This window comes from Castanea sativa, chromosome 12, assembly GCF_040712315.1.
Source record: "Castanea sativa cultivar Marrone di Chiusa Pesio chromosome 12, ASM4071231v1".
NCBI classification, from domain to species: domain Eukaryota; kingdom Viridiplantae; phylum Streptophyta; class Magnoliopsida; order Fagales; family Fagaceae; genus Castanea; species Castanea sativa.
Genome location: NC_134024.1, coordinates 33,405,339 through 33,477,427, shown reverse-complemented (window position 1 = coordinate 33,477,427; position 72,089 = coordinate 33,405,339). Strand labels below are relative to the sequence as shown.

At 36.7% G+C, this 72,089-nt stretch overlaps 5 protein-coding genes across 5 annotated transcripts; 1 reads left to right on the top strand and 4 right to left on the bottom strand.

Moving 5' to 3' along the window:
- The first annotated feature begins 5,079 nt into the window (after window positions 1–5,079).
- Window positions 5,080–5,763, top strand: LOC142620557 (uncharacterized). Its single transcript, XM_075793915.1, has one exon. The coding sequence runs from the start codon at window positions 5,080–5,082 to the stop codon at window positions 5,761–5,763; it is 684 nt and encodes a 227-aa protein (XP_075650030.1).
- Window positions 5,764–48,346: 42,583 nt separating this feature from the next.
- LOC142620555 (uncharacterized) lies at window positions 48,347–48,775 on the bottom strand. Its single transcript, XM_075793914.1, has one exon. It carries the CDS (start codon window positions 48,773–48,775, stop codon window positions 48,347–48,349), a length of 429 nt encoding a protein of 142 aa, XP_075650029.1.
- A 71-nt stretch (window positions 48,776–48,846) lies between these two features.
- On the bottom strand, window positions 48,847–50,666 carry LOC142620554 (uncharacterized). Its single transcript, XM_075793913.1, has 3 exons — window positions 50,123–50,666; window positions 49,267–49,709; window positions 48,847–49,140 (listed from the first exon to the last, which is right to left on the bottom strand). Exons 1-3 carry the CDS (start codon window positions 50,664–50,666, stop codon window positions 48,847–48,849), a joined length of 1,281 nt encoding a protein of 426 aa, XP_075650028.1.
- A 5,900-nt stretch (window positions 50,667–56,566) lies between these two features.
- Window positions 56,567–58,829, bottom strand: LOC142621101 (alkaline/neutral invertase CINV2-like). Its single transcript, XM_075794416.1, has 3 exons — window positions 58,419–58,829; window positions 57,470–58,028; window positions 56,567–57,012 (listed from the first exon to the last, which is right to left on the bottom strand). Exons 1-3 carry the CDS (start codon window positions 58,812–58,814, stop codon window positions 56,714–56,716), a joined length of 1,254 nt encoding a protein of 417 aa, XP_075650531.1. The 5' UTR covers window positions 58,815–58,829; the 3' UTR covers window positions 56,567–56,713.
- Window positions 58,830–70,852: 12,023 nt separating this feature from the next.
- Window positions 70,853–71,958, bottom strand: LOC142620553 (zinc finger BED domain-containing protein RICESLEEPER 2-like). The gene is made up of 3 exons (XM_075793912.1): window positions 71,496–71,958; window positions 71,117–71,304; window positions 70,853–71,026 (listed from the first exon to the last, which is right to left on the bottom strand). The coding sequence occupies exons 1-3, from the start codon at window positions 71,956–71,958 to the stop codon at window positions 70,853–70,855; spliced, it is 825 nt and encodes a 274-aa protein (XP_075650027.1).
- Window positions 71,959–72,089: the final 131 nt, after the last annotated feature.

The following is a 72,089-nucleotide window of genomic DNA, read 5'->3' as shown; positions in this document are numbered from 1 at the left end:
CCATCCTCTTTGGAAAAGGATCATCTTGGTAGGGATCTAGGAGAAGGGTCCAAACCTACAGAACTCAAAGGAGACAAAAAAGAGGAGGATAGGGTCTTAATGCAATTGAAGAAGACCTAAGCTCATGTATCCGTGTAGGGTTGCTCATGTTCTCTCAAAAGCATTGTAAGGCTCTCTTGCACGCCTTGAATGGAAAAGAAGTACCTATAGAAACTATACCACAAGAAGTTTTGTCTTTCATGGGGGTTGAAGGTCCCTCAATCCCTTTCCTTGCTTTTTTCGATGAAGAACTCCCTCTCAAAGGAGCTACTCACACTAGACCCTTGTAAATCACCATTGAATGCATGGGTGCCAAGGTCCTAATGGTTCTCATTGACAATGGATCCACCTTGAATGTTTTTCCTTTTAGGACCGCCCTCACTGTTAGGGGTGTCCACGGGTCGGTCTGGGTCAGGTTTATGCCCAACCCGCAACTGACTCACTTACATCAGGTGGATGGCTGAACGACCCGCCATCGACTGTAGACGACCTCGGGTTAAGTTGGATCGGACTTTGGTGGACAACAGTCGGGTCGGTCGACCTCGTATTGAGTTACAATCACCGGATTTTCGTCGGATCAAAGCTTAAAATCAACCCATCAAGCCCAGATTTGAGCAAACAGATCTAAGAAAAAATCGAAGCAAAAACATCATATGAAGCTCAGCTTTGAGTGAAAAATTCATCTTTATCGCCGGATCTAAGTGAAAATCAAAGCACAAGCACCAAATCTTCGCCGGATCAAAGCTCAAAATCACCACATCAAGCCTAGATTTGAGAGTAAATCACTGGATCTAATCAAAAATCAAAGCAAAAACCATCACAACAAGCTCAGATTTGAGCGAAAAATTCATCTCTATCGCCAAATCTAAAGTGAAAATCGAAGCACAATCTTCTTCTCACCGCCGGATCAAGCGTAGATCTAAGCAAAATCTTCATCTCACTGCCGGATCTAATCAAAAACTACCAAACCTTCACCAGAATATCGATGAATTTGAACAGATCTATGTAACTCCAGCCTTCTTTCATGGGTTTCCTTGGTCGAATCAGGTATATCGGGTTTTAAAGAAGAAAATTTGCCATCCGACCCGCGTTAGTCAATTTTTGGGGGTAGAGACCTGTCTCCAACCATCACTAGCATCTGGTCGGCCCGGACGATTTGGGCGGGTGGTTTGGTTTATGGGTTGTCATGGACACCCGTACTCACTGTTGGCTTAGACATGGAGACTACCATTCCTTTTCCTTTAACTGTAAGGGCATATGACAACACTTCAGGAAAGGTCATAGGTAATTTTAGACCCCTTGTAAGATTGGGCCAATGGAGACTATTGTGGAATTTCATGTCATGGACATCATTCCAAATTACAATCTTTTCTTGGGAAGAGCTTGGCTTCACCCCAATGGGGCAATCCCCTCCTCACTACCCTAGAAGATAAAGATCCCATGAATGGATAGATTGCCATAGCAGTTGGAGATGGTGAGATCCTAGTGTTGGTTTGTGGACTCAAGGAAGGAGGGAGTGAGCTTCAAACGAGTGGCTTTGAGTTCGTGAATATGGCTGACTATGAGTTAAAGGATGAGAGGTGTGCTATCGATTTGTTCCCATATTGAAGCCATGAGGTGATTGCAATGATGAAGAACATGGGTTACATGCTTGGTATGGGTCTTGGAAAGGAAGGAAAATGGGATGTTGAGTTCCCCAATATCAAGACTCAAGTGACCAAGGAAGGCCTAGGATTCTTTGAAGGCTGCGACGGAATCAAGAAAAACTATAGCACTCTTAATGGGAACATCGTGAAAGAAGGAGGAGACTTCCCCTATTGTGGCTTCCTCGAACCTCGGGTAGGTAAAGATAGAAGGGTGTTTCCTGGTTGGAAGGTGTTCTTTAATGAAAAACTCACTTTCAAGGAGAAGCCTACCATGGTGATTAAAGAAATGCGAGAAGAGGTCGATCGGGTGAACTACATGGATGCTGAAGCAATTAAGACGATGATGAAGACGAGTAGGGACGTGTTCGCCATAACCAATAAAGAGCCAAGTGATCCTTCCAAATTCATCAATCCTATTATGGGGCCCATTAATAATTGGACTTGGGTTGTGTTTTCTAAGAATGTGGGGAAAAAATTTTGTAATGCAAGTTCCAATTTACTTTTCAACAAGATGAATTCTGATTTAGCTTGCTTTGATGTGTCCCATAACATTGAAATTTAGCACTTAAATGATTCAAATAAATTTGAAAATGAAATTAATAAATAATTGGAAAAGAAAATTGAACCTATGGAACCAACTCTTGAAACTGTTAATTTGAACAATGATGAGAATTCACGCTTAATTAAAATTGGCTCAACTTTAAATGAAAAAGAAAAGAAAGATTTTCAAGAACTCATAGAATTTCAAGAGGTGTTTGCATGGTCCTATGAAAATATGCCTAGAATTGACCCCGAGATAGCTCAACATCACATAGATACTTATGACCATATGGTGCATCTCAAGAAAAAATTGAGAAGAATGAAGACCGAATGGCTCTTAAAGATCAAAGAGGAAGTCACTAAACAACTAAAGGAAGAGTTCATTAAACCCGTAAACCAATCCGAATGGATAGCCAATGTCATGCCTGTATCTAAGAAGGATGCAAATGTAAGGATGTGTGTGGATTTTAGAGACTTGAATAAGGCATGCCCTAAAGATGACTTTTCCCTCCCTCACATTGATGTCTTGGTGGATAACACGGCCGGAAGTGCCTTGATATCCATCATGGATGGTTTTTTGGGATACAACCAAATTAAGATGGCTCCTAAGGACATGACCAAAACCACTTTCACTACCGAATGCAGAATCTAGTCAATCTACTGTTACACGATAATGCCATTTAGCCTCAAGAATGCTGGGGCAAGTTACCAAAGGATGGCTATAGCCTTACTACCATGGTTTTCAAACTCAGGCCGTTCATTGAATCGTAAAAGGAAGAGGTTCAAGGTTTTTGAGGTCGAATCGAGGTTGGACCGAGGTCGAACCGTGATGACGTCATAATTAATTTAAGAATTATTTTAAATATAAATAAAAACATTAAATTAATAAAAATAGAAAAATTAACTAAAATAGTCTAATTCAATATAGAGATCTATCTTTCAAATATTTTTTATATCATAACTATTACAAGATAAATAAAAAATGTCAAATCCTAAGCAAATATAAATAGAGTATATCTTTATTTATTTACATGTTAATTAGTAAAACTTGTGATAATAGTAATAATAATGATAATAATAGTAATATAATTATTATTATAATATAAGAATGAGAAGGACACTTACCTCAAATAAAATAAAATATTTAAATTATCTAATAATTTGAAAATTAAAATAATAATTTAATAATTTATAATTATAAGTATAAGTATATCTATTTCCAAAAAAAACTTTAAATACTATAGCAATACTAGTATTATAATATTTCACACAACTTTTGCTACAACTCGTTATATGATAAGTTATAAGCAGTAAAAAAAATTGTGGAAGTATATGAGTTTATATTTTTATCACTCATAACTTATGACAAAAATTGTTAAAAATGTTGTAATATTAACATTGTTCTAAATATAAATTTGCTGCAATACTGTGGCAATATGGCAATACACGTACATTATGTCACATCATGTTGGGCTTATAGGCCAAAGCTGAAAAGAAGTAATGGAGAGCTTTCACACGTGGAGAGCTCATCTTTTATTCAAAAATTAAAAGCTTTCAATATTTCCAATGCTAGGTAGCTAGTGTTAGTGTACTGTAGTCACGTGGAGAGCTTAGGAAACTTCAAAAACAAATACAAAACAAAGAAAGAGAAAGTGAGATACCAAACCACATACATAACAAATTTAAAAGAAGAAGAAGAAGAGAGGGAGACGGATAGAGAAGAAGAAAAAAAGAAAGAAAGTAAAAGAAGTAGAATAAGAAGAAGCAGTTGATTCACGGCGCCACCCCTACTTCGTCGTCGTCTTCTTCCTTTTCTCCTTCTTCTCAGTTTTCTTTCCTTACAAATGAGTTTCAGATCTGAAAAAAGAAAATCGTGCGAACCGCAAAAACTAGCCATGGTTCATAGAACAGTACGGTTCGGCTGCGGTTCGAGTGGTTTCATGTTTTTTTTGCATTGAAAGGTTCTTAGTTCTAATAGAACTGAAATAATCAGAGGTTCACAGTTAATTGGGTCGAACAGTACGGTCAAGTCCGGGTCTGAGAACCATGCTTGCTACATGATATGATGCATAATGAGGTAGAGGTGTATGTTGATGATATGATAGTAAAATCCAAGGATAGAGGAAGCCACACCACAAACTTGAGGAAGTTCTTCGAGAGGATTAAAGAAACCCTAAACCCTAAAAGTGTGCCTTTGGAGTAACCGCTAGAAAGTTGTTAGGGTTCCTAGTAAGTGATAAAGGGATAGAAGTTGACCCATCCAAGATTAAAGCTATATTGGAGATGCCTCCACCCAAAAGTGAGAAAGAGATAAGGGGTTTCTTAGGTCGATTACAATACATTAGTCGATTCATTGCCAAGCTCACTTTCACTTGTGAGCCCATCTTTAAAATCCTAAGGAAGAATGAACCACACACATGGAACGGCGAGTGCCAAAAATCCTTTGAACTTATCAAAGAATATCTCCTCCAACCACCTAGCCTAGTGCCTCCACAACATGGAAAACCCTTACTCCTATACCTTTTCATCATAGGTCATATGGTTGGAAGTATACTTGCACAAGAAGATGATGAGATGAATGAAAGAGCCATATATTACTTGAGCAAGAGATTCCATGATTATGAGACTAGGTACACTCCCATAGAAAAGTCATGCTTCGCACTTGTTTGGGCCGTACAGAAATTGAGACATATCGTTTTACCCTTTCAAATATGGGTGGTGGCAAGAATAGATCCATTGAAGTACCTCTTTAAGAAACCCGTTTTGAGTGGAAGATTGCCAAGATGGTTGATCTGGTTGGCAGAATTTGATTTGAAGTATGTGGCAAAAAAAAAAAACTATCAAAGGAAACGTCATGTCAGATTTTTGTATAGAGAATCCCATAGGGGGGGAATATGGTAAAGAGGATTTTCTAGATGAAGAAATTTTGGATGCTGAGTTAGGGACATGGAAGATGTACTTTGATGAAGCTGTAAACCAATATGGGAATGGGATAGGAATACTCTTAGTCACTCCTGAAGGGTCTCACATACCTTTGGCAATCAAATTGAACTTTGAAGTAACTAACAACATGTCTGAATATGAGGCTTGCATTGTCAGAATGGAAGCTCTTCGAGAATTGGGAGTAAGAGATGTCGAAGTCTTTGGGGATTCAACTTTGGTTATAGCCCAAGCGCAAAAGTTGTGGAAAGTGAAGGAAGAACATTTGAAGCCTTATCAACAATACTTGGAGGACTTGACCAAGACCTTTGACAAGATTGAGTACACAATCATCCTTAAAGCTCAAAATCAATTTAAGGATGCCTTAACTACTTTAGCCTCCATGGTTGAAATACCCAAGGGAGTATGGACACAGCCCTTAGAGATTGAACAAAGTTATGAGGAAGTACACAAGAGGAAGACCGAAGCTTCAGTAGTAGCCATAGAGAAAGAGGAAGTTTCGTGGTATTATGACATCATAAAGTTCTTGGAACTAAGGGCATATCCGGATGGTGCCAATAAGAGAGAGCGTCGTTCCATTAGGATGATGGCAACCTAATACATCCAATGTGGAGGATAACTTTATAGAAGGTCCTATAATGGTGTAAACCTTCATGGCTTAAAGAGAAAAGAAGCGGAGAGGGAAATTGAAGAAGTTCATCAAGGGGTTTGTAGCCCTCATATGAATGAGAGAATGTTAGCCAAGAAGATCTTAAGGATAAGGTACTACTGGAATACGATGGAGACTAATTGTGTGGACTATGTGAAAGGCTGCCATGATTGTTAGACACGCCAACTTAAACTGTGTTCCACCTAGTGAGTTGTATAGCATGACTTCTCCATGGACATTCTCAATTCGGGGCATAAACGTGATTGGAAGGATAACTCCTAAGGCTTTAAACGGGCAAGAGTACATTTTAGTGGCAATCGACTATTTCACCAAGTGGGTAGAGGCAGCCTCCTATTCCATGTTGAAAGTTAAGCATGTAAATCGATTCTTAGAAAACAACATCATATGTCAGTTTGGGGTACCCCAAAAGATCATTTTTGATAATGGTTCCCTCTTTGAAGGTGAAGTCCGAAGGGTCATGGAAGAATATGGCATTGAGCGTTACAAGTCTTCACCATATTGACCACAAGTTAATAGGGCCGTAGAAGTAGCCAATAAGAATGAGAAGAATATCCTAGCCAAGATGGTAGTGACATACAAAGATTGGGCTGAGAAGCTTCCATTTGCCTTGTGAGGTTATAGGACTTCTATCCGTGCATCGACTGGGACAACACCTTACTCCTTGGTTTATGGTAGTGAGGCGGTGCTTCCTATTAAGGTGGAGGTACAATCTTTGAGGGTGTTAGTAGAAACCAAGGTCCTAGAAGAGGATTGGGCTAAGGCAAGATATGAACAATTGGGTTTGATAGATGAGAAAAGGGCTAGGGCATAATACCATGCACAAGGATACCAAAAAGGGATTGCTAGAGCATTTAACAAGAAAGTGAAACCAAGAATCCTTAAAGAAGGGGACTTGGTCCTAAAGGTGCTTAGAGATGAGACTTGATCCAAGAGGAAAATGAAGCCTAGGTGGTCTGGGCCTTTTATCATTAAGAAGATCATGTTTGGAGGTACTATAAGAATCACAGATTTGGAAGAGATGCTTTGCCCCATTAACATGGATAGGCTCTGGAAATATAACATTTAAAAGAAAAAAAGAAAAAGAAAAAAGCCTGCTAGGTTGAAAACCCCAAAGGGCGACCTAGGTAAAAATTAGGGCAAAAGAACCTCGCTTGATTGAAAACCTAAAAGGGCAGTCTAGGCAAAAGTTAGGAGAAAAGACCATAGGCAAGGAAAAAATTCCCGAAGGGACGTCATGGGCAAAAATTACATGGCAGAGGAAAAAGAGATGAAAAAAAAAAATGAGGTGACAATAAGCAAAGATAATAAAAAGGAAATTATCTCATTGCTCAAATTAAAAGATAATAAGTTTGTTTTCATAGGGGATTTGGAACATTCGAATCCTTTATTAAATTCAAAAACAAAAACATGAGAATCATAAAAGTGCAGAAAAATAAATTATGGGGCCCCTCAAAGTTGGTCAATCAGTCCTCCTTGCCTTCTTGCTAGTCCTCATATAAGCTTTCTCATCCCTTAGAATCCACTTCATGTCATCCTCCAACTATTACTTGTAGCTTGTAGTGGGGTAGATATATTTGGTTGGAACAATGTCTTTCATCACCCTACAACGTGGCCAAGCTTCACTAATCCTGCCCAAGATCCTATTGGTGAAAACCGCGATGTGGAAGGCACCCTCATCATTAGAAGCTCCTTGATGCTCTCCAAATTTCCTTGAGATACGACAAGTGGAGTAGTAAGAGTAGCATCGAAGCCTAACTAAAGTCATGCAATGATCCTTGCAGCAATAATGAACCATGCTTGAGATATGCCACCATTCCACAACCCACTAAATGTTGGTCCCATAAGTTCCATGTACGCTTCAAAGCCCATACATTTTGAATCTGACGGTCCCTAAGATGCTTAGGAAGGTAGGTGCTGAGAGGCACAGTAGGACGTTGAACAAATTGAAGCTTCTCTTGTAGCCATATCTAAAAGAGAGAGAGAGAGAGAGAAGAGGGGGAGAAAAGGAAAAAAGAAAAAATAGAGAGTGGAGAGCTTGAGTGAGAAAAGAATAAAGAAATAATAAAAGACGATATAAGGTGCCTTAATGGGTTGAAAATCGAAAGGCAATCCATGCAAAATTAGAGGATTCCCGCTAGGTTGAGAACCTAGGTAAAAGTTAGGGATTGTACCTGAAGAAGAAGAGGACTTCCGGCAAAGAAGCTTGCTTCCTTTCTTTGAAAAGCATCCAAACCATTGAGGATTCCTGCCAAGATTAAGCCCACTAGAATACCTCTCTTTAACTCATAAACCACCATGCACATTCGAAGGTCCACACAATATGACTTTTGGATCAAGAAATACCTTGCAAGTGCACATAAGCAAAAGGCACGAAGATAGTATGATCATGGCCTTTCACCCTCAGGAAGTCCCGAACCGGAAAAGTAATCAAAGACTAGCTAATGTTGAGTTTGCCAATAACATATCACTTATTGGCTGTGATTTTAGGGACAATTAACATAACTTGTAGCAAGGAAGGAAGATCCCCACCCATGGTAGGAAAGATGAGATCATCAATCTCCGGTTCACCCATGATGGTAGCAAATTCCTCTATAGTGGGGCATAATTCTATTCAGTTGAAGCAGAATACATGTGGAGAAGGAACCCCATAGTTGGTAGCAGCACAAAGAAGAGGCTCATCCACCCTAATTTGATAGTAAGGGAAGATGCAAGAAAGGCCATAGGGAGCAACATAATACATGAAATAAGGACCAAGCTTCCTAATCCAAGTGGAGACATCAAGAGGAGAATTTTTTGCCATTGGGAGACCTCAAACAAGTTTTCTCTAGGTTGGAAATACGTTGGTGTGGATTTTGGACTCAAACGGCTACTTTTATACCTAAGTAAATCAACTAGGATTTTCCTGATTTAAGGCCCACGTATGTAGAATCACAATGTGTACACAAAGTCAAAGCTATGTATGCAGGCTCATGTCCATATATGCACAGCGCTGGAAGAAACCCATCTTCCCCTGTTTTGAGTAGAGTTTTTCTACTAAAAAACACTCCTAGGGTTCCTGTGTCCTAAAGAATCATTTAAGATGCATTCTAAGCACAAGATTGTAAGCATCAAAGAAGCAAAGTCGTATAGAAACATACAATCTATCATTATCTTGTAAATTAAGTGCTAAGTTCCAATCAAAAGCAAAAATGTAAAAAGATATTCTTAAATACAATCCTATGTCTCAAACCAAATCCAAATGTCTGCTAAAGGGAATAAAAAACATTAAAATCAAGAAAAAGAAGAAAAAAAACGTGTGTTGTATATATGCTGTGACTACAAGTAATCAACGGTGTTGGCTCTTCCTTGGCTGGTAGCTAGAAGTCACCTCCGAGTCCTCCTCCTCACCACCATCATCATCACCACCGCCTGGGTGGGCTGCTCCTCCAGGACCATATTGCTCCCTCGAGTAGTTGGTCACCTCCAACTTGAGATTCCCGACCAGCCATACCAACTCCTCATGCTTTTGGATAGTGGGCTGCAATTCAAAGAAAGAAGAGTTAGTGACCAAACCAAAAAGAGAGAAATGGCAAAAAGAGAAAGAACAAAGAGAATGAAGAACTTATTGCTCGAGTGTTGGGAGGGAAATGATAGCCCATGACATTAGGGTTACGGGGCACGACATGCTCGCGAGTAAAGCCATCCAGGCCATAAGCATAGATCGTCCAAGGGATATGTTGAGGATCAATAGGCTCACTAGCAATAGGTACCCCCTATTACAATTTTCCACATTAGGAGTCATGACAAAAAAGAAGAGAAGAAGAACAAGAGCTTGAGCATATACTTGAAAAAAAAGAGAAGGCATGATGCAAGTGATGTTGAACTCCTCATAGGCCAACCCCTTAAGAAGCTGCTCAGCATAGCAATCACGACTTCCCCACGAGTTGTATTCAGCATTAGTCATGGAATGTAGGGCAAGCATGAACTCAGGAGGGTCCATCGGAATCTGTGGGTTATCCCTACCCACCAACTAACACCTTACCCTCTTTGCCAAATATAAAACCCTCTCGCCCACTCCTTTAAGGGGCCAGGTAATCTTCGAAGCAATGAGAGTGGCAGGCTCCAAGTCTCTAGTAGCAAGACGGGCTGGCCCATAGGGCCCAATTTACCTATAAAGGCACAAGGTTAGGAGGAGAGTATTTTAAGAGTAATACGTGAAGAAGCATGAACAACTAGAACTCGTAAATTTACCTCATTTGAAGTCAACCTCTCAAGATGTGCCCTCACTTGAGGAAAATCCCTTAGAACTAGGTCGATGCCTAGAGTTATGAGGCCATGCCTAACCACCCATCGCTACGAAAGAGAGAAACACAAGCCACATGTCAGATGCAATATGATAGTTTGCAAGATGATAGTATGTAAGATGACAGTTTTCAAGACGACAGTATGCAAAATGATGATTTTCAAGATAGTACAATTTGCAAATGAAAGTGAAAAATAATGAAAAGAGAACTGACCTCAAGGAGCATCCAAGGCCCCACAAGCTGCCACAAAGTGCCCTGACAGAGAGTGTTGAGGGTGGAGTAAAGATAAGTAAGACATGCTTGTCCCTAATGTTGATGCCCGACCCAAAACGGAGAACCATTGGCCTTCGTTTGACCACCCGCCGTGGCAACACTCCTGCACGTGAGGGGCCTGTTAAAGGCCCCTCTCAAATGATCGGCGCGGTTCGCGCTGAGCTTCTGGTGCTCTCTCACTCTCTCGGTGGAGAAGGGTAGGTGTCTACCTTTGGTGGTGTGGTGAGAATCTTAGCCAAATTTTAAGGGATTACCAAAGGTGAGTGAAGTCGCCACCAATCATTGGGTTTTTCTAAGTTGTGATTGGTCACCTGTTTCTAGTTGATTTTATTACCAATCCTAGGCTAAGAAAAATGACAATTTTCTTAATTTAATATGGATGGCAAAAAATCTTGATTCTTGAGTTTGAAATGAGGGAGGAAGGAAGTGGGTTTAACAGAGTACATAACCAAATGGGAGAGGCTAGACCCCTAAACATAGCCGTTTGGCTCATCTCTACGCTTGCATCTGTGCCCTTTTTGTTTGCGCCTGGGAGTTTGTGCCCTAGCTCCATGCATCTTTGCTCCATGTGTGTACATGCAAAGGCAAATATAAGAAACTAGCAGACACGCAATGGAAAGAAAAGATGCAAAGAGCATATGAAAGAGGCATAAAGCAGATAAGCATGATAGACATGGCAAGCAAAGAAACAAGAAAGCAAGCAACCAAGCGAGAAGGCAAACAAGCAAGAAAACAAAAAAAAAGGTGGTACTCGCAAGGGAAAAATGTAGGTTTGGATCAAATGTCCATAACTTGATTGTGTTGAAGTATGGACGACACACTAGCAAGCAAGAATCATGCATGGACATGTAAGTAAACGCGTAAAGATGCATAGAAAGCCAATGGGTGGCACAAACAAGCATGGCAAGCATATCATCGCACAGAGAGAAAAAGGGGGAAGGTATGCACGAAGCAAACCGGCATCCAGAGACGCACCCTAAGTGATAACACCCAAACTAGGCCTCAAGGGCGTCAGATGTAACCAAACAACCAAGAAATAAAGAGGCTAACATGGAAGATAGAGCATAGAAGCAAGTAAGCATAGACATGCAAATGGGTGATTCAAATCCTTTGATATGGGCCAAGAGATACGAATGAGGACCAAGACCATAGGGTCAAGATAGGATCCGAACCAATAGGTCAAAACACAAGAAAGAGTGACAAAAGGGCTACAAAAGCACATGGCATGACAAACATAGCCTAGGCCTAGGTACACAAACATGGCATGGAGCATACAAGCACATGAGAGATGGCATAAAGCATGTAGAGAACATAGATCTAAGCATGTAGGCATGTGAGAACATAGGTCAAGACAAGTAGGCATAGAAACATGCATGTAAACATGTAGATCCTAGCACATAAACATGGAAGAATATGAATCCAAGCCTATAGAATGTGAAGACAAGGATCTAACCATATAGCATGGAAATGTACACATAAACACATAGATCCAAACAAGGCATAGTAAAAAATATCATACAAGCATGTGAGTATGTAGCCCTAACATCAACATAGAATGAAAATGGCAAAAAAACAAGGGAAAACATGGCATAAAACATAAAACATGTAGATCGATACAAATAACATATAAACAAGCATGGAAGAATATGGATCTAAGATGAGAACATGCTAGGAGCAAGATAAAGCAAGAAACATGTTAATGAAAGCAATAAATCATGTTATTAAGGCAAAAAAAGCAAGATAAATGCTAGAAAAAGATTTAGAAAGTTAGGGGTGTGGATAGTAGCTGAAAAGCTACATCCACACCCCTAAACGCTAAATCCAAGATGTAAAACCAAGGAAAAGAAGATTGGGTGCAAAAACACTACCTTGTATTTTTAGTGAAGAAGGAAGATTCAAGAGGCTTCGATGTATTTTTGGTGATTGGAGAAGAGAAAAAAAATTGTAGAAAATGTCTAGGCAGAGCAGACAACTTGGGGAGCCTCCCCTTTTTCTAGTCTGGGGGGCTATTTATAGCCCCAAGCGCGTGTTTCGAGGTGGCGGCCCTTCAAGGGCCGCTAACTTGAAAGTTCCTCTGATTCGGTTGATCTTGACACCCTTGGAAATATCTTGACTTCTTGATTTTGTAAAGGTACAGAACTTGAAAATCCAACAGTCGGATCAAAAGTTATGGCTTTGGGAAGTTAGTGGTGCATTGATCGATGCGTTATCCTGATTTTCATGATATCTCGGCCTTTCTAGCTTCGATTTCGACCTGTGAATAGTTGTTGGAATGAGAATTTGATAATCTTTGCAGTGGTGCTAGTTTCAACCTGTTCTGACTGTCGGATTAAAATTAGAGTTTCTGGGCCCACTCGGGTTGTTTTGGTCATTTTGGCTGGAAAAGGAACTTTGGGTGCTTCGGTGTCTGAACGGGTTGCGCAACACCACTTTTGATGTTCTCGCGGCCCCATGGAGAGAAAATAATTTTTTTAGATTTTTCGGTGTCTGGCACGCAAATCGGGGGCAAATAAAATACAGTATCAAAAACTGCCCCTTCTTTATCTGACATCTCGAGTGCAATGAGAGGTGTTGGATAAAGAACGCGATTTTGAATTTTGTTGCCCCCAAATTGCATGTGGAGATTACTCACGAATCAAGACTGGACCTTACCTGACTGGACCGATCTACTGTAGTTGCTTTTGAAATGCTTTTTGGACATTGCTCTAAGCTCTGGGAGAGAAAAAAAAGGGGGTTTTTTTTTGGGGGAGGGGGTAGGTAGAAAAACATGAAATGCTGGATGCTATGGATGCAGAAAATAAAATGCTATACAAAAGAAAGGGGACTTACCTGGTGGTTAGGAACTTAGGATTCTTTAGGAACTCGATGATTGTGGGATGGTGAGACATACGTCACCGCCACTAGTTAGCCTCAGAATAGGATTAGGCGAAGATAGAAGATATCTGAATAGCACGCCTGATAAATGACTCCTATGCCGTGGAAGTGTGGAGAAGTTCCTACATCGTGGAAGTGCGAAAATGGTCTACAATGTGGAAGCATAGAAGATTGTGCTGATATGTTGTTAGGTATCAAGCACCATAAGGATTCCTAGAACAAGAGAGGAGAAGTTCCTACACAATGGAAGTGTGGAAAGGGTCCTATACCGTGGAAGCATAGAAGGTTGTGCTGATCCGTTGTTGGGTATCAAGCACCATAATAGATTCCTACATCGTGGTAGTGTGGAGAAGTTCCTACACCGTGGAAGCATGGAATATTGTACTGGTTCGTTGTTGGGTATCAAGCACCATAATGATTCCTATGTCGTGGAAGCGTTGAAAGGGTCCTACACTATGGAAGAATAGAAGATTATGCTGATCCGTTGTTGGGTATCAAGCACCATAATGATTCGTAGAACATGAAAGGAGAAGTTCCTACACCATGGAAGTGTAGAAAGGGTCCTATACCGTGGAAGCATAGAAGATTATGTTGATCTGTTGTTGGGTATCAAGCGCCATAATGATTCCTACGCCATGGAAGCATGGAGAAGTTCCTACACTGTGGAAGTGCGGAAAGGGTCCTACACCATGAAAGCATAGAAGATTATCCTGATCCATTGTTAGGTATCAAGCACCATAATGATTCCTACGTCGTGGAAGCATGGAAATGGTCCTACACCATGGAAGCGTAGAAGATTGTGTTGATTTGTTGTTGGGTATCAAGCACCATAATGATTCCTAGAACAAGAGAGGAAAAGTTCCTACACCGTGGAAGTGTGGAAAGGGTCCTACACCGTGGTAGCATAGAAGATTGTGCTGATCCGTTGTTGGGTATCAAGCACCATAATTTCACCTAGAATAAGAGAGGATAAGTTCCTACACCGTGGAAGTGTGGAAAGGGTCCTACACCGTGGAAGCATAGAAGATTGTGTTGATCCATTGTTGGGTATCAAGCACCATAATGATTCCTATAATAAGAGAGGAGAAGTTCCTACACCGTGGAAGTGTGGAAAGGGTCCTACACCATGGTAGCATAGAAGATTATGCTGATCCGTTGTTGGGTGTCAAGCACCATCATGATTCCTAGAACAACAGAGGATAAGTTCCTACACCGTGGAAGTGTGGAAAGGGTCCTACACCGTGGAAACATAGAAGATTGTGTTGATCCATTGTTGGGTATCAAGCACCATAATGATTCCTAGAATAAGAGAGGAGAAGTTCCTACACCATGGAAGTGTGGAAAAGGGTTCTACATCGTGGAAGCATAGAAGATTGTGTTGATCCATTGTTGGATATCAAGGACCATAATAATTCCTAAAACAAGAGAGGAGAAGTTCCTACACCATGGAAGTGTGGAAAGGGTCCTACACCGTGGAAGCATAAAAGATTGTGTTGATCAGTTGTTGGGTATCAAGCACCATAATGATTCTGGAAATTGTCTTTAAGAGGGTTGATGTATGACTTTAGGAAAAGTGCCTTTGAGAGGGTTGCTGATATATGTGAAAAACAATGTCCATGATTAGTACTTACATGCATAGTTTTGGGAAATTGCCTTTGAGAGGGCTGCTAATTTATATGAAAGACAATGCCTCTAGTTTGAACTTATATGTATAACTCTAGATAAATCTCCTTTGAAAGGGTCGTAGACATACGTGATGAGCAATGCCTTTTGGTAGGGTTTGCATGCATAATTCTAGGAAATTGCCTATGAGAGGGTTAATGTATCATCATAGAAAAATCGCATTTGAGAGGGCTGCTGATGTGTGCAAGAAACAATGCCTTTAGGCAGGACTTACATGTACAATTTTGGATGTCACCTTTCAAAGGGTTGTTGCTGTATGCATGAAACAATGCCTCTAGGTAGGACTTACATGTACAATTCTAAAAATTGCCTTTCAAAAGGTTGTTGTTGTTTGGGTGAAACAATGCCTCTAAGTAGGACTTACATGTATAATTCTGGAAATCGCCTTTTAAAGGGCTGCTGCTGTATGTGTGAAACAATGCCTCTTAGTAGGATACTGATATGTGTACAAAACAATTCCTCTAGGTAGGACTTACATGTATGATTCTGGATATCGCCTTTCAAAGGGTTGCTGCTGTATGCAAGAAACAATGCCTCTAGGTAGGACTTACATGTATAATTTTGGAAATTGCCTATCAATGGTTTGCTACTGTATGTGTGAAACAATGCCTCTAGGTAGGACTTACATGTACAGTTCTGAATATCGCCTTTCAACGAGCTTTACATGTGTGATTTTGGTAGCACTTGACCACACTGTATTCTCATGGGTTTACCAATTCAATCTAATAGTGATCAATCCACTGAGGGAGACGGAAAAGGGAGAGATCGCATAAGATAAAACTGCCCCAATGTAGGTTTTGTGTGGTTCTTGACATGAGAGGAAAAGTTCCTAGCGAGACGGACTCGTTCTTGCATACTGATTTGCACAAAGTGGACGAAACCGCGCAAAATAAACTGCCCCAGTGTAAGGTTTTGCATGGTTCTGGATCAGCAAACCAGCTTGACATGGGTTTGAGCTCGTACTGGACGATTATACTACAATGGGTTCCTTGATCTGCTGAATTCTGAATTCAAAGTTTCGAGCAAGATCCCCTCTTGGAAATGCTGTCACTTTTGGTCATAGCTATACAAAAACTGCCTGGATGTTGAGTTCTATGTAGTTTTGATGTATTGTGCATGATGGGCACCTATTCAGGCTTTCACGGGGAGAGATTCCTCCTTCTAGTGGATATCTTGAATTGCACTAGATAAAGGGAATACCATCTATGGCTTGAAAATGTCAGAAATAAAACTGCCCCAGTATCAGGATTGAGACTGGGGCCAATTCTTGGGCGTTGGGGGTTATGTCTGAAGCAATGACTCCAATGAGTGAGATGGAAGCATCAGAAGATAGGACGTATGAGAATTTCTTGGCCTTGGGTGCCATTGGAGAAGATGATGAGAGAATCAGAGAGGATAAGAAAATAAGAGGGTTTGAGAAGATAAGAGTCAGGAAGTGAGAAAAAGAAAGAGGGGAGGGAGGTTTTTGTAAAGAGAAAAGAGAGAGGACTTATGAAGAATATGAAGAGGTGAGGGAGATGAAGAGAATGAAGAAGAAGAAATGAAATGGTTGGTAACTGTTGGAGAAAAGGAACAGACGAGAACACACCTGATGGCTAAACTACATGTAGTTTAGGCCACACCACTAAACTACATGTAGTTTAGTCATAAACAGTAGTAAGAAAAAATTAAAAAAAAAAGGAAGGACATCTCAAGGATTGCACAATTAGACATAAAATTATCAAAAAGGTTCCCTAGGGGTTCAAGCACATCAAGAACCTTCCCCCAGCGAATCAAGATACCAAACATCATCCTCAGTAAGGAAGTAGAAGACTCTTCCTCAATAATTCAAGCATCTTAGGCAAAGTATCCCTAGTGCAAGAAGCAAAAGATTCTTCCTCAAACGGATCAAACCTATCAAACATTATCCTCAGTAAGGAAGTAGAAGACTCTTCCTCAATGTTTCAAGCATATAAAGCAAATCCTCAGTGAGGAAGCATAAGATTCTTCCTCAAATGTGTCAAATATCATCCCTATGGAGGAAGCAAAAGACTCTTCCTCAATAATTCAGGTATATCAAGCATCATATCTATGGAGGAGGTAGAAGATTCTTCCCTAATGGACCCAAGTCACCAAAGCCAGTCCCTAGTGAGGAAGTAGAAGATTCTTCCCCAATGAGTCTCATACACCAAAAAATCCCTAGCAACGAAGCAGAAGATTCTTCCTCAAAGTCCTCTATGATCCATGAAGGAAGTAGAAGACTCTTCCTTAGTGGATCGCACATCTACACCACACTTTAGCGAGTTTCTCATCTCCAAGCAAGTCATGAGAGGTAAAAGATTCCTCCTCATGCACATCCACTCCTTATCAAAATTTTCTCCATCCTTAGTGGATTCTACTTGTGCACATATCCTCCGGGAATAGAACATGCAGACACGGTAGAAAAAGGTTGAGATAGTGATATAGAAAGAGTCTAAGGCCAACCCAAGGCAAGAGCCTCATTAGAAAAGGTAGAGAAAGAATTGAAGAAGACAAGAGGAACAAGTCATATGGAGAAGTTTGAGGTAAAAGCCCCGGATGGACACCACAGAGACTATATCCTTTTGTTGTTTGTTGGGTTAGCTTGTAAGAGCACCCTTTGCTTGTTTTCTTTTTTCTTTTTAGTGACTCAAGGATAGTGAGTCACTTGCCATTTACTTGCAAGTGGCAAAACAGGTTTTGGGATAGAGAACTTGTCATTACTTGTTTCTCGAGCAACAAAGGTGGGACTTCAGACATACAAATCCCACGCGGCTCTTCGGAGTTACACCCGCCCCATGTATGCGTGATGTGTGTCATGTGCATAGGTTGGGCCCAAGCCGTATGTCAAAACAAAATGTTTTGTCTCTTATTCTTTTGATTCCATTAGTGAAGCTCACGAATCAAAAGAAGGATATTTGTAGACACCGCATTTTGTACTCCTTACAACTCGGGCCCCCATTCCCCGATAATACTCAAACTCTAAGGCCTAAAGCCAATTTAGAGTCCAATCAGATATTAAGTTGACTTGAGAAGTGTTAAAATGGAAAATATGACCTTTTAATTGAGCAAAAATCTATTTTTGGGAATAAAATGACCAAAGTGGCCTTCGGTGTGCATACGTGGGTCGCGGCCTACGTACGTGAGTCAAAGTATTCATACGCAAACATATTCCTACGTACACAGCTACGGTTTCAGAAACATAAGAAAGACAAATTATCTGCAATAATGGCTGAGGTTTGGAATGAATCTCACATCGTTTGGAAGTCGTTCTAAATCCCATTTTTCCACTATATAAAGCCTTACATGGTACATTTTCAAAACACACAGAAATCTCACGGGAAAAATCTAAGATTCACTAGAAAATAGTGAATCAAAAGGGAGTTTTTCACAAAACATCCTCTAGTCAATTTTATTTTATTGAGACATTTTCTGGCCCTAATCCTTTTAGTTCAACGTTGCTAATCACTTTCCTATTGGTTTGTGAATAGATTGATTGAGGGGAACAGTGAAAATTAAGCTTGGAAAACTTTTATTTAAGGTATTGAGTCTAACCCTTTTTTTTCTTTTTTTCTTCATTTTCTGTTTTTCTTTTGTGTTTTAATCTTTTTTTTTTTTTTTTTTTGTTTAGTTTATGTTTATAGATGTTTGCTTAGATTAGCCCTTTAGTTCTTTTCATATTTTGTGTACGTTAGGTTGTTAGTTTGTTGTTTTAAAGCTCTACTTTGTTTCTGTGTTTTTTTAGGTTTTTTTAGGCAAGGATCTTCATACGCATGATCTAGCCTGCACACGTAGGCTTGATTCTGCGTATGTAGACTTGTTCTAGCGTGTGTGATGTTGTTGCCTAGGAACCCTAAATTTTTGTTTCTTTTGTGTTTGCTTTCACGTGTTTGTTTTGTGTAGCCTCTTTTTATATATGTTTAAGCCCCACAATTGCTTGTTCACCTTTTAACACATTTGTTTGTTATCACATGTTTAGATTAGGGTTTCTTAGCTTTAATGCTATTCATTTACATGCTCATGCATTGATGCCATAGGTGCTGAGTTGCTACAAGGTAAGTGAGGTAAGTCAAGAATTCACATTCCCAAGCATCTTTGAATATGAGTTCGCCTCGATGATGGAGTAAAACATGTTTTTCTGGTTGAAATGTAGATGCAATCACATGTTTGTTTGGATCTTTCTATGCCTATGTGCTACCTTGGATATGATATGTATGATAGTAACATGTTAGGGTTTCTTTGATATGTTGGGTTCTCTTTTGTTTGGATGGATAGATAAGTACGTTTTGTTTGGGATGAAATATGCCATGTTGTATGCTTAGATGTATGCTAGTGTGTGTGTGAGTATAGGTGCAAGTGTTGAACATGCTTTTAATAAGGTTAAGATGTAAGACATAATGATGGGAGGCCAACCGTAGGTTTGAGTGATCTTGGGTGCCTAACACCTTCCCAAGAGCGTACCTAGACTTTGAACCCATACTCTGCTAGTAAGATCAAATGTCCTTCCTCAAAAGGATGTTATATTCATGATTCCTAAACCATATAACTAGGTGGTGACTCCCCCTCCCCCCCCCTTGTGTCCACATCGTGGGTTTCAGGCTGAATGGAGAAGATAAAAGAAAAAGTCTAAAACTTAGAAACAGTAAATTACTCTTTAACTAGTTTGTGTTTTTTAGGAATCCTTTTATTAATAGTATTATATATATGTGTGTGTGTGTGTGTGTATATATATATATTGTAAATTCTCAAATAAATTGTAACGAATATGCTAAAATAAATGAATAAATTCATTCAACAAAAAAATGTGTAAAAAAAAAAAAAGTCTACACAATAATAGAAATGTTGGTTCCTGTTAGCTCAATTAACAAAATCTCTAATTCTTGAATAAAATATTTGGGGTTCAATCACTGTCTACACAAAAAAATTGATTAGTGTCTTGGTTTGATAATAAAAAATTATCATAAAAAACAGACATCATAGGTTGAAACTATCTATATAAAATAATAATAATAATAACAACAACATAAGATCTGCTAAAAAAATGAGAAAATTAATTGTAAGCATATCTATGGAGAACATCGGCAATAATAGAACTCCATTAGCATTAAGATAAATAATGTGAGAAGTTTTGTACCTCTTCTTTTATTGCTAATTAAAAAGGAAGTTTCGAAATAGAACTTAATCAACTTCAAAAGATGGGAAACTCATGGATACCATGTCTCTCTCTCTCTCTCTCCTAAAAAATTTGTAAAAATTTTTCAGTGAATTTTTGTCTGTGAAGAACATCAACAACAACTTTTAAATAAATTATTTTCTATCTATTTTATTTATCAAAGAAAATAGAAAATTACTTGTAAAATGAAAAGAAATTTGATAGAATACAAAAAGAAAAAGATAAAATAACTTGAAAATGAATGAAAGTTTAACAAAGCCATACCTTTGTAGAGATTCTTTTGTTGCATTTGGAATTCATAGTGTCATATGTTAATACATAGTGCAATTTTTGTCTATTAATAAAATTTCAGGGTTTCATTTTTTGGTTTTTGGAGGAGATGAGTAGGCATGAGTTACAACATAAAATACTAAAGAAAATGGAGAGTTATGAGTTACAAATGATGATATAACAACTCATTGTTTTTTTAATAGAAAATGTGGAGGGTAAAAGCTATTGAATAAACGTTTTGGGCTTTGGGCCTAATCAGTTGGTACCAGTCTGTTTTGATCAGGGTCTCTAGGCCCACAAGTCAATCCGCACGGTAGTAGTCCGAGGAGTTGTCCGAGGAGGAGTGTCTCCTCGGACAAGTCTAGCAATGACCCTGGGACTTGCTAAATGGGTTAGAGGCAGAATTCTGGAAGAACTGATAAGTAAGAGGGTGATCCAAGCACCCTTTAGAAGCAGGAACATGTGAGAAATATTCAAGGAAAAAGCTGCTACCACCACATTAAAGACCTTGCATCTACCTTCCTGGCCGCATTAATGGGGAAATGACCTCTGAACAGTAGAATTCAGCCTTCCTGCTATTATTTGAAGACTTCAAGAAGGTGGTGGATGAGACAAGTATCCAAGGGGAAGATTTGTATGACACATGGATGAACCAGTGAAGAAGAAGAAGTATATAAGGAAACGAGAGAGGAAAGAGAGGGGGATCTGCACTTTCTGCGGAGAAAAATAGGAACTAAGAATTGTAAACTTTGGCATAGAAAGAGAATATTTATACAAATCGTCTTCGGCTTACGTCCGAGGTCTCTTTGTCATATTCGTTTATCATTTGCACAGATTGTGGCACTCTAACCTGTTAATCAAACTTCCAACATCCCGAACCTAGATTTCAAATCCATACTGTACAAATTTTATTGTATAAGGCTCATTAGGCCTGAACCCAATACTTGTTTTTGGGTCCGGGTACAACTGCGCACTTGCAAAAAATATAACCCATTAAATTGCAATTATTTTTAGAAAAATATTTTTTCTATTTTTTTAAAACCATTTTTCTAATTTTATAATTACATTATTCATTATCAAATGGTCATATGTGAATAGTAAATTGCAATTTGTAATATATTATAATATTATATAGATATTATTAAATGCAAAATATTTATGACATACCATTAATTTAGAATTAAAATTATTGCCACGTGTTAGATGGGATGTGTTATGGACAAATTGCTTTTTGCCATGTAGCAATATTCATTTACATCATTCTAAATATATTGAAAATTATGCCACTTGTCATTGATGCGTACATTCACTAGTTGTCGAATCCAATTTTTATAATATCCTAGCATTATTCCCATGCGTTGCACAGTTTTGGCTATAAACTTTTATAATAATTATATTGAAAAATAATAAATTAATAATCACTTGAGTCTAAATCATATAAATTGTAAATAAATATTGTTCTTTAGATTCAAACAATTACATAACATATTTATATGAAAAAATTTCCTAAATTTAATAATTAAAAACCTAAGGAAACTTAACTAGCGGATTTTCATTTGCCTGAATATTTGTAACACATCTAAAATGTGCTATGCACTTGAAAAGAATAGACTACATGGTATTTTATTTTTCAAACATTTATTTAGAGTTGCATTTCGATATACTAATGGTCTCTTTTATCTAAACAACATCTCCTTAAAAATGAGTGGAGAGTCGTGAAAATTTAATATTAAAAGAGTCCTAAGAGCACCCGCACTAGTAGGCGCAAACTAAAAAAAAGTGCACATTTTTATATCATTTTGCTCAAAATTTGCCCACATCAGTCCTTCTATACTACTGTAGATATCCATTATTGCTACAATAACTGTGAAAATTTACACAGTTATCGTAGTTTTGTATTTTAGTATTTTAATCATTTCTCTCTCTCTCTCTCTCTCAGGGTTCGTCCGTTTGGGTGGAAAATAGGGAGGATGAAAAATAGAGGAAGGAAAATAGGGTGGAAAATACTGTTTTCCACTATTCGTTTAAGGAAGGAAAATAGGAAGGAAAGAAAACCGGGGAGAAAGTTTTCTCTTCGGGCCTACATTTCTTTTCCTTCCAAATCGATAGAAAATCTGGAGAGAAAAGTGTTATGGTAGCATTTTTACAAAAATACCCTCTTCCCACCTTTATTTTTTCAACGTTCTCTTCTCTCTTCTCTCTCTCTCTCTCTCTCTCTCTCTCTCTCTCTCTTTTTCATTGTGACCTAAAATGTTCTTTTTTTTTTTTCAACGTTACCTGATCTTCAACGTTCTTTTTTTTTTTTTTCAACGTTACCTGAACGTTCTCTTCTCTCTATTTTTTTTTTCAACGTGACCTGAACATTCTTTTTTTTTTCAACGTGACCTAATCTAATTTTTACATTATAATAATAAAAATATAAATAAAAATTTATATATATGATGTGATAAATTTTATACTATGTAATGAGTACAAATTAATCTATTTCCTACATATTATGTAACAATGGTATAATAGTCAATTTATATAAATTACATTTTCCATCCTTTCATATTTCTCTCCAACTGAACAAAAAAGTTTTTCACCCTCTCACTTTTCCACCCCTCCAACCGAACACACAAAAGGGAAAACTAAATATTTTCCATCCTCCCACTTTTCCACTCCTCCAACTGAACGAACCCTTAGTTGTACCCTCTAACTCTTTTTTTTTTTTCCAGAGTATCTCTCACAGAACCCTCTCTTTTTTTCTCATCTCATCATCTTCCTCTCCCAAAGTTCCATCGCCAATAGCTCACAACCGCTCGCCGCTTCCACCTTTGTGGTGGTTTTCCTTCATTCCTCATTGCAAAGCCCTCTTCGATGTCACCCTTACTTCTGTTCAATCTCGCTCTCTTTCTTCTCCTTGCACCAAGCTTAGCCACACCTAAACCCCAACAACCCATGCCGCTCGCCACTGCCACCTTTGTGGAGGTTTTCCTTCTTCTATTTTTTCTTTGTTTGATTTGTGGGTTTGGGGATTTAGATTTGGCTTGACTATTAAAGATCTAATGTTGCTTGCATGTGCTTGGTTTGGATTGGATTTTGATTTCAAATGTATTTGGCTTCATCTCAAGGAAAATTTGAATGGGGTTTCCGGTATGGTGGATTTTGTTTGAGATCCTTGGATTTGTTGTTTGTGTTGCTGTGGGTGTTAGTTCTGATATGGGCTTTGCTTCAACATGGGTTGGATATGGTGTTTATGTATTTTGGTGGTTGTTGTGATGGTTGTAGTGGTGGTGGTGGTGGTTATGGTTGAAGATGGGTGGAAGTTGTGATGGTAGCTGTGAGAGAGAGGGTGAGAAAGAGAATGTTGAACTGTTGAAGGAAGTAAAAAATAAATAAATAATGAATATTATAATGAAATAAATTTGTAATATAGATAAACTAATGTTGGTGCTTTTAGAAAGTGGGTGTGTAAAATAGAAAAAGTAAGTTGTTATGCTAAAGTAGACAGAAATTTATGCACATACTGATGTGAATGCTCTAAGGGATAAAAAGGATATAGACAATTGTTAGAAAAAATTATTAGTTCAAGCGAATAGTTACATGATCATATTAAGATGTGAATTCCTTTTCATGATGTAAAAAAACAAAGAAGAGTTAGATTTTTAAACAACATAGAAATTGTAAGAGAATGAAAATTATTGATAATGGGGGAGAGAAAAGAAGAACAAGAACAAGAACAAGTTGTGCCTAAAAATATTTTTAGTGACATGATCATATTAAGATGTGAATTCCTTTCCATGATGTAAAAAAACAAAGAAGAGTTAGATTTTTAAACAACATAGAAATTGTAAGAGAATGAAAATTATTGATAATGGGGGAGAGAAAAGAAGAACAAGAACAAGAACAAGTTGTGCCTAAAAATATATAAAAATACACTGAAAAACAGAATATATATATATATATATATACAGAGAGAGAGAGAGAGAGAGAGAGAGAGAGAGAGAATTTTCAATTGTGAGGAAGTTAGATTTCTAGTCGTTCTAGAAATTATAAGAGAAAAAGAATTAACTTAGGATGTATGCTTATCCCTAAAAAAAAAAAAAAGTCATATAGTCATTGAAGGTAATGTAATAAAAAAAAAGAAAGAAAGAAAGAAAGTAAATGTGAATGACAATAAGAAATTAGGATAGACATTTTTTTTTTGGCGAAAATATACTTTTGGTCCTTACATTTTAGGCCAATTTCTATTTTGGTGCCTATTTTTATTTTGCTACATTCCAGTTTCTAAAAATAGAAATCAATTCTATTTTAGTCCATACCATCAACCCACTAACAAAAAACTCCTACATGGAAGACGGAGTGCCCTACTTGCTGACATGGCGCTAACATAGCCATTGAAATATTATTAAAAAAATTATTTGGCATTTTCTAAATGCCACATCATATTTAAATTAATAATAAAATTTTAAAAAGGCCATATCAGAAAATTCAAAGAAATTTTAAAAATAAATATTAATCTAATTAAATTTTAAAAAAATTATACTTTTTTTTTTGTGTAAGAACATTTCTTCTTTCCCCAAAACATGAACTTCATGTTCTTCCCCAGCAAACAAACTAGCAAACCCAAAAAAATTTTCTAAGGAAACAAATACACACAAAAACCCAAAAAATTCAGCTCAAAAACAAAATCATAAATCTCAAAGCCACCATTTTCTCAAACCCTAGCAAAATCAATCAAAAAATACAACACAACCAACCCAAACAAAAAAATTTCAAACCTAGAAATACCCATCTCAAGCAAGTTGAACCCACCAAATTTAGCAAACATACCTCCAGCAAGTTTGAAACCCACACCAACAACAAATCCAACCAACGATCACCAATCAGATCGACTAACCAACCAACCCTGCAATCCGAAACCCACATGAACAAATCAAACCACCAATCACCACCACTGCCACTGATCAGTCACCAAACCAACAATCCACCTTATCAATTAGTCACCAAACCCACCGATTAGTCAATAAACCCATGCCAACAAAGTTACCAAACCCACTACCACCACGGTTGATCAAGCAAGAGAAATGAAGAGGGATTCGAGTTTAGAGAGAGAGAGAGAGAAAAAAAGTCGAAGTTTGAACAAAGAATGTAGAAAAAGAAAGATACAAACACAAACAAGCCAACGATCGGGCTTAGCCGCCTGTAGGGGCACAAATTCCGTTCAACATCCATATCGTGAAGGATCTCGATATAAAGGAAAGGCTTTGCCTTGAGGTTGAGAGGCTTGGACTCAACACCATCGTTACGGAGAGTCGTGGCTTCGACACTTCTCGCTGGAATAGACCGTCACCAGAATAGCAAGTCCATTATTGAGAGCAAGTCATGAACCTGCATCTAAAAAAGAAAGAAGAAAAAGAAATAGATGCCAAACACAAACACTAAGAGAGAGAGAGAGAGAGAGAGAGAGAGTGTGTGTGTGTGTGTGTGTTAACATTTATTTATTAATTTATTTTTGTTTTGATTTTACTTTTTTGGTTTATGTTAAAAGAAAGAAGAAAATGAAATGAATACAAACACAAACATATAAATGCCAACATAGAATGAGAATGAGTGTTAATTTAGTGTTTGTTTCTTAAGAAAGTTCAAGAAAAATTGAAATAATTGCTATAAATATTTTCTCTCAATCTTTAAAATTTTATTTTTTATTTTTTGCTTTTGTTTTTAAATTTTTTCAATTTAAATTGAATTTTTTTATTAATTAAAATGCTAAATGTCATTTTCTAAAAGTCAAATTAAAATTTTAATATTATTTTATTAGCCACATCAGCATCTAATATGTCACCTATGCCCTCCATCTGTCACTTAGGAATTTTCTGTTAGTGGGTTGACGGTAGGGATCAATATATAATTGATTTTCTATTTTTAGGGATTGGAATAATAGCAAAATCAAATAGGGACCAAAATGGGATCCAAAATGTAGAAAATAAAAGTGTATTTTTGCTTTTTTATTTATTAGCTTAATCAACTTAAAAGTTTAAAGTTATCGGAAGAAGTTAAACTCAACCTAACTTTATCTAAAAAATTTGGATTGTAATCAAATTAAGATAGAATTTAAATTGTAATCAAAGTAAGATTTTTATTAAGAAATTTTGCAATTTGTTTAAATCACATAGCATAATTATGATTTTTAAGCCCAACTTTTATTATATAAGAAAATTTTTCTGGTAAAAATATTAATATATTATATAAGTATATGATATTATAAATAGGAAAGTTGAAAATTTGAAGTAGATGAAAGCCTAAATACCATTCCGATTTATACAGCTTCACTTCGACAACTAAGAGGAGTGTTTGGAAAAGTAGTTTAAATTATGTTGTTTAAGTATTTTTGATATACGTATTGGTGAAAAAATATAAAAAAGTATATAATATTGTTTAAAATGTGTAGTTATGTATTAAAACTATGGTGCTAAACAGGCCTAGATAGATGAAGCCTCAGCATGTGATGATGGATGAAGTGAAAGCATAACATACTTGCACATGAAACAAGAAGATGGAAAGACCGAACAGCAGTGGACGCTTGAGGTTGCCGACTTGTACGTAGTTGTGGCCAAAATGATGAACCCATACTACCGCATACACATAGCTTTAATTTATGATGAACCCGTCCAAATGCTGAGGGAGTAAGAGTTAGATATTTTTAAGGGTGTTTGGTTTGTGTTTTCAAGTAATAAATTTTTGTTTTTAAATAATATTATGTTAATTTTTATATAATTTTTTATTTATACGTATTTTTATAAATATTTTTAAATAATAATTTTCAGTTTTTAAACACATTTACTAAATGGATCCTGTTTATTAGAGTATTTTAAACACACATTTTTAGTTTTTAAACAACATTACACGCATTTTTACATATTTTTTTCTTCACACGTATTTTAAAAAATTACAAATAATATTACTCAAACTCTTCTACCAAACGGTCCCTTAATATTGAAAGGCACCATTAACATAATTTTTAATGTTTAAATAATATTATATGTATTTTTTTATATTTTTTATTATTTTTAAAAATATAAATAACATTATTAAAAATTTGTTACTAATTAAGTCTCAAGTGTTGTGAAAATAAAAAAAATATTATAAAAATACTGATATTTAAACATTAACAATGATTGATTAAAGACTGTCAATTACTCTATAGCCGCCCAAGAAAATCTCACGTCAATATTCTTTGCTTTTCAAAGCAAGAATGCCCAGAAAAATTATGACAGACTTTTGGACTGAAATGAGGTAAGAACGGCTAGAGAGGATTGAGATGACAGAACACATACTAGCACACTATTATTGCCTCGTTTACCTCATTGATACTGCCACAAAGACACAGCTGAGGTTTTTTTTCTTTAATGGAAAGTAGTAATTAAAAAAAAATGCATTGAAAATCCCTCACCATCAAAATCCAATCCCAAAACAAAACAAAATTCTGATATTCTCATGTCCACAATCGAGGCTTCACACATTTCTGTCACATGAGATTGGGCTGATAACAGACTATTCCAAACAGGAAGGTTCAGATGGATGGATGAGGGGTCCTTTTCAGATACGTTATATTGAACGGTCAAGATTGATTAGACGGTTTCATCCATGTGTTTTCGGCTGTGGAGATTGGGCTTCGTTTGGTCACCCATCCATCCATCCATCTATCTATCTATCTCTCTCTCTCTCTCTCTCTCTCAACAACAAAATCACAGATCAGATTAGAGAGAGCATGTAGGGGAGAGAGATAGAGAGAGAGAGAGTGCTATATAATTATAGCCTTTACCCTTTAGGCTAAGGCGGGGGTATCTTCTAACGTCAGAAACTCAGAATACAAATCTCTCATTTGCGTCATCCTATAACTATAAGCATAGGTGGGTGAGAGACAGGAAACAATGAGGGACAGAGTTCATGCTAATATTGTATTTGTAGATATCTCAACAAAGTACGTGAGTCAAACGAACTCCATTTTTTTTAACATACTTTTTTAATTTTTAAATAATATTATATATATTTTTATATCTTTTTTTATATATTTTAAAAAATTATATATAATATTACTCAAATTTCTCTACCCAATTCAAGCAAAAATAGCAAGCAACTACAAAAAAAATATATAATTATAATAAGTCGACGTGAAAATAATAAATAGTTAATTATAGCTGCTGGACAAAAAATAATGACAAAAATTTGGATATTTTATATATAATAATGAAACTACCGGCAGAATATTTAGGATGGACATGATCAAAATGAAATGACAGGTCTAATGATAAGGAAAATACTAGTGCTAGTGAATAATAATTAAAAAAATGAAATGGCCAGTTAGATTGTGTGTACGTGTAGCAATTATTCTAATTCACTATCATCAATAGATTCAATAGGATAAGGACCATCAGCCAGATCAGAATGGTTTCAAATATAAGAGATTAAAGACGGTCATCGGTTTTGTGTTTTCAAACAATAATTTTTAGTTTTTAAATAATAAAATACATATTTTTATATATTTTTTTATTTACATATATTTTTATAATTATTTTTAAATAATAATTTTTAATTTTTAAATACATGTATCAAACAGGTCCTAATAATTTGAAAAAAAAAATTCAAATGAAATGAGATGGCGAATTGACAAAAGGGAAAGCCTGAATATGGTATAGGACTATAGGTTCCTCACGTTCCTCCACAAGATTCTAACCTTTTTGTAAAAGCAACCATTATTCTTAAGGAGGATGTCCATTACTATGCAAAAGGTAAATTTCAATAAACTACCTGAGATTGAACTAATATTAACTAGAGTCTGGTTAATGTGTGCTCTAAAGTCATTTATTTATGGTAAAAAATTTTCAAAAATTTTCGAAAATTGTGAATATTTTTTCGATTTTTAAGAAATTTTTTTCTAAAAATGAATAATTATTGTGTTCTTAGGACACACATTAGTAAAATCCTATTAACTAAGTCCTGAACTTTTTAAAAGTGACCATTTTGGTCCCTAATTTCAATTGGGTCTCTAAATGCTGTTAGGGACCGTTATTTTAATCTCAGCCTTTCTTCTCACTCAGAATGTTTATGTTCAATTCTAATATCTCTTGAGTCTTGAGTTCTATTCAAAGTGATTATACAAACATATACACTTAGCCACCAAAAACCTTATACCCTAAAATATCTCTGATTACAAAGCATACAAACATATCCATAATCATTCATACTCCAACAAAAACACTATATTAGACCAATTTTCAGACAAAATCCAAATCAAAAAAATACCCACAGATCCATAGATGACCATACCTAAACCCCACATTTCAAACCCAAATAAAAAATAATAAATGACCAACTCTTTGTCACCAAAAAAAAAAAAAAAAAACACAATCCCTAAACCAACGAAGACCTGAACCAACAAAGGAGGAGGAGAACAATCGGTGACGTTTCTGGTGTGATTCGTTACCTGTGGTAGTTGCAGAGGTCGTGGGTCTCGTTCCCTTGATGTTTGGCACACAAACCTAGACTCAAACCCAAATCCAAACAGAAACACAAATGCAAACTCTCTCTTCCATGGCTCTGAAGCACCAAAGCTTAGTGTCCGTGGCACCCGATTTGAGCCTTCAGTGAGGAACTAGCAGCAACGGTGATGAGGAAAAGCTCGAAAATTCTTAGACAACTGTTTTCATGGCACTGATTCGAAGAGAGAGCACAAGATGATAGCTTTGCCGTTGTGGGTAAGAGAGAAGAGAGAGTGTATGAGCGGGAGAGAAGATAAAGCATCTGAGAGAGAGAATAGAAAGCATTTGAGAAAGAGAGAAGATAAGTGTTTGAGAGGAGAAGCTGAGAATGAGTAACGGACCTAAACGTCGTTTAGAGACCAATTGTATTTAGGGACCAAGTTGGTCACTTTTAAAAAGTTTTGAATCTCGTTAGTATTAGCCCAAATCTCATGGTAGTTTACCGAAATTTACCCTTATGCAAAATACATGTATGTGTGTGTGTGTTTTGAAGCTATGATAACAATATATTTGATCAATGGTGTGGTTAGAACTTAGAACCAAAGTTCATTCTAAAAATTTGTGTCATAAACCTTGCAACTCCATAATATTATGCAAGATCCTTCAATTCTTGATTAAAAAATTGAAAGTACAATTGGGGATGTTAAGGTCTTGTTATCAGTCTTTAAAGTGTGGAGTATTTCTGTTTTTGTTATACCCAGAGGCCAATTCGATGACCCATAAACGTTCTTCACGAGCATCCCTCAATGGCCAGTGCATCTTTTGAGCAAAGGGAGAAGAATTCAATTTCTACATCTTTTCCATACAGCAAAATTACCATCACAGTAAATTATGTGATTTGATTTATTGATTTCCACCTCATTTTAGCATTATAGCATTACATCCTTTGAAATCAAAATAGAAATCCTTTATAGCCACTTTATATCAATTGCTAAATATATTATAGATTTGAAATATAATGTCTACTATAGCATGCTCTTCTCTAATATTAAGTGTTTTCATTGAGAAGCTAATGAACTTTACAACTAACATCGCATATCAAAAACCTTAATACCGAGCACCAATCCTTGCGAAACCTTTTAAATTTGTTTAAAGGTAAGAGCATCCATAGTAAATCTGCTAAATGTGCCAAATGCCAAATATTTGGCACACCAAACACAAAAAATCCCTTTTATCAGATGTGTTAAATGTTGCAAATTTTTGCAACATTGAACAGTACCGTGGCAATTTGCCACGGTACAGACGAGCCATGGCAAAAATATATACTCTTATTTTATTCTGTTTTCTCTCTCCTCATCACAGATATCTCTCTCTCCGTCTTCTCATCTATGTCTTCTCTATTCGTCTTTCACAGCAAGCCGATCACCAAAGCCCACCACTCGACGCCACCGATCTCACCAAAGACCACCACTCAACGCCACTGACCATCTGTCTTCTCTATTCCACTTCGGGTTTTTTTTTTTTTTTTTTTTTTTTTTTTTTTTCCGTTTATGTTTTTTGGCTGTGGTTTGATGGGTGGGTTGGGCAATGGGTGGGTTCGGATGGGCAGATCGGTGGTGGGTTGGTTCGGATTGTGGGTTATGGCGGTGGGTGGGTTGAGTTTCATGGGTTATGGGTTATGGCGAATTGGTGGTGGTGAATCAGTTGTGATTGTGGCTGTGTTTTTTTTGGTGGCTATGTGATGGCGAATCGGTTGTGATTGTGGCTGTGGGTTATGGCAAATCGGTTGTGATTTTGGTGGTTGTGTGTGCGTGTGTTTTTTTTTTTTTGGGTGATTTTGGCCGCAACAATTTTTGGTTGTTGTTGTAATTGCTGTTGTTGATGATGATGAGGAGGAGGAAGGAATTTAATATATTCTTTTAATGTAGTGTAAATATTATTTTAATGTATTGAATTGAAGAATAAAATATCTGATAAATGAGATATTGTAAAATGATGCGATAAAATAATAAAGTAAAGTTTTAGTGTTGTAAAATGACATTTTTTTTGCAATATCTGCTACGGATGCTCTAACCCTTGCAAAACCTAAAATTTCAATTCTCAAGACAAAGGGCATGAGCAAATATCTTATCATATAAAGCTGTAAGTACTCTAATACAATGCACAAGATAGACGGTAGCCCAACACATGACTTTTTTGACACTTGTGTTTAGGTCACATTCAGTGCACTAAAGCACTTAACACATGCCATGTCCTATCTTATCCAATTGTGAGCTGGACTAAATGTGAATGTTTCATCCCAAACAACATTTAACACCCACTTTTTAAAATAAAATAAGTAAATAATGTATTCATCAAGTCAAAAGAACACAATCACAATCACAATCATAGTATTTATAGGATGTAAATAAGTCGTGTCAAACTAAACAATAAAAATTTGAGCTTATTTATTTTATTTTATTTTAAACACAAGTTGAAATCGAACTAATTACCAAATAAGATCACATGTTCAAGCTTGGTTCGTTTTCTAGCTTGAGCTTGTTCCTGAGTTACTTGATTAACTTATTCGTTTATATATAGTAATAGTAAAACCATGACTGAATTTTTATTTACCATTTTCACAAATCTTTGAATTTTTATAACAAATAGTTTGTTTATATTATCAATAAATCACAAATAAAATTCGATATCATGTGAACTTATTTACAAATTTACACAATCTAATCTCAACTATAAATAAATATATTTTTAAACAAGTAATATAATACAATATAATATAATATATGATTAAATCGAGTTTCATGTTCATGAGCTAATTTATAAACACATTATTATGTTTGAGTTTAACTCGTTTAATAGTCAAGCCTAAACTTGAGCATGAACTTAACTTGTTTGCTAAGTAAACAAGCTTTCCAGCTAAGCTCGAGCCATTCATAAACTTAATTCATTTACACTTACACGAGAGCATACAGTGACTTGCTTACTACTTTCTTTGAACAAACACCAATTGATGATCAAAATTGAAAAAAAAAAAAATATATATATATATATATAAAAAATAAAATAAAAAAAAACAATTCCAAGATTTTTTTTTCCAAAATAGATACGACAACATCAACAATTGCAATTCCAGTTACGATGCTCCATTCCACATGATAATTGATAGATGTTTTAGCTTTCTTGCACAAATTTAATCCCCAACTGGAGTGCTGGAAACATTGCATGTAGATGGTATCAACAGTTTTACGAATTCTCATTCTAGATTGTGAATCTGTGATCTAGCTAAATCAACGATTCAACATGATAGGTTCTACACCACTATAGCTTTCTTGCACAAATTTAACCTCCAACTGGAGTTCTGGACACGAGTCCAATACATAATCTTTTTTTAAAGGTCACATGACTAAAATTCAATGGACTAAATTGAACACTTCATTCCTGACCCTAAACCGATCTTCCAGATTCACTCAAATATCAAACCAACCCCCCCCCCCCCCCCCCCCCCCCAAAAAAAAAAAAAACAAAAAACTCATTAGCAATTCTTGTCATCTAGAATTTTCAAAAACCATATATTATCTGCCATTTGTTTTCACATTCAACCCTTATTCTTAAGATGTTTAAAAGAGTTTCAAATTACCTTACAAGATCTCAAACACCTAAAGTGAAAAGATTGCAGACTTTTCTTATTAAAAAAAAAATTATTTTGTCAGCATAAAGAGAAGCATGTAAGCAACCCTAGTGCATGGGAAGGGAGCATACAAAGGCTACTTTCCTTGAGTATAATGAATAAACATCATGTCCAAGATTTTTTTCCCCAAATAGACAAAATTTTCTCACCTGTTTCCAAGCATGAGATACCACCTCCAAACAGACATGGTTGTCACACGGACCATTCTAGCTTCCTTAAGCCATGTAATCTCCAACTGGAGTTCTGGAAACATTGTTTGTAAATGTTATAAAATGTTTTATGAATTCTCATTCTGGACTGTGATTAGCTAGATCACCCCAACTGTAGTAACAGACCTTGCACTATGATCATGCCCATACTCTTAATACAGAATGGAAGCGCATATGAAAATCATTTTTCTGTAATTGCATTCCACAATCTCTCATATGTTTTAATTAAATGCATGTCACAGGACATCTTAACGGTTCAGATGTATAGTCAGTTGCTAATATCAGTGAAAAATGAGAGAATCAACACACCAAGAGTGAGAATTTGGACTTAGATGGCTGATCAGATGGGTTTTTGCCAAAGATAACAGGTGATTTTTATCCCAACTTTCCAACCCCACTCTTGGATCTTTGGAGACTGAACTGAATCCAAATTGAAACATCACATTAATTACCATTAAAACCAAATTACTCTTAAAAGCATTAAAAATAGTGAAGATGACATACTAATCTAAAATTATTCTAAATAGCATGGGGGACTTAATTTCATTTATTTAAAAAAAAAAAAAAAAAAAGAAGAAGCAAGGGGACCTACTATAAGGGACCTTAATTGCCTATGTGGAGGACAGTGGCCAAGTTTGTCAAATAATATATGTGGCACAGCAAGCTTTGCTCTATTCAGATATTTTGGGGCAACTTCTTATGTATAACACAACTTCTTAAATCCAAAATAACTACTTAATTTTGATTGAACTCGTGTATCCATCTAGTTGAAACAATCAATTTCACTGTATATATGAAACACTCTAGAAAGATTTAGAAGAACCTCGAGAATTTGCATCTGTACATTCATGTCAAGCAGCAACGGGTTTCTGTTCATTAAAACATTTGGGGGGAGTCTTCTGGACATTGTAGCATGACTTGTTTATCTACATTGCCAGTTAGGTGTTTACTTGAATTCCAGATTCAAGAAGAAAATTTTTGTGAAAGACTTGGAAGTTGTTTATCCTACAAGGCATCAACCCTTTGAATTTTTTGACTGGTGATTTGGGTAGAGAAAATTGAAAATTCCACATGAATTGTCTAAAAAACTAGATGGGCTTTTCCTTCAACGCTGGAATTTAAGATGAAAATTATTGTGAAAGTGGTTTATCCAACCTCAACTTAAATACTCGACTAGCGGGTGGTTCAATGGAAATTGTCAGTTTGACATGAAAATTGTATCTCCATGGTAAAACATTTATTCTAGATCCCATCTACTAATTTATATGTTCAACAGGGAATCATTCTATCAGCCAACTTCACTTGCACTTTGCAAATGATGAGAGAGGAGAGTCCTCAATTTTCCAGTGTCTTCACTGCTGGAGGAAATGGGCATCTTTCCCAGATCATTGTAGACATGTCCTGTTGTGTGTCTGTTAATAGGGGAAATAGGAACATGGCAATGCTGGCCAGACTGGGAAGATATCACGTGAGAAAATGGGTTTCTTAATGATTTCCTAATGGATTGAGTGTCTAAAATTTTTTCCAGATGAGCACAGCCTTTTTCCTCAATACAGCCAAGTGAGAGAACATTTATGGGTGGCCTCATTGATATTGAAGTTTTCCTTTGCAGTCTTCTCTTCTTCTTTTTATGTGCGCGCGGGGGGTGGGGGGTGATTATTAAGTTACATATTTATCCAAATACAGATATCTATAAATGGCATAGAAGCACAATAAAAATGCAACATAAAGATTACTTACCATCGCTGCTGCTCTACCCACAACATCTCTGCACCAGCCATTTCATTTTCATTTCCAAGTACCTTCTGTCAAGTCTTAGCCTTGAATTTGTAGGTGACATTTTTCCTGAATATATATAAAAAGACAGAAATAAATATCCCAACAAATTAAGAAAAGAAGTGTGCAGGACAAACCAAAACAATCAACAAGAAAATTAAAGAATATAAGAATAAAGGATAGAAGGAGTCAACACTTAGGGGTGGTTGGAGTCCACACTAGACCATGGAGACAATTTCAATAAAAATCTTTCTTCATCAAAATAATCTCCTTTTGATAGGAATACAATACTTTGCTTATATAGGAATACTAAACCCTAATTCTAACTGGCGTAGAAAACCCTAATTTCTTATTACAAATATAACCTTGCTTCTAAAATTAAAATACTAATAATCTAATAAACTACTAGGACCTAAAATAAAAATATAATTGGACAATAAAAATACAATTGACTTACAAAATAAAATAAAACTAAATTAAAATAATATCTGAAAAATACTCAAATCCATTTCCATTCCTAGAAGAGTCTCCATTCACATGTACATGCTTACATCCCATCATCCAATAACATCCTAGAATGCCACCAATTCTATGAATGCTATCATGTCTTGCTTGAATAAGGAGCCTGCTGCACGAGAGTGAGTTGGAATCTAGTTGACCAGACACAATAAACAACTACAAGTTAGAGAAAGAGCATCAGGAATAGCTGCAAAATGCAACATTAGCAGTGAAAATATCTCTCTTTCTTCAGCTTCTAATACAGAAAATAAAAGACTCACAAAATTTTATACTCTGCTGTATTTTCAAACAGTGGAACCCTGGTTATCAACTCTTTTGACAAACATTTTACAATAGGAAGTAACATAAACCATAGGATGCAGACAGATTTATAGGCCACCTTAGACAACCTACTCCCTCAAAGCAAGAAGCAGAAGTATTTAGTCTTTAGAGAACCAAGCCTTTGGGCGTGGCGAATGCAAGCTGCTCCAACTTCTATCAAGGTTGTAATAAACACACAAGATTACAATATGGAATAAGGTGTAGTAGATTGTCACCAGTGAATCACATTACATCCACGGCAATTTGGGGTATACATCCTGTAAGGACTGTGATTTAATTCAAACATCCAATATTTGAGTCGAATGCAATCAAACGTACCTAGCATTACTACATTTCTCCTTTAGTAGCAAAGCCCTAGAATCCTAAGTGTTAGGGCACAAGAAATGCAGTTGCCTAGACAAACTTGGCATTTTTCTGAGGGTCTTTCCCCTCAAGTTACAGATGATTCAAAATAATGCAGGAAAGTACACCAAGGATTGATGAACCTACAAACAATTTCCAACAATCTCAGTACTTCATATCATAAACTTTTCCTATACTTTACAACAGGTTGGACTATTATGATGACCTAAATCACTGAACTTGTACTTTGATTATTAATCACAACCTAATACTAAAAACATTAATATGGAAATTTACTCACAACCCAATACCAAAAAAATTAATATTGAAACTTACAGGCTTTCCATATTAATCACATAAACAGGCTTTCCTCAACTCAGATCACCTAGGATTGCTAATGCACATTGCTTTCCAATGAGTGGCCAAAAACAACAAAATAGTAACGAAGAAAATTTAATTCAACACCCATCAAAATTCATATAGAATTTAGCACCAAAAAAAAAAAAAAATCATACATCATCAAAGTGCTCTATTAGCATACAACAGATTGCACAAACTTGACACCAAATTGTTTTCCCCATTTTTTTTTTATTAATTTTTTACAACAAAAGAATACGAATAGCAAACACAACCTAGTATTTTTCATAAAGCAACAATGAAATTGAAACCCCAAAAACCGTGGGATTTACTTTACACAAGAAAGAAAAAAAAATTCACAGCAAACTCTATAGGGGTTTCAATTGGAAGCTACAGCGAGTCAGCGATGGTGGGTTTGGGCGTGCTGGGCTCAGAGTCGGAGATGATGGGCTTGGAGAGCAAGAAAGGTCGGTCATGGGCCTCGTCGATTTCGTCTTCTTCGAGGTCGGTGGTGCCGAGGTTGATACAGGAGCAGCGTTCCAGTGAGGCGAAGAAGGCGGAGGCTACGTTGGAGCCTACCCAGTTGGCCGCACGATCTATCTTTTCGCACGATATGAAGCTGCAGTTTGTCTCCATCGTTGGATCTTTTCTTCGTTTCTTTGATGATTTTGTTTTCAGAGAGAGAGAAAGGATAGTGTAAAGAGAGGAAGAGATAGGATGTGAATGTAAATGTAACTGAACGTCGTCTTTGTCCGTTATATGGGCACTTGCCGGAAAATTGACGTTTTTTTTTATTTCTAAAAGCATTGGATATAACAAAAATAATTTCTTCTCTCTCATTTTCTATTTTATCATTTGGGTTAATTTTTTTTTTTTACTTTTTTTTTTCTTTTTTTAAAGGCAAAAGGGAAAGGTATGGGCATTTCCATTGGCAATTGTAAATGATATATATAGGAAAATTTTAGCATAAAAGTACAAAAAGAGTTTAGCAGCCGAACTTATAAAAACTTACAATTGCAATTTTTTTTTCGCAATTGTACTATAGTGTCATCCTACATTATAATATATTTTAATTGATAAAGTGAAAGCGAGATGGGGGAAAAGAAAGAGAGAGAGTTGTATTGGAATATATTATATTATTTTAGTCGATAATATATATTATTTTAGTGAATAGAATAGGAAAATAAAAGTTGGAATATTGGGTGTATTGTAAAATGGTATAGTATAGTTGATAAAGTAGCTTTTTGGAAGGGCAAAATAGGATATGATTACATTTTTCATTGTGAATGCTCTAACGGAGGATTGCAAACCTTTGATGAAGGCTAGGCCATGGCCATCCAAACAGGTGTATGTTGCTGTCAATAAATTTGATTGAGACTATCTAGACTCTAGACACTAGACACTAATCTATCATGAATTTACCCTCTCACATGGGGTAAATCCGACATCTACACAAACATGGGTTAAAGTTGGCTCAGGTTTAAGGTTAACCTGCCAATTGAATGGATAAGGAAGTCAGTCAAGTAAATGACAACTATTTTTTTAAAAGAGAGAGAGAGAGAGGACTGAATATTGAATTTGAAAATGAAAAGGAAAAAAAAAAAAAGGATGGGAAGTGTTTGAGTTTTGATCCAATCAATGAGTGAATGACACCCAATCTCTAAATATGGCAGGATTGTTATATAATTTTCAATCGGGTTGGTTTGGGCGAGGTGAGAAATCACCCAAATTGATACCCGAACTAAGAATCATTGGTTTCAAGTATCACAGAACGTGATCAACTGTCCTACCATTCAAAGACATCCATGATTCTTCGAGTCAAATTGGATTGGATAGGCAATGTTAGGACATATGTGATTCATGTTAGGAACATATGTCAACATTTTATGTATTGATTAATTTTTTGACAAAATGCACTTTACTTGTAATTGGATAGATCTAAGATGTGTTTAATACTTCAAGGAACAAGGTTTCAAATTCAAGTGTTAAACCCATGCAAGTTTGTCCAAGAATCAAGTAAGAAATTGCTGAATTTTAAATCTCAATAACTAGCATTTATCGAGGTTTAAAAGTTGCTGAAGTCTGTAGCTCGACAGCTATCTCGATAGATAACTATTTATCGAAGTTTATGAAACTCAGTTTTTCAAAGCTGTTTTTCATCCAATTCGTGAGTATGTGTTTGGGTTTTCTTTTCTCACAACCCTAAACATATATAAGGATTATTTTAAGGGTCATCAAAGAGGACACAAGTTACACGAGTGTAGAGCAAAGTTTTGTTCATGCAAATTGTGATCGGAAACCTAGTTTACCCTAGTTCATCATGAAGAAGCTACTGTGTTTGTACATCGTAGGGATTTGTGACCAAGCAACTTTGTGATCTTCATCGTGTGATGAACAGAAGAATTTTGCAGCCAACATCCTTCTTAAGTTGGTGATCAAATCGCGTATTGGGATCCGCGCATCTTTTGGTTAGTCAAGTACTGGGAGCCGTGCAATACAAGGAGAGATTGTCATTACTGAACAAGTCCAATTGGGTATTGGAGTAAGGGTTCAACTATAGGAAGGTATAAGGTATTAAGATTCCTTTACTTGTAACTGCTTGTTGTGATAATAATGAATTCTCGGGAATGATGACCTTAAAATTACCCGGTGGAATTTTTGCTATGTACGTTTTCCCTACTCGTAAACAAATCACTGTGTCACTTAATTTTAGCTGCATATTTAGTTATTTGGTGATTTATTTATGCTACCACGTACATTACATGTTAATCTGATTAATTAATAAACTTGGCTAATTAATCAATTAATATTTCACAAGGGGCCAACACATTTTTGGCCTATCAAGTGGCATCAGAGTGGACACACTCTGATTAGGTTTTAATCTTTGCTGTGTGATCCATTGATCTCTATTTGTCATGGATAGAGGACAGTCACTCATTGTACCTCCTTTATTTAATGGTACTAACTATGCATACTGGAAAGTACGCATGAAAGTTTTCTTGCAGTCTTTAGATGAGAAAGTGTGGTAAACTGAGTTCTATGCCAAGCTCAAGGACATAGTGAACTCAGCTTTCAATCTTGGGGAAACCATTTTCAAACCCAAGATTGTGAGAAAGGTGCTCAGATCTCTGCTCGAGAGATTTCATGCCAAGATCACTACTATAGAGGAATCAAAGGATATTGACAAGATTCCTTTGACAGAGCTGGTTGGTAATCTGCAGACCTATGAGTTAGGTTTGATAAGGATTGACAAGTTGGGTAAGGGCAAGAGCATGACATTGAAGGCCAAGAACAGTGACACGGATGAGTCTTTTGACGATGAAGATTATAAAATGAAGTCCTACATCACCCAGCAATTCAAGAAATTCATGAAAAATGCCAATGCAAAGGCTTCGACAAGGACCATAGGCAATCAAGTTCTTCTCAGTCTAAGAGCCAAGACAAAGGGAAGAAGGATGCTAGGGATGACGGTCAGTACACTGTTCCTTCAGGACCCAAATGTTTCAGGTGTCAAGGCTTTGGTCACATGAAACAAGAGTGCCCTACCTATCTCAAGTTTATTGGGAAAAGCAAGGCACTTGCTGCAACTTTGAGCGACACCGAACCTGAGGATGATTCTAAAAATGAGAATGACGGAATCCTAAATGCCTTCACCGCTACTGTCAATCTTACTGAGGGGATTGTAGAAGATGTGGATGAAGAAGAAAACTTAGTGGAATCAAAATTTGAGAAGATGGATGAACAATATGACATCATATTGCCTATGCAAAGTTATACAAGGTCTCTAAAAAGCACGAGAAGCTGTATAGGTTGGCCACCAAGAAGCTCAATGATGTAAAGCTTGAACAAGAATAACTTTCCACCAAGTTTGATGAAGCAAATCAGACCATTGGAACATTAAGGTTTGAAAATAATTTCTTAGCTGAGAAAACCAAGAAGCTTGAGGCTGAAAAATTCCAAGTGAGAGCTCAGTTGGAGAGGACCTTAAGTGTTAAGATTGATGAGATGCTTAGCATGTAAAAATTTGCCTCCGATCGAACAGGTTTAGGGTATGATTTTTCTTCTCCTAATATTGCTTCTTCTAATACTATTGTTTTTGTTTCTCCTGCTAATTATATTGAATCTGAGAATAATGATGCTAAAAATGTGATAGCTAGTGAGAACATAAATAAGGATAAATCTATCTTAGGAGCACCAACTAAGCTTGCTAAGAAAGAAACCAAAAATTCTAGGCCTAAGAAGAGTAATACTCAAAAGTCCAAAGAGAAGAAGCAACATCTCTGTCATCATTGTGGAGCAGCTGGACATACTCGACCAAATTGCTACAAGTGGTAAGTCACTCAGCAGAGCAACAACATGGTCTCAACAGAAAACCTGAGTCAGTTTCAATCCTCTCTTGCTCCTCTTGGAGATCTCCTCAAGGCCTTCATATTCCTTACGAACTTGAATGGTTGCAATTCTTCCCCCACTCCACCGGTTCAAGGGTTCGCTAAAAGGAAAGGTTCTTCTAAGGTGTGGAAGGAAAAAAGCTCTAAGTGATTCAGTCATTTCTCTTTCTCTCCATCTTTTTGTTGTGTTTGCATTACTTGTGTGTTTTGCTTTCTTATTTTGAGACAGTCTAGTTTTTATGCATTACTTTAATTGACATGTTTTTGTTTGGTTGTTTTTCAGTTTTGTTTTATTTTTTTTTCATTCATAAAAAAAAAATTTTGAAAAATAAAAAAAATACAAAAACAGTGTGTATTTGTGTACATTGAATGACCAATGAAACAAAATTTTCTAAAACTTTGTATCTCTTGTAGCTTAGATGAGCATCTTTAAGCACAACTAAGCAAATGAGCTTTGTGGCTCATTATTTGTGATGAGTAAGGTTAAGTGATCTCTAATACTTAACACTCGTATCACTCTTTTTGACGGGAAGGACTAGAAAATTCTAAGAAAAATGCATTAATAACCATTTCACCACTGTTACCCGTCAATCATGAAATGATATATGTATGCTTCAGTATAGCAAAAGTGCAATGCCAAAAAGCTTAACATAATTGGGTATTTCTTTTCTCTCTTTTATATGCCCATGCATGATATGCTTAATAAAAGAAAAATATGTAAAGAAAAATTAAAACAAAAAGATCAAAATGTTTTATATATGATTACAAGTGTGCATTCTAGGAGATGTGGGAGTTATAGGATGTACCTCGAAGGTGATAGTCCCCATCAAACAATTATAATCGTGTGCGAGTTAAATTGATTTATTCATATCTCAAATCGTCATAACATAGAGACATTTATGCAATCTTACGATAATTTCACAAATAACACGCAATATTCTTTGCTACTTTTGATACATGTGCAGGTACAATGTGATTTGGTCATCCTTGTGTTAATGTATGTTCACTAAACTGTCTTAACTTATTTTTGACATATAAAATTGATTAGACGTGTTTAGTGTGTGTGTGTTTATGGATCTATGTGCTTAACATTTTTTTTTTGAGAGATGATTTTGAGAGTTTAAAATGTTGTTTGGATCTTTGGTTGAGTTGCATGTTTGATTGCATTCATGTCTATGTTTTTCTCTTCTTGAAAAATTGTTTTCAAAGCAATCTCGACAGCTTCTCGACAGCTAGGCTATCTATCAAGCTTTTCAGCTTTTTCTTATCGTAATCTCGATAGCTTCTTAATAGCTCCTCGATTTATCGAGAAAGTTTCTGTCTCCTTGATAGATGCTCGATAGCTCATCGATCCATCGAGCTCCTCTTAGCTGTGGACACCTATGGATAGCTGCTCGATAGTTGTACCTCTTCAAGCCTTTAAAGCTCGACACCTCTCGACACCTCTCGATCTGTTGAGAATTAAGAAGGTCTATATGTAGGATCCGCCTGACTTTTCTTCATTTCTTCTCGATCACTCTCGATTGTTTTCTTTCTTTTCACCTCCCAAACTCACTCTTCTCACTCCAAACTTCATCCTTAAGGGTTTTTCGGCCTAGATCAAGTATTTCTTCATTGGTAAGGTCCTTTTTTTTTTTTTTTTTGAAAGTGATTGGTAAGGGTCCTTAATCCTTCATTCTTCATGAATTTCATGTATTTGACCTAACTTTTTGGGTTTTTGAAATTTTTTGGGGTTTTTCAAAATTGATGAAGTTTCTGTGCAATTTTTGGGATGGGCTTTGTGAAAATGGCTTTAAATCATCATGCATTGCATTATAACAATGTTTCATGCATCTTAGATGTGTGTTTACCTTGTTGCAATGATTGTGTGCTGGCAGGTTTGGATTGGGTTGAGCCCATGATGTATTTACTATTGCACATCACATGCTCATGCATTTTCATGCATACGTACCTTACATTCTCTATATTCTTATATATTGATTGTGATTGGTGCTTTTTTGCGTGTTTCTCTCTCTCACTCTCTTCTTGTTTCTGTTAGTTGCTCTATGGCACCTAAACGAAAATCCACTCCGTCCTGGAACCCTTTTCATTTCGGGGCATCTTCTTCTTCTGATCCTACTCCTTCTCATATTCAATTCCGTGATGATAAAGCCCGCAAGGACTTTTTAGAGAACTTTTTTAGACGAGGCATTCATTTGGAATGCCAAGTTATTTTGTCGAACTTTTCTGACACTGACCTACCCACTGTCATTCACAGTAGGAGTCGGGAGTCACTGTGTGACATCTCGGTCACTTGTCCATCCGTGCTTATTCAGGAGCTCTACTCCAACATGCATGGATTTGATTATTCAGTACCTCATTTTTTTATTCGCGTTCGAGGTACGCGCATCATGGTCACACTGAATATAGTATCTGACGTGCTCCATGTCCCTAGGGTAGCGCATCTTGACTACTTTGGTTGTGATTGTCTTAAGACCGTGTCTAAAGATGAGCTTATGTCCTCTTTTTATGAGCGTCCCTCTGATTGGGGTGATCATCAGTTCACTATTTGTTCAGCCTTTGCTAAAGGTCCTAGGTTCATTAACATGGTTATGACATTTTGTTTTGCATCCTCTCTCTTATTATAACTCCATTACAGAGTCTCGTGCTCGGTTTCTGTTATCCCTCATTAAGCATCTTACCATAGACTTTCCCTCTCATTTCATTCTTTCACTCATAGATGTGTATAATGATACGGCGACCCGTGATAAGCTCATCTTTCCTTCGGCTATCACGAAGATTCTACGCCATTTTTTTGTTCCCTTTCCCGTTTTCGACCACTTCCATGTTATGTGTGCCATAGATGCCGCTATCGTTAAATGGAGCGACGTGTAGCTACATTCGAGGCGGTGCGGGTCGACGGTTCCTCCAGCTTCTACAGCTCCGTCCACATTTGCTTTCTCTTCTTCTACGGGTGGTGTGACTCTCGAGAACATCATGGCACAGCTTGTGCGTATGGATGCTAGCCTCGACACTCTCAGTGATGAGTTGTGTCAGGTGAACACCCGTGTTAGTCATATTGCACGACAACAAGCTGTCAGGGGTGGCTTCGTTGCTTTTCCTCCTCCTACTTTAGAGGCTTCTAAGGATGAAGACGATGATGGTGATAGTGATGCTATGGTTGCTGAGGATGATGGTGCTAGCTCTTCCAATACTGATAAGATGTCTACATGATATACTTACCCTTTGTCACTTGTAACAAAAAGAGGAAGTAGTTTTGGATATGAAAGTTGTCATACTCATAGGGAGAGGGTTAGTATAGAGGATTTTTGTTAGGGGGAGTGTTCTTATTTTGAGGGATGCAGTGAGGATTTTTATATATTTTTTTCTTTTCTCTCTATTTTAGATATGTTGTTCATGTACCTTAGATCTTGTGATCATATTGTGATAGCAAACCTTGTCCTTGTTGGTATATATACATTTGAGGTTGTTATTACAGTTCTTACTATCTTTACATATGTTGTTTATTTTCTCTCTTTATGCACATGTTTCTTATATAATGTATGCAATATTATATTTTTGTTTCACACTAAGATGCCTTGATGAATTTTGTTTAAAGTGTTTCAGAAATACAGGTTGTCAAAATTTTCTTGTCATGAACTCTCTTCTTGCAAAGTTTTTCAAGAGTTTGTGTTAGGATAGATTTTACTATACTTAACAAGTGAGTATAAGTTGAGTGATTTATGACTTCTCTCATATGTTCATTTGTTTGTTGTGGTTTTATCACGGATTGCCAAAGGGGGAGATTGTTTGGACATATGTGATTCATGTTAGGAACATATGTCAACATTTTATGTATTGGTTAATCCTTTGACAAAACGCACTTTACTTGTAATTGGGTAGATTTAGGATGTGTTTAATATTTCAAGGAACAAGGTTTCAAGTTCAAGTGTTAAAGTGATGCAAGTCTGTCCAAGAATCAAGTAAGAAAGTGCTGGATTAAGGTTTAAAAACTACTGAAGCCTGTGGCTCGACAGCTATCTCGATAGATGGCTATCTATCGAGATTTATGAAACTCAGTTTTTCAGAGTTTTTTTTCATCCAATCCGTGAGTATGTGTTTGGGCTTTCTTTTCTCACAACCTTAAACATATATAAGGATTATTTTAAGGGCCGTCAAAGAGGATACAAGTTGCACGAGTGTAGAGCAAAGTTTTGTTCATGCAAATTGTGATTGGAAACCTAGTTTGCCCGACTTCATCTTGAAGAAGTTGCTGTGTTTGTATATCGCAGGGTTTTATGACCAAGCAACTTCGTGATCTTCATCGTGTGATGAATAGAAGAACTTTGCAGCCAACATCCTTTTCAAGTTGGTGATCAAATCACGTATTAGGATCCGCACATCTTTTAGTTAGTCACGTACTAGGAGCCGTGCAATACAATGTTTAGTACAAAATAAGTCCAATTGGGTATTGGGGTAAAGGTTCAACTATAGGTTGGTATAAGGTACTTGGATTCTTTTACTTGTAACCGCTTGTTGTGATAATAGTGAATTTTCGGGAGTGGTGACCTTAAAATCACCCAGTGGGGTTTTTGCCGTGTAGGTTTTCCCCATTCGTAAACAAATCACCGTGTCATTTAATTTCTGCTGCATATTTAGTTATTTGGTGATTTGTTTATGCTGCCACGTACATTGTATGTTAATCTGATTAATTAATAAACTTGGCTAATTAATCAATCAATATTTCACAAAGGGTCAATACATTTTTGGCTTATTAGGCAAGTCGAGTTTAGTAGGTCTTTGGATAGCCCTAACCCTAGGGATGTTAAAAAATCTCAACACCACTTGACCCATCGTGCTTTGTGCGAGTTTTTCTTGCTCCAAAGAGATGACATGATGGGGATGAGTTTTGCTTGCCCAACCTCATCTTAGCTGTGTGTGTATAATTATTTATATATAGAATTTAATTGCTATTACACAAATCTAATTTATAATACGTTTTTGTTGTACATATTTAATTTCCATACTCCAAAACTTACTTTCTCTCCCATTTAGCACTCTCATAACCCCATTCCTAGTGACATCTCTACCAGAACATGGCAAAGATCTCTTCACCTTTCTTGACACTTAATGGCTTAGATTTGTGCCATTATCGCCAAATTTGCAACCATCATTCACCCTTAATTGGCTTCAGTTTCATTTGACCAGCTCTCATGGACTTCCAAATGGTCAAGATAGCGTTTCTTTATTATCAACAATGGCTTCTGTCCTCCCCCAGCCGACATGGTCATGTCGAATGATAGAATAAGCCTCAAATCAACTTGACTTGACTTGGATACCCCCTAAAAATGGAAAGTAATATTGTTGATTGATGTTCATAGTAGGTGATTTGTATCTTCATCAACTAAGCCACAAAGTTCCTAGAGATTATGATATATTGGAGCAACACTAACTACTTAATATAAGACAGCGAGAAATAGCCTTAGAAAAAAATATAGGATAGGTGTTGTGAAATTATTCTCTTCAAGTCAAATAGAATTTTTGATATTTCAATGGAAACATTCGGATTCAATCTCCCTCCCTACTTAAAAGTGTATAAAACATAATCATTTCCAAATTATATTGACTAAGAAATCAACATTATCAGCTCCATTCCAAAATGATTATGTTCTCAGCTTGATACACAATCTATTTACTTTTTATACTATTAATTTTACTCATATGTGCTAAGAGTCTAGTAACCAGGGCCGGCCCTAGGTCTAGGCCACTTAGGCCACCACCTAGGACCCCTTACTAGAGGAAGGCCCCAAATTTTGAGGCAAAAATTGATATATTTTATATAAAAAAAATTGGAGATATAGAAAAAAAATTATTTTTATAATTTTCTCTACTTTTAAGAAATCGCAAAAAATTGAGTAATGTTAGAGATAATACAACTTTAAATACATGGGTCTTACAAATAGAGTAATGTTATAATTATAAATTATTTTACAACATTTTTACAAACTGTTGTTGTAGCCAACTTCTTATTGGTTCTCATCTAGGCCCACCGATAACATCACTTTTTTTATTTATCTATAATCATTTACCACATTATCAGTTTGTAAAAGAATTTGTAAAAGAATTGAGTAATACTAGAGATAATACAACTTTAAATACATGGGTCTTACAAATAGAGTAATGTTATAATTACAAATTATTTACAACATTTTTACAAACTGTTGTTGTGGCCAACTTCTTATTGGTTCTCATCTAGGCCCACCAATAACATCACTTTTTTTTATTTATCTATAATCATTTACCACATTATCAGTTTGTAAAAAAATTTGTATCTCTAGCATTTTCCCTTACAAATATATGTGTCACTAATCATAAGAAATAATTCAAATAGGAAAATTCTAGAAATATTTTTTTTTATACAAGATAAAATTTCTACTCTAGCCTAATCTAAGTGTATATGTGTGTGAAGCTTTCTCTTGAAAACTTGAACCCCAAGCCTTGCTCCCACACTCCACAAACACTTATACTTGTGGAGTGATCATTGCACCAAGGGTGCGTGGTGGTATGCTAGAAATATTATTAATTTTACTTGAAAACTTTACAAATTGATGTGACAATTAATATGATATGTGAACGTCAATAACCTATTAAATGCATTTTTGAATCATTTTTTGTGATTAATGATACATCTTTGAAAGTCTCATATTGTAAAATTTATAATATCTTTAACATCATTCATTCAAATACTTGTTTATTATCTTCTTGAAGTGTCACTAATCATATTAATTTCTATATCGTTTGAAAGTTTTTTTTATATTTTTTTTTATAAGAAATACCGAACTTTTATTGAATACTAATAAAACTTCTTACATCATGGGCAAGTGCTTGCTCAAGAAAGTTAGGATTCTCCTCAATTCAAGTAATAAAATCAATAACACCCGAAGTGTGTTTAGCCAGAAGGTGGGTTGGCATATTACCCTGTCTCCTAATGTGGGAGAACTCTACACCTTGGAATTCTTTGCACAGATCCTGCATTCCTTGTATAATAGCAGCCACAGAGGAAGGTGGGTTGGACATCTCACACAAGGCATTGTGAATAATAAGTGAATCACCCTCAATGATTATATTGTGAATGCCTATATCCTTTGCAAACAACAGGCCTACTTCATGCGCCACAGCTTCAGCTTCCATGGCACCCAGCGGTGCTTGTATCTTCTTACTCATCGCAGCCTCAAGCCGACCCTTATCGTCTTTGATAATTACTCCGACGCCCACTGATTTTGACTTGCAAAAACCGCAGCATCCACGTTCATTTTGAAGACATTTACAGGAGGTGGGGACCATGTGTCACGTGCTTTGGCTACTGTTACTGTGCTACCCGTGCCTTTGTTTGCTTCCTTGTACTCCTCCATATATTACGCTACCCACCTGATTAACTCATTTCCATTCCGTTGCTGACCACCGTGCCTTGTCACATTCCGATTGTGCCATATGGCCCATGCAGTACACACCAACTTTGCTACCACGTCCTCATCACCTCGTTCCTTCATCGTCACTCCCCACAGTAGGTCGAAGAAAGTATTCACCCTTGCATGACTTGGTGAAACCGCTAGCTTTGAGAAGGACCACACCTCTTTGGCTTTTGGGCACGACCATAGCAAGTGATCCGTTGTCTCATCATTCTCCCTACACTCATCACAAATCTGGTCCTGGACCACACCATGTCGCATGAGGTTTATTTTCGTGGGAAGGCTGTCTCTTTATGCCCTCCATGCAAAGTGTCGTACTTTGTGAGGCAGGGGTAGGGCCCAAAGCTTTTTCCAGAAGATGCGCACTTGACTACGATCTGAACTAATACTCTGGTCAGCACCAGCCGCAAGCCGCATTGCTAAGCCATAGGCACTCTTTACACTAAACTTGCCATTGGAAGCTTCCACCCATATCAGCTTGTCAGCGGGAAGGCGCGAACTTATTGGTATTCCTTTTATCATCTCAGCTTCATGGGGTAGGAAAAGAGCATCTAGAATATTAAACTTACAGCTTGTCGTGGCATGGTCAATCAACTCACTAACCCTTGTGTCTTGGTGCGGGAACTGTCTAGGCGAGGCTAGTCTGAAAGTGGTCAGTGATGGTAACCACTTGTCTCCCCAAATATGTATGTCTTTCCCATTTCCCACTCTCCACCTTATACCCCCTCTCACCAGTTTTTGGGCAGACATAATACTACGCCAGGAGAAAGAAGGATTGTTCCCGAGTGATGCTTCAACAAAATCACACCCTGGAAAGTATTTAGCCTTAAGCACCCGGTAAGCCAAAGATTTTTTTTTTTTTTGGAGCCTCCACCCTTGTTTAGCTAGGAGAGCCAAATTAAATTGTTGAAGTTTCTTCAACCCCATAACCCCATTGCATTTTGGTTCACACAATATCTCCTAGCTTAGCCAAGCTATTTTCTTCTCATTCTCCTTTTGTCCCTACCAAAAATTCCTAATCATAATTGTCAACTCCTCACATAATGCAATCGATAATTTGAAGCAGCTCATGGTGTATGTTGGTATGGCTCGGGCCACTGCCTCAATTAGCATCGCTTTGGACAACATCTTCTCCTTCCATCCTGCTAGTTTTTTTTATGAAGCTTCTCTTTTAACTCATTGAATGTGTTCCTCTTATTTCTCCCCACCAACGACGGCAAACCTAAGTATTTCTCATGTTGCTTTATAACTTGGGCTCCAAACCTTTGTTTTATCTCCTCTTGAATTTCCAAGGGGGTGTTCCTGCTGAAAAATAGGGATGTTTTAGCCCTATTTAACTGCTGACCCGAAGCTTGTTCATACACTTTCAGGGCTTGTTGGAGGGCATCACATTTTGTCAACGACGCTTTACAAAAGATCAAACTGTTGCCTGCAAAGAAAAGCTGTGATAATTTTGGGCCATTTCGGCAGACAACAACTCCCTCAAGTACCCCACTTGCTACGGAGGATTTTATCAGTAACGAAAGGCCCTCTGCACATAAAAGAAAGAGGTAAGGTGATAAGTGGTCTCCCTGACAGACACCCGTAGATGGAATAATATTGCCTCTGGGGATCCCATTAATCTTTATTGAATATGTTACAGTAGAGACACACTGCATTATAAAACCCCTCCATTTCACGCCAAAACGCAACTTCTCCATTATTTTATCCAGACACACCCATTCTACTCTATTATAAGCCTTACTTATGTCCAACTTCAGGGCCATCTCCCCGATCTTCCTTCATTTTTTTGACTAATATGGTGCATAGTCTCAAAAACAACCAGTACATTATCGGTAATGAGCCTACCATGCATAAAGGCACTCTATGTATCACTAATAATGGAAGGTAAAATTTTCTTCAACCTATTAGCTATGGATTTTGAAGCAATTTTGTACACCACATTACATAAACTAATAGGTCTGTACTCAGTTACCCTTTTAGGTGCCTTTACTTTAGAGATTAAAACAATATGCTTTTTATTAAAGTCAGGGGGGGAAGTACCATGGTTCAGAAAATTCAATACTGTTGTTGTAACCACCTTGCCGCTTATATCCCAAAATTTCTGGAAAAAGAAAGGAGGCATGCCGTTCGAGCCTGGTGCTTTTAGTGGATACATTTGTTTTAGAGCTGCTCTGATTTTTGTCTCTATGAAGTCTTTAGTCAGCCACTAGTTTATGGAGGTAGTCACTTTTGTTTGGACTGCTTGGAGCAAGTCTGAAAATTCTGTTGGTTGACACGTAGTGAATAATTCCTCGTAATAAGCCAGTACCACATTCGCCACCTTTTCCTCATCCTCTTGCCATACCTCATTTGCATCCAGGATTCCCTCAATGAAATTTTCTTCTACCATGCCGAAGCTTTTGCATGGAAGAAACTTGTGTTTTTGTCCCTAGACTAGAGCCAGTTGACTTGAGATCATTAGCGCCACATGTCATCCTCTTTCTCAAGCCACCAATTAAGGTCAAGTTTGGTTCTCTTCATTTCATTGTTGATCTCAACAGAGGGGGGTTGGAGTTCAAAACATTCCCGCCTTTTTTGTAGTTCAGCAACCCTCCATCCCACGTGCCCAAAAACTATTTTGTTCCATGCTTCCAGGTGGCTTCGACACTTATCTAGGCAGCTCCCCAACAAACTACCCATGTATTCTACCTTCCCTTCCTCCCAGGCCTTCTGTACCATTTCTTCACCACCTTGATCTCTCAACCACATTGCTTCGAATCTGAACGTTTTCTTGGCCTTCCTTCTCCTCTGTTTTGGCACCATTTGGAGTGTTAAAGGCGAGTGGTCTGAAACCGAGGAGGTAAGGTGGAACACTTTTGCCTCAGGGAAGATGTTTAGCTAGCCTGGAGTTGCCATGGCTTTGTCCAGCCGCTATCTAATCTGTAAGCCATTTGCCTGCTGATATATCCACGTGAACTTTGGGCCAGAAAATCCCAAATCCTGTAGACCACAATAGTTTATGGTGTTAATGAAGTTCTTCATTTGCTGTCTCGGTCTGTTGCTCCCTCCCTCCTTTTCCGAAGCACCTATAATTTCATTAAAATCACCAATTGTTAGCCACGGTAAATTTGAAGTTTGTTTCAAGTGCCATAGTTTTGCCCAAGACTCTGGCCTTTTTTCCGTTTCCGGATTGCCATAGAATCCTGTGAAATGCCACCAACCTTTATTTTCCCCTCCATCCACAAGTGCGTTAATGTGGGACTAAGAATACGTCTGGACGTCAACAGTAGTTCCTTCCTTCCAAAGCAGTGCCAGTCCACCACTCTTTCCTTCACTTGGTACTATCAAACCATGTTTCATGTTGCATTTCTCCTTAACTTTTATCATCCACTCTCTGTTCGATTTTGTCTCCGTAAGGAAGATGATAATGGGGTCTTCTTTATTGATAACCTTTTCTAAGGTTTTAACTGACCGGAGGTTCCCAAGCCCCTGACAGTTGCAGCTTATGAGACTCATTGGTTCTGATGGAGTTACTCAGCAACCTTCGCCGATCCCAGTTGTGACCCCATAATATTACTTAGGCTTTTAGTTTCTTCCTCCAACCTTTGCTTTTTTCCCATGCACGTATCCTCAGATAGAATAATTGTTATTTCATCATGTTTTATTTTTGGGTCCCTCCCGACCTTCGGACAATCCATCCCATCTTGATTAAGTGATCCAGACCAGAGCCTGGTCCAACTTCCCCTTGTTGGGCTTTTGTTTGTCTCCTTATAAGGCCCCTCAAACCATCTGTTGGCCCATTAAAAGGTTTTTGTTTATTGTTACCTTCCCCACCACCTTTTTTGGGCCCACCCTTACCTACTCTACTGTCTAACCCATTTCGAACATAAACTCTCTAGGAGGCAACATAGAAGTTTGGGAAGTCAACTAAGGTTCCACCTTTTTCCAAAAACCTAGCCTAAGATCCCAAATTTTCTGAGATATCTCCATTAACCTCGACAAGCTAATCATTACCAATCATAGCTAGCGAAGAATCCGGAATGTGTGCTTTTGAAATTGGCACCAAAGAATCTGTATTGATGGCCTCATCAATGTCCTTTAACACCACCTCAAAATTCGGGATCTGCACCTGTGGGCCAGCTGTGTTGCTTTCATGCACGCGCTTGTCGTGTGTCTAAGCAACGTCGCTACTTCCCATCTCCATTGGCACTAGCATCCGTGAAGCTTCTGTGTTCACCGCAGTGGCGTCGGTGTTAACCTCCTCAGCCCTCGTCAAAATTGCCTTCGTGTTCTTCCCTTTCCCTAAGTGGCTATCATCGTCCCTACCTGGTGAGGTTCGATGAGTACCTCCACTATCGAAACCTTGGACCTCCACTCTGGTCTTCCTCGCCGAGTTGAATTGCGCTGCTATAAGCCAAGGATCAAACTGCTGGTTTGCCCCCGACAGGTCACCTTTACTACTGAGCCACACTGGGCACTCCTTGTCGTCATGCGAAAGGTGGCCACACTAGTAGCAGATCTTTGGCAGGCATTCGTGCATGAACGATGCCCACCCTTCCCGTCCTTGGTCCCATGTAATCACTCTACCCCTGCATAATGGCTTCGTCACATCCACTGCCACCCGGACCCTCATGAAGTTGACACCCTTCATCTCCGATGTGTCCCTTGGTACTGTGACAACACCCAAAGTCTCCCCTAGATTGACTGCGGGTAAAGGACTTCACTGCTAGGACGTGTTCTAAAGATTTTTGGTCCTTTGAGAGGTCGCACTTCTTCCCTTCCACTTCAGACAGGGATAGTTTTTTCCATCTCGCTTCAAGATCCTCCATACCTCCCCAACGCTGTCACTCCCTACTCCCCACAGATCAAAACTCCCTCCTAATACTTTGAAGTACTAGAGGGAACAAGCACTCCTTCACAAACGAAGGGACAAACTATGCTATAGAGAGTGGAGAGGAGGCGTCTCGCCTCACTGAGAATGTAAAACTTTTGTTTAGTGAAAGTTTCCGCCACTTTGTTATAACACAATAAAATATTGCTGAATAAAAGTGCAACAATTATGTTACTTATGAAAGCGTTTGAAAGTTTTCTTTAGTAAAATTTGTTATAGCTTTAGTATTTTTCCACAAAAAAAAAAAAGCATATTACAAAATAAAAGGAGTAGATTTTTGTTATAAAAAAAATTATGATATTAAATACTAGTTATGTGATAACAAAAATGTCTCATTTAAATATATCGTCTTAGGCCTCTAAATTTGTTAGACCACCCCTACTAGTAACTCAATTAGCATCTTTCAATATTCAAAGGAGATGTCAATGGTTTAGATCCTCCCTACTCCAACTTTGTGAAGTATCGTGAAAAATTGGAATAATTTTTTGCAATAACTTGTCCTCTTGCTTTTCAATTTTCAAAGGCTCTTGGACAATTATGTTCATGCATTTTAGACACTTCAAAAGGTATGTCGGCGGGTATTCGAAACTCCAGTAGCCGATAGAAATACTTTACTATTAATTATTTATGTACAATACAAATGTGCAAGTGAGAAGCGCATCTGGTGTAGTGGTATCATAGTACCCTCCCACGGTACTGACCGGGGTTAGATTCTCCGGATGTGCATATGGCACTTATTAAATTTTTATTTTTATTTTTATATCTCCTCGCATACACTTTGGTATTACCTTTTTTTTTTTTTTTTTTTTTTTATCCCCAATCCCAAGGCTAATTTGCATGAAATGAAAGTGGAATAAATGCCTATCAAAAAAGAATAGAAAAAGAAAGTAGAATAAATGACATAATAAAAATCATGATCTACCTTTTCTTAATAACAAGATGAACATCTAGCGCGTGAAAGAAGACAAAATTGATGAAACGACTGATTTGTAGCCATTGCGCAAGTGACTGACATTTGACATTTCACAAGTGGGGTGTGAGATGTTTAAGCACTGGAGTCTTAACTTTCTAAAGTCCTAACCAACAACAAACGCCATGATGATAATTACTGCTAACGAATTTTTGGTTAGGAAAGGAGGACTCAGGCCTAATTCAAAGCACAAAGTAATGCTCATCAATGGTATTGGTAACAGTTTGTATTGCAATGCATCAAGCAGTGATATACACTTTTAACAGTTTGTTTTAAAAGTACTTATCAATTGTAGAAAATAATGTCATCCAAAAACTTGGGAAAAGCATATTGGGTTCTAGGCCAGACACTAACACTAAGGGTCTGTTTAGATTGAAGGGAAAAGGAGAGGGAATAAAGTGGAGTAGAGTAAAATTAGCTAAAAATAGGCTAATTTTGGGTCAGTTCTACTCTACTCTGCTTTACTTCCCCTCCTTCCTCCTCAATTCAAATGGACTATAACTTAATCTAGAAAATTTCTAAATGAAACCTAGTCAAACGTGAACATTAATGAGTTATTCTACCAGCTATTTTTTGTTTGATTAACTAACTAACCAACTCCTTCAAACTTCTTGGGCTTGATTTAGAAAATTTGCAGACTAACTAAATATCGGCCAGCATGTGACACCAAGTCAATGTCAATTGTCAACAACAGAGAGCCTCCTGTTCCTGTTAGCCACAAAAATCATAAAGTACTCGCAATTATGCCATAAATCTCCTACAACTCTGTTAGTTCAAAATGATCTTTAGAAATGGCCAAATAGAATTTAACAGAGCATAAAACATTGTTGTGCACTTAAAAGGCAAGAAGTTAAGCTGTACAGAGCTAAGGAAACTAACTAATTTTAGCCTGAAAATCCATTGCAGACATTCCCCAATCCAAAACAGAAAACCAAAAAAGAAAGAAGAAAATTAATCTGGTCATTCCTTCTTCACATGCAAAATCTATGGCGATCTGAAACATTAATGATTCCAAAACAAACCCAAGAATTATCCACTAGTGCTCAACTTTGAGTCATACCTCACAAATATGAGGCATAAAAAAGGACAAAGTTTTGCTCCAAGCCTCCAACCAATTACATGTCGATCTATAAACCATTCATGTATATTATTTAAACAAGTCACATAACTCATTAAACAGACCATGTAGTGTGTTGGAGGAATTTTTCTCAAAACTAGTTTGGACTTTGAAGATTAACTTTCCTTAAAAAATAGTAGATCTTCTAATTACATACTACATTTGTATTGGATGATCATGAATTTTTCTAAATCATCTGGAATTTTATATATAGATATGTTAGATTTTGTCAATTCTGAATAGCAACACAAAAGTTCTGATTGCAGAATCCAGTGTAATGGTCTACAACCTATAAGGTGCCTGATTTTAGGGCCCAAAACTGAGTCATATTTTAGATATATTTGTCCACAAAATAGAGAATGGAATGTATCTAAGAAAAATAAAGGCCATATTAATTTGAAGTATTAATTTAAATTATGGTATCAATTCACATCCATGTCATAATCATGGATATTCACATATTGGGGTTCAGCTGTATCAAGCACACATTCTGACATTCTCTGAACAAGTAGAGAGAAGGATTGGGTATAATTTATTTAGCTAAGATTTAGAGAAAAGGATTGGGTATAATTTTCGTAACTTTTTTTATTCCTCCTTTAATACCCAAATTATTAAATCAACAGAAAAAGAACAAAGCATTTCTACCCAAAGAATGAAACTTTTAAGATCATATCCAACAATTAGCAACTAATCGAGAAAACTATTTCCAATTTTCAACAAATGGACAGTTTCAGCCACCATTCACAAAAAATGGAAGATAATGGGGATTCTGAGATACTATTCACCCATAACTAAAGTTGTGCATTTGTGATAACCGTATACCTGTTATTGCAATTCAACCTCAATCTCATCTCTATGGTGGAAATGAAGCAGAGCGGGTAAGCCTTGGATTAGCTATCCTCTTATCCTCTTCAAGAGAGATCATAACGAGATTGGAAGGGTTCTCAATCATCATTTTAGCAATCAGGTAGCCAGAAATGCTCCATGTTTGGTACTTCCTGGCTTGCTTTCCAATGTAACGCCCAGTCTTACCATCATAATACTCCGGCCAGCCATCCTTGGAAAGCCGCTGCTCTACCAGTTCAATTGCCCGCTTTGCGATTTGAGGCCTTCCAGTCTTGATGCATGCTGCTGTAAGTAGCCACAGCAGAACTACAAAAACATCCCCGACCACCAAATCAGCACAAAACTTGTTAAACAATATGAACAGATATTTCTTGTTTATCAAGATGCAGTTTATTTCTTAGTTGATGGTTTCTAAGTTGATGCCTTGTCTTTGAAGGGCCTAAAAAACAGGGAAACACTGCCTCCAAAGTGTTAAGAAGTTAAATGCCATATATCTAAACCAAAAAGGCCAGACATATCAAATGCTGTTAAAAGTCACAAGAAGGAAACATTCATTGAAGATTGTTATGAGTAGTTGATTATATAAAATCCATTCATGATGTTTATTTACTAGAAAGACCACCAAGTAACACAGCATGAGATCAGAATCTAAGATACAGTAAAGTTCCAAAGTGTTGGTTTATCTGAAACATTATTTTTAATTAACATAAATACCAAGCAGCAATGCAATTTACATTCTGAGCTTTGTGTTCACGATTTTCACCTGGCCAAGAGCCACCATTATGGTAGCTCCACCGTGTATTCTTTGGATCAAAACCAGTCACAGTCCTCCAGTCATGTCCCTCCAGTGCTGGGTAAACAATCTTCAAAGGCATCTCCCCAACCAAGTCCTCCCAGCGCTCCTCAACAAGATCCATTATCGCTGTAGCCTGTGCACCTGTGGCTAGACAGCTCAATATGGCGATGCAATTCCCAAGTAAGAACCATCGGAAGTCCATGCGAGCTGGGCTGACATTGCCAATCAAATACCCTCCCCTCAAGGGCATGAAATCAAACACCCAATCAGGGATAGACTCTGGGATGACGTTAAATTTATTAACAGCAGTGTGGGAGTACTCCTCAGTTTTGTACCGGTATATTTTATTTAACTGTGTAAAGTCAAGCCAGTAGTACTGCTGTATGTGAAAGCTGAGAGCTGTGATCCGCTTATCAATTCGCTCAATCAATTCCTTACCACCACGCTCTGGTTTCAGCATCTGCCTTGCACATCTTAGTGCAAAATAAAAGAGGGCTTGGATCTCAATTGGATATCCATATATTCCCTGTTTCAAAGGCATTTCAAAGTGTTGTCATTCAAAGTGACTGAAAATGTAAAACCCATATATTGAATGGGGTCTTAGGAAGGCTAGAAACCAAGCACAAGAACATCCTCTAGTGCCATTGTCACTTCTCTTGGAACCCAAACAATTGCTACCACTAACTGCTGAACATCAACTTAGAGAAATGTACACAATCAGTTAGGCCCAAACGTGAAAGATAGAAATCTATGATATCATTGCTTCTCAGCCATATCCAGTGACCTGTCAAAACTCGCTATTCACAGACGGTGAAAAATTGACTAGATAATATAACTTTATTAGCATCAAATGGTTTTAATTGATACTTAAAAACATATTATACAAATACTACTCCTGTCAAAACAAAAGACTCACCATCCTCCTGTCAATCATGCTACACCCATCTGCACATAGAAGTGTTGGGAAAGTGTCAAAGCCGTCCGAGAGGCAAAGATTGAGTATTAATTTCATTCCTCTCTGTACCTCAGGAAGCTCTACCAGTGCGTAATCACGTGTACACTTGGAATATGATCTTAAAAGTATAATCCACCAGAACCCAGAATCAAGTGGTGCAACTCTTCCAATTGCACTCCCACCAAAATCCGCAATCAAAGTTTCCTTCAGACGGTGCGAGTCAAGGAGAACTTTAAAACTTGCAGGCATGACACCTTCTCCGAGAGTAAAGTTGTCAATCCTCTTCTCCCAACCTTGGAGGTGGAGGGTCTTTAAAAGGAAATTTTTTACAATTTCAGGTTCTGGGGGGTCTTTCATCAGGCAGGCCAAGCCACTAGGAAAAAAATCTCTCACGAAAACCTGCAAGCAAGTTCAAGTTCAGATGACTAATATTTTTTGGGCCAATTGGAGGTAGACAGATCAGGGATTGTTACTGAAACACTTTGTACGTACGACAGTCTAAGCATTATAAATGTGATTTAATTGTCATGTAGAAGACACGATGATCATCCAAGGTGGGTCTAGACACCTTGTCATTCTCATTCCTCTATCCTTCTCAAAGTCATTAGGGTGTGATTTATAGGTTCTCCAAGAAAGAGTTCATTGAACAGTCCAGATATTCAAATAATTTTTATCAGCAAACAAATTAAGTTGCAAGTTAACATATTTGATCCACACGTCAGAATTGTGGCACAAAAGTCATGTCCCTAAATCTTCTGTTCCAAAAATTGGGTTGCATTCATTCACTAATGCTCAGTCAGATATTAGCTGATTACGAAAGTGCAGATATCATAAATCATCATTTCAAGAACAATACACACCTAATTATTAATAATAATATCACTTAGAAACAGAGGAAACTACTGCATTGCATAATTTTTTTTTACATAAAATCAAGATAATGCTTCAAATTCTCAAGAAACTCCAAGAAAAGTAGTATTTATTGTACTGTACCTGATTGTAGTTCAAAGTCTCAGCGCTTGGATCCATAGCTGCGAGTGTTCCGACCTCCTTTCCTTTATAGTAGACGTAAGACTTTTTGAGCAGCTCCCAAGCCTCTTCCACCATGGCATTGCTCTCTCCATTACCACCAGCACCGTTGGATCTGAACATCGGTGAACTGTCTATCTGATCAAAGCTCTCAAGGCTCATGCCAACACTCGGACACGACTTCAGCGTCATGAGCTTCGACATGCTTGGAATCTCTGACACTGACACGGACACGGACACGTTCTCATTGCACTTCATCCTCACACTCTTCTTTGGCTTCGGTGTTGGAGCCTCTCCTTTCTCCGAAGAATCCCACGCTTTTTCCAGAGACTCCTCTTCTTCTTTCGACTCCAAGCCTCCTTCGGAAATTGAAATTAGAGATTGCTCTTCGGATTCTTTCTGTTTCTCTTTTGATTCCAAGCTTCCTTTCTCTGAAATTAGAGATTTCTCTTCAGATTTTGGACTTGCATTTTTCGATGAGCCAGAAGGTTTGTCCAAATATGGATAAATCTCTATATAATCTGGCAATTTCTCGATGGCTTTTGAGCCTTCCTTATTCAGAGGATCAGAATCTTTCTCAGGCGAGCTTGACTCATTTTCAGTTGCCGAAACTGAACTGTCCTTGTATTGAAGATCGAGCAACCATTCCGCGACCTCAGCTTCTTGGACCGAGAGCTCGTTCGCTCCGGCCGGTGACTCTGCTTGCAAAATTTCCGACGAGGTTCCAAAGAGAATTCCGATTTCGGAGTCATCGCTTGGCTCATCGTTTTTCAAAAGAGCGAAAAGTTGAGCGAGAGTCGGAGCCATTCTAGCCATTTTAGAGAGAGAAAATAGAGAGTTTTTAGAGTTCAGGAACAGGAAGAGAAAAAATCTAGAGAAACAGTGAACTACGATAGATTCTTGAGAGAGAGAGAGAGAGAGAGAGAGTGTGTGTACGTACAGCACAGTTTACATAGAAATTGGCTGCAAAGAGAGAGAGAGAGAGAGAGAGAGAGCGGTTGTTATATAAATGCTGGTTTGTTTTCAGTATCAGTTTCTGTTTTGGCGGTTAGACTCTTAAGACTCTGAGATTTGCACTTGAGTGAATAAATGGGGCTTACTTTTTAGAAATGTTTACGAAGATGCCATTGGGGTGCGCGGGATGCTAAGAATTACTGTTGGGTGGCCGTTATGCTTTCAGATTTAATTAACTAAGGTGGCGTTTGGTACGGGGTAATGTTTTAGAATTTTCAGAAATGTTTAAAGATTCCTATGTTTGGTTGTAAATTACGCTAGGGAATCAGATGCTAGAGGAATCCTTAAACCCCCCTCAGTAGGAATGTGGATTCCCTTTAAAACAGGTGGGAATCCAGATTCCCAAACTTAAAAGAAATTGTATTTTTTATAAATTGACAATTTTAACCTTTTTTCTTTATCATTTAAGCAATTAAGATAAACTATAAAACAAATTATCAATATCTTCTCTCTTGTCTTTATCTTTTCCCGCCAAAACAACATAAACAGGATAAATAACTCTACTAATAGTTATTTTTGTATTATTCTTGTCATTTTGAAATGTTAGATCACAGTTTTAATGAATGTGTTGCTAATTGATATTTTATATAATGTTTTCTATCTATCTATATAGAGTAAGATATTTTTTTTAAAGGACTAATTAATAGTTTATATTTTTTTTTTCATTATTTATTTAAAGGAAGATTTTTTTTTTTTAATGGGCTTCGTACTTCACATTCAAATTTAAGGACAAAATGGGAAAAACAAATAATTCTTTTAAAATTCCTGGGAATACGCCAAACATTATCATCTCACATTCCTGAGAATCTCCTAATGAAACCAAACATAGGAATAGCTACATTCCTAGGAATGTGATTCTTAGGAATCACATTCCTGGAAATCTAGATGCCAGAAGTAATGTGGATTCTCCGTACCAAACGCCACATAATAGTAATTTTCTAAAAAAAACTAGATAATATTCATAAAATAATGTTACAGACTACAACCCGTCAAAATACATGTTGAAATTCACGGTGTGAATACTAATAAAAAACCCTCAAAAAAAAAATTAGCTTCTATAAACTTTATTGAAAAACATAATTAAGTGCTTTAAAATTGTGGATTTTAGTTAGCTTAACTGATAAATTTTTTGTGGTTAAATAAAATATCTGGGGTCTATCTACACAAAAAATAATTAGTATCTTGGTCTAATGATAAAGAGTTCTTATTAGATGTGGATGCTATAAGTTGAAACTCTCTCTAAAAAAATAAAAAAACCCTAAAATTAATACCATGCAAAGAATAAGAAATTAATTACAACAAAATTTTAAGTTAGATTTTAACTTAATGAGAAATTCAAATCCATGTGAGTTTTAATGCTTATGGAATATATATATATATATATATATATATATATACATATATTAAATTTACCTGATTACACTTTGCACTCTAAACTACTTGAATGCACATTTTGCACATTAAACTATGACATTTGCTACACTTTGCCTTCTGACATTAATTTTATTGTTATGTTGGATGAAAACTATAGCACATGATTTGCATGTGAGTTTTGCCTAAGTGGCATAATGTTAAAGGACCAAAAACCCTTTTTCCAATCAATTAAAAACAAAATTTTCATTCTTTATTTTTTACTCAGCTCTCTCTTTCTCTCTTGTGTAGCAGCTCCTCTCTCCAAATTAAAATATATGTAATCCTAAATCTCCAAAGCAAAATCATCCATGGCTCCACCATCGCAACAAAATCCCAAAGTCCCCAAATCAAAATTTATTCAAAGTTCTGAACAAATGTAGTACCTTACCACCGGGAGCTTTTCTTTCTTACTTTTTTGAATAAGTAGCAGCACAGTGATGCCCATTTTCTATCTAAACCCTTTATTGCCAAAAAAAGGTATTTTCTATGTTGTAAAATAGCAGGTAAATGAAAAGGATTTTATTTGATGGACATAAAACACAGATTAAGTAGTTTACTTAAAACAAATTCTTGAAGAGAATTGAACAGCCATAATATAATATCTCTAGAGATTACAACACAACGACTTAACTTTTCTTAAATTTAACTTTTGAGTTTTGACTGCTCTATGAAAAACATAAGGATTTAATACCATCTTCATGATTAGATCTTTTGCACTCTTTGAAATCAATGCGATGGTTCACTTACAGAGTCAATTTCTCCTCGCAGTACAGCTTTCAACAAATTTTGATTTGGGGACTTAGTATTAGTTTGGATTGCGCTGAAAATGTTTTTCAGCGCGTTTGCGTTTTAAACAGTGTAGGGACACGAAATTCCCAATCTGTGAGAAACAAAAATAGAGAAAACGCACGCCAAAGAAAAAAAAAATCACTTGCATAAAATAGTATTTACGTGGTTCGGCAATTTGTCTACGTCCACAGAGTTGTAGAGATTTCACTATTATCAGGGAAAAATACAAAGTACGGCTACAGTTTTTCACTTTATCAAAAAACGACAACAACAGAAACCTTAATCACCAAAAAATAGTGTTTTCTATATCCTGCGCACATAATTCACAATGGGTTACAAAACAAGCCAAAAACTTTTTCCTAGGGGTGTTGCTCCTGAACCCCTAAAAGGCTTGTCCATAAGCACTACAGCTTGGACCTATCGGCCCAAGCCTCTACTCCATAAACTAAGCTTCAAAAAATCTTTCATTAAAAGCCACACAACATTATTCTAGTCGGGTCGTCAACCAAATCAAACACAACTAGACTCCACAAAGTCCAACAAACAATGGATCTTGTACACTAATCACGGGGTTCGCAAGTACGGAAAATTCAGTAAAATTTTCATTAAAACTGTTAGGATGTGTGCCCTTAAATCCTATTGTATGATATTATATATGACATTATGTATGACTTAATGTTGTAATTAATAAAATTGTTTTATTATTATCTAAAATAATGGTAACATGAATATTGAGACATTTTCATATTGTCCATGAGATGCATAGTATGTGATTTAGTTACAGAAGATATAAATCACAAGTTGTTTGTAAATTCAGAATTGTAGTTCGTAGTTAGTGATAAAATTAGGCATTTCATCTGCGAAAACTATAACATATCAACTACGATGATTTGTCTTGATCATGGAAGTGGAGACTTCTAGTTGGTATGTTGATATGTTTTAAGAGTTAAAACATATTGAACTGGACCGCTGTGAGATTTATTATTCTCCTAATAACTGTCAAATGAATAATAAACTCACGACTTCTATTTACATGAACTTTTAATCATGAGAGGATAATGGACCTGATCATGAAGTGTAGGTTGCTTTAATATATCAAGAGTGAGGTCTAAAGTCACGATCAAAATCTCAGTATGTTGGGCAGCCGCATTTAGTGTCGATGGAACATACATTCTCAAGATGGAATTCATAGTCTCTTAACGGAGATATAAAATATTCTCTTGAGATAAATTTAATGGGTTTGGTTATTCATAGTGTTAGGCCTAACCACTTTAGTAAGGAGTTACTAAAGTATATATTTATGGAATTGAATTTCATAAATATATGATGAATAACTTAAATGATTAAATCGAGTACTCAAGGAATTAAGATGTAGTAATTTACAAAGTGACAGTCTACTTTTATGACTTTGTATTACTACAAATATTTTATGAAGGGGTTGCATGTATAATAAAGTCTTGAGATATAATTGATTAATAAGGCCTAGAGTGCAATTATATTTATATAGTGGTATTAAATATAATTAATGGTAACTTTGGACTTGTCAAGAGTTGACAGAAAAGCCCAAAGCCCATTGGAGCTAGTGTTTTATTGGTTCGTTAAATTTCCGCTGCGTATGTATTGTATGCGATACAAACACGTGATTTTCCAACACTTTTCAAATCAATTTTTCTAAAAATACATGACTCATGCAATTCATTCAACATGTCATCTAGCCTAGGGATGGAATGTCTATATTTTATCGTAATGTAGTTGATAGCCCTACAATCAACACACATTTTTCAAGTTCCATCCTTCTTGGGCACAAGTAGCATCAACACCGCGCACGGACTCATGCTTTCTCACGTGTCCTTTGGTCAACAACTCCTCAACTTGCCTTTAAAGTTCCTTTGTCTTCTTTGAATTACTCCTATAAGCTAGTCGGTTAGGAATCGTCGCACCTGGCACAAAATCAATTTAATACTCTATTCCTCTAATAGGTGGCAATCCACTAGGCACATTGTTAGGAAACACGTCCTCATATTATTGCAGGAAAGAGACAACAACAGTAGGCAAAGATTTGTCAAGTTCATTAGTATTAAAACATTCCTCTTTGTACAAGAGTACAAATATAGGCTGGTTTGTATAAAATGAACTCTTGACATCACTCGCCTTAGCATAAAAACTCACTTGTTTTTTTATTTTTCTCTCATTTTCTTCAATATCTCTTTCTTTTCACTCTTTTTTTTTTCTTTCACTCTCTTTCTCATCGTCTTTTTTTGAACTCTTGGTCTCACAATTTTTTTTTTCAACTCATTCTCTCTTTTCAATTTTATTTGATCTTCATACACTTGTCTTGGAGTCAACAATACAAGAGTAATGGTTTTATTGTCTTTTACAAAAGAATGTCTATTCTTGAACCCATTATGATTAACCTTCCTGTCAAATTGCCATGGTCTGCTCAATAATATGTGACCTGCGTGCATTGGAACAACATCACAAATTACTTCATCCTCGTACTTTCCAATTGAAAAAGAAACTAGCACTTGCTTATTTACCTTAACCTCCTCATAATCATTCAGCCACTGTAACTTATACAGTCTAGGGTGTTTCAAGGTAAGTAAATTCAAATTTTCAACTAAAGTAGTGCTAACTACATCAGTACAACTTCCCCCATCAGTGATCATATTACATATCTTGTTGTTAATGTGGCATTTAGTATGAAAAATATTCTCCCTTTGTTGTTCCATTTAGTCCTTTTTGACCTAGGCGCTTAAAACATGCCTAGCCGTAAGTGGCTCACCCTTCATCGGATACTCCATATCATCATCACAAGCGTCCTCAGGCGATGGCAGTTTGTCATCATCGCCCTCGCTTTCAGTTTCCACCTCTCCATTAACATGTTCTATCATGGTCCTCTTATTTGGGCATTGTGAAGCTATGTGACCTACTCCTAAAAAAAAAAAAAACACTTAATATCATGATTATGAGTTTGAGATTTGGTTTTACCTTTGTAGACGCTAGGAACTTCATCTCTCCTTTTTGGTGGTTCGGTTTTGAGATTATAAATAGCCCCTTTGTCTTTCCTCCCATTCTACCTCCGTGATGTAGAGGAGTCCGGATTTTGAAATGTGCAACACGTTGGCAATGTTCCAACTCCACATAGTGTTGTACCATGTCCTCCAACTTCACATAGTGTTGCAACTCCACCACGTTGGCAATGTTCCAATTCAGCCAATTCAAAAACATTGCCATGGTAGCTTCTCTATCCTCCTCTACATTAGCCCGAATCATGGCAATCTCCATCTCCTTGTAGTAATCATCTACACTCCTATAGCCTTGAGTAAGCCTTTGTAATTTCTGATACAAGTCCCTATAGTAGTGACTAAGGACAAACCACCTCCTCCCACATCTCAATAGGCCTCTCATGATTTCCTCCTGTTCATCACAAGTTAATCCCACCATATGATAGCATAGTCAGTAAACTCAATGACAACGAGTTTTACCTTTATCTCCTTGGAGTAGCTGTGGGCCTGTGGCACTCAAAAATCAACTTCACCTTCTTGTCCCATTCCAAGTACGCTTCAGGATCGTTTTTCCCTTGGAACAACGGTATCTTCATTTTGATCTTTCCTAGGTTTCTATCAATCCCATCTTGCCATCTCAAATTTCTTCGGAAACCTCTACCATGCCTTTCTCCCTTTGGCACAAACTTGCCCTCACCATTCACTAAAGTTTGATCCTTTTTCATCTTTGAACTCATCCTCGCGGTTGTCATCTGAATCATCCATGTGCGCACGCCTTTCTTGCCTTCTAGCATTAGGGACTTTTTGGGGATGCTCCTCATGCAAAATAGCAATAACAGCGTCTTGCCTATTTATCCGATCCAAATCTCATTAAATACCACGTTCACGCGTTCAAATTGTTGTTGCATAGCATGCACCATAAAGGACTCCTCCTCCTCTTCTTCTTTGTTTGATGTGTCGCCCCTGGAAGATATATTTTTGAAACTATAAAGAAACGTTAGAACTAATTTCTCACGACACTACCTCATGTATTTGCACTCAATTTATGTCACTCACACTCGTGCTTCACTTGTAAATTGGCTTTTTTCCGATATTAGTCTCACACTTTCTTGCCTTTTTCCACTCGTAGCTTCCCTTTTTTAGTTCTTTATTAAACTAATAAACTTGATCAAGAAATTCAACTTGCAATATTTAAACCGATACCGACAGCAAGAAAATATTATAGAAAAAACAAATCAAAGGAAGAGGACAATATTTTGGTTTGAGAAAATTGAAACTATGAACAATTTTTTGTTTTTTGTTTTCTTTTCTGACGTTTTTCACTTTTTAATTTTTTTTTTTAACTTGGTGTACGTTTTTTTAACTTGGTGCATGACACAAAGCAAGAACAAGGAATGCTGAACACAAACGAAACAAGATAGGACGATAACAAGAAGCAAAAGATAAAAGGATAGTAAACCTAATTTTAGATTCTGTATTTCTTTTTTTTTTGATGAGTTTATATTTTGTACTTTGATACCAAATGATGCGAATCTCTATCAACACGCTTTGAGACTTAAGAAATAATATTGGAATACTTGCCCAAGAAAGCTAAAATTCAGATTTTTTTTTTATAATATAGATAACCCTGACCTGATGTTTATAAATGAAACACAAACCAAAGGTATAAAGTAACAAACCCTGACCTAGTGATTATAATTTGAATGCCAAAAGAAAGAATCCTTGATAAGTTCACAAGTTTAGTGAAGGACCAAAAGAAGAAGCAAGCCCCACGTTTTTCTATGATTTTTATTCAATAATTCGTCCCCTGATTACAATGAGTGCATGCTATTTATAAAACATAACTAAAAAAGGACTAAATAATAGAAGCCTAAAATTAAGGATGATTTGGTCTGAAAATAAAAAAGGAAGTAGATAAAAAAGGAATAAATAATAGAAGCCTAAAATTAAGGCTGATTCGATCTAAAATTAGGAGCTCCTCCATGCCAAAAATAGACTGAACTGGGCAAGGAAATCACGCCTAAGGAAAGAAAGTCAATTAGCCATTAGCACACACTATTGTTGGAAATTAAGCCCAATTAAGCAAAATCAACCCTATCAATAGCTTGCATTAAATTTATTACGCCTTCATCTTCCTTTAGGCCAAGCCTGGAATGCCCCATTTTCAGCCTAAATCTCTTGAATTAGCCTATTAAGTGCTTCTTTGATCTTCTTGGATCTTGCTCTAGTAATAGACCCAACTTGAATAAACAATGGATCATTTAATGGTGCTTGTTGATTCTCATCATATGGACTTTCATTTTTCTTATGTTTTTACTGTGTAATTTGTAGGCAACTTGGTATTTTAAAAAAAAATGGCAACTGATCGTAACACAGGACTGTCCAAAAAGACATTTGTTTTTGGTTTGAAAGTGTCGGTGTTAATGGGGATCACCGTCGGGTTGTTTATTGTAGTAATCCTTGTGTTGCTATCATTTTGTCTTACTTCCCAAAAGAAATCTAAAAAGGGGTAATGAAATGCTTCCCCTTAGCCAAATTCCAGCTGTTTCAGAGGAAATCAAAGAAATTAAGGTTGATCAAGCTTTAGTAAACCATTATTTCCCCAAGATGGTGCTTTTCTTACCCTTACTTTTTGTGAACAGGCCTTCTTTGCAATCCTGAAAGCAAACTTTTTTATTTTGTTTTTATTTTTGTATATCATCTTTCCTGTCTTTGTATACGCCTGTATTTTGTAAATACAATTTTTTGGTTCAGTCAGTTGGACTAGGTCTTGGAAGAGAGGTTCTTTGCATGAGGTTCACCCCTCACTTGGACTTGGTAGTTTTATTGTTTCTCAATACTAATTTTGTATTGAAAGCTAGGGGTCTATTCCTCAATGCTGATGTTTTTTTAGAATATGAAAGATTAGCTCTCACCTATAAACACCCAAACGTGAACCGAATACAAATACCTCAAATAACCTGAAAATTTGTTTCTCACCAATACTAAATATTTGCATCAACGTTAGCAACAAAATTTAAATTCCCAATGGCCATTTCAAAATCGTACCTTTTTCCTGTTAAATCGTAATGGATTGTTTCATAGATCCCCATATGTTTCGCGAAAAATTGATTTTTGCATCAACTAAATTTGTTGCTAGGAGACAGACTAAGTCACTTGTGTTTTAGGTGAGATCGTGGAAGAGACTAAGCTGCAGAAGTTTACATTAAGAAGGTACTCGAGTTCACAAAAATCAAGTACTGTGTACTATAATAACAAGATGCCCGATTTGTACTCGAGTTCTATGAACTCGAGTATGATAGAGTAAAGTAATCGAGCCGGACTCGAGTTCTATAACTCGAGTATGGTGGAGTAATGTATCCGAGCCAGACTCGAGTTTACAGAGCTAGAGTACTATGTATGTAACTAACGTAGTACTTGAGTGCTAGAAACTTGAGTTTAATCAACAAATAACTCGAGCTTATAGACATCGAGTTCCAGGTGGAATTTTTAATGTGCAAAATTCCAGCTCAGCCATTGCTACGCTAGCAAACTTAGTAGGAACTCGAGTTCAGAGAACTCGAATACTATTCAAAACTTGATTTCAAGAAGCTTGAGTACTGAAAAAATGGTATATTGCTAAATATTTTCCAAAAAGTGGTAGATTGCCACATAGTTTCTAAACACGTGGTATTTGACTATTTTCACCTCTATATTTCTAGGCATGTTCATGGGTCCGGCCGGTTCGGGTTTGGGCCTGAACCGAACTCAACCCATTTGGATTAGGTGGTTGGATCTTAGAACTATATTCGACCAAATAATCAGGTCAGACCCGGTGTTTTAGGCCACCGGATAGGTGGGTCGAAGTTGTTGGTTAGGCAGGTTTAGGCCATTAATTGGTCTTAAGTTTTGGACTTCTGTGAAATTCATTTTAGTTCAATTTTTTTAGCCTTTTTAGCCCAAATTAAGGAGTTTGGCGGTTTTAAAAATTAGTTGGGTGTCATATTTTTTAAATTTTCCATATAAAACAGATTGGGCCTCCCTTTCATTTTTTTTTTAAATGGGCCTTCAAGATAAACTTAAATTAAGCAACTACTCCACTTATAAATCCATTGGGCCTTCAAAACATATACATCTTGGACAAAATACCTCACCACAGGACACAAAATAAGCCTATTTTTACCACCTGTTAAGCATTAAATATCCTAGACAAAGTAACCCACCCCACCACACAAAATAAACATATTTTTACCACATTTGTTAAGCATCCACACATTAACCACAATAAATAAACAAATCAATATATATTGTAAAAACTGGACAAAGAGCATAACACAACTAACAACACACGAAATCCTATTTTCACCACTTGTGACTTGTTAAACAACCACACATTAACTACCCAAAAATTAACACAACAAAATAACCTGGACAAAATAGCAAAAGACAATACACAAAACATGCCTAGTTTTACCTCCTAGCAGTAAGCCAGTAGCTTAACACAAGTCATATATATTCAAGAAAAATCCATAGGCATAAAAGCCAGTCTTAACACCTATGTTAAACCTTCACCTGCCAACCACACAACAAGTAATATTTCCAACAACAAATAAGCCAATCACAGCAAGCATAAGCTACCAATTTATACTGCAAATCTTCCATCTATATATATTAGTAAGCCATATAGGCTGAGAAGGAAATTAGATTACTACAGGTTTTTAAAAGAGCTTCCAAAATGTTCCCAAAAGGCTGCCTCCTTTACAAAATAAATTATTCCTCCTACAAAAGACAAAAAAATATTTAACAACTAATACATTACTACCATATACAAGACCAAATAGAAAGGGCAGCAAGTTTATAACAGTAAGAGGCCAAAAGGGCAGTAACATTCCAAGTCAGTTATCAGTCTTCAACACTAATTAAGGGTCATTTGCCTGAGCTAGAACCCAATTTGGAGCCGGTGATGATTGTTTATTTAAAACTAGAATAGAAAAGGAAATAAATACAATAGATTAAATTTTGTTTGAATACATGAGACATTCAATAATAATTAATAGACAATTAGTTTCAAAATTTAAACATATTACCTAAATCATGAAATTCCTCCTCCAACGCCTCAACCTCATTCCTTGATTGGCGATGAGAAATCGAAACTATGGCTCAAAGTCAATTTTGTGCACATTCAAGGTTTTGAACCATGAGAGGGGAGAGAGAACTTCGAAACGGATCAACAATGCGGCCTCCGGTGCTAAATGCTGACTCAAATGCAACATTCGAAACTGGTACAGCCAACACATCCTTAGCCACTTTGGACAACAGTGGGTACCTACTAGAATTTTCCTTTCACCACCCCAATACCTCAAAATTCACATATTTTCTAACATCACAATTTTCAGCCAAATATTTTTCAACCTCATTACTACAACCTACAGATTGCTCAGCTTCTAAGAAAAGCTCATATCGAGAGTGAACCATCACATATGGGTCACTAGCATCACCTACCATTTGTGTCCTCTCACTCCCACTTGGTTCTTGCACATTTAGGGAATTAACAGAACAGTAAAAAGTATACAACTTCATCAAAAAATCTTTCACCTTATCAACCATCACTTTCCCCACTGCATTCCCATAAATTTCAGAAAAAAAAACTTCAAAAACCTCAATTTTTTTCGTGGATTAAGAACCATAGCCACATATAAAAGAGGATTAATTTTATCACCTTCCCCCCACTACTTCTCAAATTTAGTTTGCATGTTTGTGGCTGTGTTTTTCAAGAGGGTGTTTTGGGATTTAACTAAATGAGAAATACTCTCCTGAATAACAAAGATCTCATCAAAGAAGGCATTTGAGGTAACATCCAAAGAGCCGGAGAACTTCTTTGTTGCATTGTAAAAAAGCCTCAAGAAAGTCACAAATGCCCTACAATTTTGGAAATCACTCATACAAGGAGATCCCAAACCACCACTATCTTCCTTGGTCCTAAAGTATGATGAATAACCATCATCTTCAAAGTCCATTCTAAGGAATACTTTCTCAAAATTTTCAGCAGTTTCTAATATGAGGTAAGTTGAGTTCCACCTAGTAGGTACATCTAGACAAAGAAGACTCTTGGACTCCATACCTAACATCTCCATAAAACTTCTAAAAGTTTGATTTCTATTGGGTGAGGACTTCACATTCCTCACAGCTTCATGCACCCTAGCAACAGATGCATAAATTTCTTCCAAACCCTCCCCCACAATGAGATTTAGGATATTGGCACAACAACTCATGTGCATGAACTTATTTTCTAAAACTGTCCCATTCCAATCTTTTGTTACCCTTTACAAAAATTTAATTGTGGTTAAATTGGAGCTAGCATTATCCACTGTCAAAGTGAATATGCTATCAATACCCCACTCAC

Bases quoted from the DNA above. Each gene is read 5' to 3' on its own strand.
- LOC142620557 (XM_075793915.1), top strand. From the start codon at position 5,080: ATGTCAGATTTTTGTATAGAGAATCCCATAGGGGGGGAATATGGTAAA.
- LOC142620555 (XM_075793914.1), bottom strand. From the start codon at position 48,775: ATGGTCCCCACCTCCTGTAAATGTCTTCAAAATGAACGTGGATGCTGC.
- LOC142620554 (XM_075793913.1), bottom strand. From the start codon at position 50,666: ATGGCCCTGAAGTTGGACATAAGTAAGGCTTATAATAGAGTAGAATGG. The intron at 49,710-50,122 runs GTTTGCCGTCGT...AATACTTTCCAG, and splicing joins GCAACATGAGAAATACTTAG to GGTGTGATTTTGTTGAAGCA. The intron at 49,141-49,266 runs GTGCGCATCTTC...GGTGTGGTCCAG, and splicing joins TTAGTTCAGATCGTAGTCAA to GACCAGATTTGTGATGAGTG.
- LOC142621101 (XM_075794416.1), bottom strand. From the start codon at position 58,814: ATGAAAGACCCCCCAGAACCTGAAATTGTAAAAAATTTCCTTTTAAAG. The intron at 58,029-58,418 runs GTGAGTCTTTTG...CCTTTGAAACAG, and splicing joins GCATGATTGACAGGAGGATG to GGAATATATGGATATCCAAT. The intron at 57,013-57,469 runs GTGAAAATCGTG...ATGTTTTTGTAG, and splicing joins TAATGGTGGCTCTTGGCCAG to TTCTGCTGTGGCTACTTACA.
- LOC142620553 (XM_075793912.1), bottom strand. From the start codon at position 71,958: ATGAGTTGTTGTGCCAATATCCTAAATCTCATTGTGGGGGAGGGTTTG. The intron at 71,305-71,495 runs GTATTTCTCATT...ATGGGAATGCAG, and splicing joins GATCTTTGTTATTCAGGAGA to TGGGGAAAGTGATGGTTGAT. The intron at 71,027-71,116 runs GTAGGTTGTAGT...GGGTGGTGAAAG, and splicing joins TCTTAGAAGCTGAGCAATCT to GAAAATTCTAGTAGGTACCC.